General features: G+C 40.5%; 4 protein-coding genes across 7 annotated transcripts in view; all 4 read right to left on the bottom strand.

Moving 5' to 3' along the window:
* LOC121296629 (putative sodium-coupled neutral amino acid transporter 7) overlaps positions 1-3431 on the bottom strand; it is a 6954-nt gene extending 3523 nt beyond the window's left edge. Inside the window, exons 1-5 of one of the 2 annotated variants that reach the window (XM_041222380.1) lie at positions 3346-3431; positions 2000-2361; positions 1233-1431; positions 613-757; positions 264-362 (exon numbers count right to left, since the gene is read on the bottom strand). In XM_041222380.1, coding sequence (XP_041078314.1) covers positions 264-362; positions 613-757; positions 1233-1431; positions 2000-2260 — 704 coding nt within the window. In that variant the 5' untranslated portion in view covers positions 2261-2361; positions 3346-3431. Of the gene's footprint in view, positions 1-263; positions 363-612; positions 758-1232; positions 1432-1999; positions 2362-3145; positions 3311-3345 lie in introns of those variants that run through there. The other variant, XM_041222381.1, reaches the window with a different exon arrangement.
* A 13817-nt stretch (positions 3432-17248) lies between these two features.
* LOC121296000 (calretinin-like) lies at positions 17249-34686 on the bottom strand. 2 transcript variants are annotated; one of them, XM_041221121.1, is made up of 11 exons: positions 34514-34686; positions 27296-27372; positions 26308-26397; positions 22808-22888; positions 21272-21328; positions 20613-20690; positions 20099-20154; positions 19695-19734; positions 19086-19139; positions 17696-17767; positions 17249-17400 (listed from the first exon to the last, which is right to left on the bottom strand). In XM_041221121.1, exons 1-11 carry the CDS (start codon positions 34602-34604, stop codon positions 17284-17286), a joined length of 813 nt encoding a protein of 270 aa, XP_041077055.1. In that variant the 5' UTR covers positions 34605-34686; the 3' UTR covers positions 17249-17283. The 2 variants fall into 2 exon arrangements, with proteins under 2 accessions (XP_041077055.1, XP_041077054.1); XM_041221120.1 differs by having other exon boundaries at positions 17249-17403; positions 34514-34685.
* Positions 34687-42198: 7512 nt separating this feature from the next.
* Positions 42199-49543, bottom strand: LOC121296674 (purine nucleoside phosphorylase-like). Its single transcript, XM_041222441.1, has 4 exons — positions 49351-49543; positions 44531-44776; positions 42746-42843; positions 42199-42398 (listed from the first exon to the last, which is right to left on the bottom strand). The coding sequence occupies exons 1-4, from the start codon at positions 49371-49373 to the stop codon at positions 42199-42201; spliced, it is 567 nt and encodes a 188-aa protein (XP_041078375.1). The 5' UTR covers positions 49374-49543.
* Positions 49544-51845: 2302 nt separating this feature from the next.
* cmtr2 (cap methyltransferase 2) lies at positions 51846-56577 on the bottom strand. Of its 2 annotated transcripts, none has more exons than XM_041221197.1 (2): positions 56438-56577; positions 51846-55399 (listed from the first exon to the last, which is right to left on the bottom strand). In XM_041221197.1, exon 2 carries the CDS (start codon positions 55372-55374, stop codon positions 53068-53070), a length of 2307 nt encoding a protein of 768 aa, XP_041077131.1. In that variant the 5' UTR covers positions 55375-55399; positions 56438-56577; the 3' UTR covers positions 51846-53067. The 2 variants fall into 2 exon arrangements, with proteins under 2 accessions (XP_041077131.1, XP_041077132.1); XM_041221198.1 differs by having other exon boundaries at positions 56481-56577.
* Positions 56578-72089: the final 15512 nt, after the last annotated feature.

Genomic DNA, 72089 nt, shown 5'->3' with positions numbered 1-72089 from the left:
CTGAGCTTGTTACCTATACAATGTGGCTAATGAAGCTTGTAGTAAAACCTGGAGTGGGTGAAATTGCTATGCAATAGGACCCTTACTTCCGTCCTTGGTACACATGTATGTATGAATTAATAAAAGAAGATTTGAAAGAGGTTTTGGTCCTAAGTTTTTTAGGAATCCCAGGAAAGCTGAAGCTTTTGTGCACAGAGCTGGAGTAGAGTAGTGTACAGTACAGAGGAGAGGAGCTGCCTGCTTTGCAGTGTGGCTGTGCTCACCTGGTAGGGATATACCCAGGTGTGATGTCCTTATCCGGCCAGATGTACTTGATGATGATGACAATGGTGACGTACCAGGTTCCGATCACACTCAGGGCACTGCAAGAAACAGCAATCAAGCATGACAGAAGTGAGAGATATCTTGCACGTTATCGTACCTCAAACTATTCCACTATAGAAGTGTCAGCCTGTATCTAATTTCTGTACCTCATCTCACCTGCATTATCCATACAACAGATGTGCACAGCCTGTTACAGAAGCTAATACTTTGAAGGTTATTAATACACCAAGGGTCCCCTATAATGAGACTGCAAGCCTGGTCTAGTTTCACAGAGCTCCCCTGCCTTACCTGGCATACTTCTGGAAGCCGATCTCCTTGGGGATGGAGAGAGGGAGAATCAGCAGGATGGAGGTCAGGCTGATGGTGAATTTGCGGTCTGCGTACCAGCTGGTGCTCACCTCCCCTTCAGACTCGTGGGCCATGGCTCCGATCACTGCAGGACAAAACAAAGGGGACAAGGTGCAATCGACCCCAGTACCTCGACAACACACTGAAATGAAGTTTCAATCAGATCTTCATGAGGATCACTAAAACAATAAGGAAGATTGAACTAAACAAGGCTGGGATCCTATTTGAAGGAGCATCCTTCAGAGCAGAGTGCAAGCTGTTAACATGAAGACACCGGCTGGCCCCAGTTTTAAGGAACTAGAAGTGTGCAGAACAAAGACAAGAACAGTCTGTATCAACCAACAAGAAAAATACAAAATCCCACTAATACAGTTTTTGTTTCTAAATCAGCTACAGGGAGTCATGTTGCAGGTGCATTGAATTGCATGGCATTGCCCTGACAGTTTCTCAGACACAGTTTCTTAATCTATCCCTGGTGCCAGCTCCTCTCTTCCGACAGACTTAAAAGTACTGAATGACACAATTGCACGACTGGTGGTGGTCTCTGGGAGATGACTCACGCTTATCCAGCTGATCCCCGATGATGATGAGGAAGGCGATGCAGGTTCCGAAGGTGTAGACGGCGATGGCGACATCACAGAGCACGCCTGGGACACGCCCACACACGGCCCGCACCACCTCCTGGTAGGTGCTCTCGTTGCTGACCTGGGAGCAGTAGGCCAGGACCACCAGTCCAGCGATGATGAATACCAGCATGCACTGCGGGACAGGGAGCACACACAGCAATCAAGTGCTGAGCAGGGCTGCCTGCCAGCCTCTCTCTGTAGAGATACACAGTTCAGAGTTTTGAACTACATTAATAGCTGAAGCCAAACATCTCAACAGGGGGAGATGCAGTTATCACAAATGCCTAGGCGCTCTAGAGCTTCATGCAAGCGATGCAGAACTTTATAGTAATTTTATTTCAGGGATGGATATGTTGACTGGCAGCAATTTGATCCATTCCTGGTATTACCTGAACACTATGTCTAATCAAGCTTGCAGCAAAACCTATAACGTGTGAAACTGCGATCCAACAGGAGTCTTATTTTCATCCCTGATTTTCATTGCTAAAAAAGGATATAGGATACATAAGAATAGGATGTGCATGGACACTGAAATGCTCCCTTCCCTGCTAAGAGAGTGGCCACAGAGCAGACTACAGGTGGCCCACAATGTGCTGTGGTGGGGAAGCTTGCATTGCCACTGCTGGGGAATTGTATGAATAAATATAGATACTTCAGTTCTCCTTTATCAATCATTGAGATCCACTGCAAACAACACCTACCATCTGCAGGACTACTCCAGAGGTGACTCCTCCCGCTGTGTTGAAAGCTGCTGGGAAGTTGAGGAGGCCAGCCCCCAGGGCAGCGTTCACCACGATGAAGACAGCTCCGATGGAGGAGGTGCCCCCCCTGGGCTTCTTGCTATCACTCGTGGGCTCGCTCTCCACACTGGGGCTCTGGAGCAGCCAAGCTCTCTCCCCCGCATCCTCGCTCCAGCCCAAGTCATTATAGTCACTGTTGATCACTACGTCAGTGCGGGACATTGTTTTCTAGATATTTCTTTGACAGTCTAATACTAATAGGTCAGGGGTTGGTGAGGAGGTAACATCAAGGAAGCTGGCACCTCATACTGTCTTCACTTCAGCTGTGTGGCAACAAAAAAGACAGCTGTGATGGTATTCAAGTGATGAAATTATATCTTTTCAAACCCTGCTGGGGCATTAGAAGAAGTTATATTTCTCCAAAAAAAAAACTAGTGATCAGCTGAGTGGCTTCATAAAATTGACAACCACAAATAAGGCTACAAAAACAGCTAAAAAGGAATCGGCAAAAGACTGTCCGCTTATTGTGCAATAAGAGTTTTATTTCATTGAAGTGAAACTGAACAGCTTAGACACAGACTCAAATCCTGAGCGATCTACCCAGAACTGCTTACTGCCATATTTCTAATTGAGGATATAAGCAAAGATTACAACGATACTAAAACGCAACAATACTTCACGTTTCAGTAGCCCAGCCTAATTTGAACTCGTCCTTGTCAATAAAGGAGCTCGTGCTATGTGCGCAGAATCAAACTGCTTCCACGTAACACAATACAAAGTCATAGCTCCCGCAATCTTCTAATTCAAATATGCGTTATGAATGTATTTAAACCAACAGGCGACAACACGACTTGCAACCTGATATAGAGGCATTCGACATTTCAAATCTAGATGCACATCAGGCAAAGCCGCATCATGAATTGAAGTTATCGCTTGTGATTTCGTTTTGTTCAGAGGTTTAGCTCAATTACAATTACATCGGTATCCCAAAACATCAGCAGCATTTCTGTGCCTCGATCATACGAATTCCATATACTACAGAAATAATACACAACCAACCTGCCTGTGATTACCTTGCAGTTGCAGCTGTGAATCTGCAATACTGACCTTGTAGTCGTATCGAAGATTACGGTAACCTCAATAATCTGGTAGGTGTACACAAGCAGGATCTGTTCATTGTCTCAGCTTTACTGTAACACTGTATTTGCAGTACTGCAGCCTGCCTAATATTTAAATCATATAAACATGGCATTTAATTTACCAATGTCTAATATGATGCAAAATATTAACATAAACATCTCACTCACCGCTCCCTTGGCTATTTCTGTTGTTTTTCACGGGTCGAGCAGATTCCTGTCTCCCTGTGCTGATCCAGCAGCTGGGGCATGTGACCGCCTCGTGACGTCATTTTGTGTAAATCACGTGATCTAATTGGCTACCGGGAAATGTAGTTTTTTGTGCTTCGCGCTTTAAACAAAAAAACAATGGCAAAATAATGTATACAAAGTGATATCATCTTATAATATTTATATATATATATATATATATATATATATATATATATATATATATATATATATATATATAATACGATATAGATATATTAGACACACACACACACACACATACTTAACGTTAAAAAAAATAATAAATGACCAAAGCCGTGCAGTTCTGTGTGATAATACACTTGGGTAAGCTCTGTAGCAACAACTTGGGCATCCAACTTTTAATTGGACTTGCTGCAGAAGTTTGAGACGAGGGTATTCTGTTTGGCAGTTTGCACATGTTGCGCAGTCCATGACCGTCTTCAAGACAGATCTGTCCAGACAGCACCTGTAACCCTCACAACTCTCGACTATACGGGACTGTATGGCACTAAATGGTATCCGTATTCACATTGTTTTGTAATTGCTCTTATTTGAAATCGTTCTTATGCATTTATTGTATTTACTACTTGCTCTTAATGGACTTTATTCTTAAAAGCACATATTTACTATTTATGTAACTGCTCTTAGTCGAAGTCGCTCTCCAACGTAATTATTTACTGTATTTTTTACTTTCTCTTATTTGCATTTGCTCATATGTATTGTATTTTATAACCGCTCTTATCTGTAATGTGATACTTTGTATTGTGATATTTTGTAACAACTTGTAAGTCTGCTAATAAATAAATAAATAAATAAATAAATAATGTTGTATCCCACAGGCGTAATGCTCAACATCGGACTCGCAACCTTTGTTAAACAATCCGCATCATATGACTGCAGGTTCATGTGATTGGATAGCCCTACTACAGTCGAGGCAGTACAGCAGAATTTCCTAACGAGGAAATCAGAATTTCACGTTTTAATCTGGAATTTTTCAAGGGACAAAGCTCTTAATATCGTGACGGTCCTGATTTTATCGAGGCGTCTGGTCGCCCTAGCGGATGGACGCAGGAAACAGAAGAAGCACACGCAGAAACTAACGAAACAAAGCTAGACAGAGGAGGGCAGCGGCGGGCCCCAGCATTGAACACCAGGCTGAGTATGTTAATAACATCGACCGCACATGCAACTGATATATCAAACCATACAAAGTACCGTATCAGTCTGTCTACCTCTCTAGAATCAGGCCAGTATTAAAGACCATCTTTATGGCCCGCCTGCCTCTCTCCTGATGCATATACAGGATTTTACACATTAAAATGGGTTGTATAATGTTGAATACTTCTATACATGTGATTCTAGCTTCAGCACCATTGGTTGTCCAGGTGTTGTGTAGGGGCTAGAAAAACTAAATATGAAATAACAAAAGTATAGAAGAGAGTTTGAAAGCCCTTGCTCTGTGGCAGTGGGTGTCCTTGTTATTTGAAAGCTCTTGCTCTGTGGCAGTTGGTCTCCTTGTTATTTGAAATTTGTGGGGAAGTAGATCCAGGTCTTCTGGCAAACATTTCTAACAGGAATGTTGGAATGTGCAATCAGTTAGCACCAATGCACAGTTTGCCAGACACCACCAGAATTTTGTCGAACTGCAACTAAATAGACAAGCAGTACGTTTTTTTTTCTCTACTTATCCTTATCCTTGCACTAATACAAGCACAATGGAAATTGGATCCCATTTGCAGTACTTATTCCCCCTAGCATTGAAGCAATGCAGTTGTCATTGCACTGTACCAAAAGAGTAGGAAATCTGCCACCTGCAGGTTTAAGACCACAGACCACCTTAGCTTTTAATTATTTGTTTTGTTTACTTTCAGATTTGCTTCTTCATTGTTTTATAAGATGGCGTCTCTGGAAACCCCAGCGTGCCCGCTGTGCCACAGACCGTACCAGGAGAGAGTTGACCTGAGGTGTGGGCACTGCTTCTGCCAAGTGTGCATCCAGGAGCTTTGGAGCTACACCACTGCAGGGCCCCGCAACTGCCCAGAGTGCCGGGATGAGTATAAGAAAATGCCGGCCTTCAGCTCAGCAGATCATATGCACAGGGAAGCAGCCGGCCCTAGCACCACCCAAACCACCGCCAGCTCTGTGTTCTGTCATTACTGCAGTAAAATCAGCCAGCCCGCTGTCAAGACCTGTCTGGTGTGTGTGGCCTCCATGTGCTCCCACCATCTCAAGCCCCACCTGGAGGCATCTGTGTTCAAGAGCCACCCTCTTGTGGAACCCACCTCCGACATCTCCACCTGGAAGTGCATGGAGCACCAGGAGCTGCTGAAGTTCTACTGCAGGGAGGACAGAGTGTGTGTGTGTGCACGGTCTGTGCTGCGATCGGAGCCCACAAGCAGCACACCTGCGTGAGCGTGGCAGAGGCTGAGCACGAGCTGAGGGTGAGCCAGCTTTCTAATGAAACGCCCAACTGTGCAGAAGTGAAGCTGTAATTTAGTACAGTGTGCGTGCGTGGCGTGGCGTACTATTTTATTTTTTTAGGTGTGGAATTCCTGTTTTAGATATCCCCTTAGATCATGATTTTTCAATCGCAGTTTGTAGACATTTCAAAACCAGTTTGTGTGAACTCTATGGAGTTTGAGAAGTTGCCATGCAAATAGGAAACTTAACATGGTACAATTGTGCATGCACTGACTGAAGGGACATGTTAACATGGTACTCAGACAGCTGTGTTTATCGTGCAGGGGAGGGGGTGTGGTTTATTGGTGCCACCCAGGCCAACAGGCTAAATGCAGCTGTGAGTTCACCTTTTGCTCTTAATACTGTTTCTATACACACAGTTCGCTTACAAAGGGTAGCAACAACAGCACTAGTTAATCCTTTTCAGAGCTAGTATTGAGTGTGTTATTAATTCAGTTTGGTTAGTTAATGGACACTTTGTGTGTATTACAACCGCACTAACACAACCACAGGTGGTGCTGAGTGGATTTCTGCGCAACTAATGATGTCATTGTTTACCACACATTTCAGTGTGATAAATATATACATATATAGGTGCTGGTGAGTTGATTTTGTAATATTGATGAATAGTAAATAGTGCATACTATAATATACTTTTTTTTATTTAATCAAAGTACAGTTGTATAATATTTCATTGTAAGAAAATAAATTGTATTTTTGGTTTTGCAACTTAAATAAAACAACATGGGACTATTCGTATCCCCCAGCCTCCATGTTGTCAGACACAACCTCCCGATCGCTGTGTAATGATGGCCCGAGTTCAGTGGTTTGTTTAAACAGGGAGTGCCTTTTGTAAATACGGTTGTCGGGCCAATTGCAGTGTGTGTACGCAGCCTCAGTGTATCTGCTCTCTGACCTTCAACCACACAGTGCCGAAGCTACCCTATGTCTGTTACACAGAAGCCTGCTGCACTTACAAAAAATATTACTGCATGCATACTAAGATACCACGAATTATGCATCAGCATTGCAAGGTGTCCCACTGACTTTTAATCACCCTGTTTACAAAAAGAAACACATTAGTTTAGCAATAAGCTTTCTTTAAAAAAATATATATCAATTCAACCATAGATGGCACAGCTTGTAAAGAATCACAAATAAAAAGCACTGATTCTGCTTACTGTTTTAGAGCAATCTGAAGGACGGGATTCTGAAGATTAAGGCAAACTCCCAGACTGTCCAGGACAACTTGGCAGTGCTGAGGGGGAAAAAACTAAGCATTCAGGTGCATTCCCTTTTCCTGTTACTGGAAGCTTTTTGTGCGTATGCTGTAGTATCCCCCATGATAACACAGTGATGATAAAACACAGCAGTGATAAAACACAGTGATGATAAAACACAGCAGTGATAAAACACTGTGATGATAAAACACTGATGATAAAGCTCTATTTTCTATGTGTTGAGCTTCATAGCCGTGATGAAATTTCACTGCCCTGGTTACGGGCACATCTAACTTGACTTTCGTCAAAATAGGACGCAGCAGTTTGTAGCCAAAACGAAGGAAATATTCATTTAAAATGTATCAATTTACAGAAATACAAAGATATATGAATTTGGTACTTAATGGATTAAAGGTGCTAATAATGGACTAGCGCTTGTTTCTCCAGACGCGGATTGGCGAAGGGAAAGCCCACGTACAGTGGCAGTACGTGGCTCTCCGGCGCCACCTGGAGGTTGAGGAGACGGAGGTGCTGCAGCGTCTGGACAGGGAGGAGAGGAAGTCCTTGGTCGACATCGAGACTCAGGTGGTGCAGCTGGAGGAGAACCTGCAGGAAATGCAGGGGAGCTCAGGGGTCCTGGAGATGCTGTCCCTACCCAGACAGCAGCCCTTCATACAGGTAAGCTTGCTCGCTGCTCCCTCTAGTGGAGGAGACAGGGCGGTAGAAACCATGTCTGAAAGAGCCATTTCGAGCCATATGAATCAAGGCAAAAATAGGAAGAAACAAATAAAAAGTTTAACTCTTTCATGTGTGGTGCATTCATATGGGGCCGGATATTTCATGTATGCAACAGTTAACAGTGTTTTTGTTCTCATTTGACAGGTTACATATTTAAAAACTTAAACAATGTATTTTTGCACTTTGACTCGCTTCTCCCCAAAACTAAAATCTTAATCATGGCACTGTATCTCAAGAGTCATAGGCTGGACAGCCCTGCAGCAGCGTGGAATGTCTTTGTCTGACACTTTTCTGACATTCTGCAACAACAAAAACTAAGCTAACCAGTCCTGTGGTATATTTCAGTGTTCACATTGACACCACCAATACTGTTGTCTCTTTCTTTTCTTCCTCAAACAGGAATACAACAAGATGGCAAAGAGGTAAGATTTGGTCACACATTGTATTTAAGATTACAGCCAATTCAAGGCTTTATACGGCTTGATGCGGCTCATATTTTCTAATGATCCGAGGATTCACTGCTTCTGGTGATCAATGTAAAATCAGTTGATTAAAGCTTTCTATTTTAAACAGTGTGTTCATTTTTATTTTACATTTTCACAAGCTCTTTAGCTTGTAGTAAATAGATAGCAAGGACTTAATTATATGGGTTACATGTTTCATATGGGCTCTTTGAACACCATGTCAGGCAGAGCAATGTAATGAAGTGTCCTGTCTTCCCCAGTATTGTTCTGATGTCCAGTCCAGTGGCCCAGCTGGAGCCCGCCAGAGAACTGGACCGGCATAAACTGGACAGGCTGCAGCGATGGGCGGAGAGGAGACTGGAGACTGTGTCCAACCACTTTGAGACAGACAGAGACGCTCTCATTTTGCTGTGTGAGTAGCCAAGCCATAGAGTAAACTCCAAAATAAAACTAGTGTACATGCATGAAGTAAATACTGAGTACTTTGATTAACATGGGAATGTCTCTGCTGTCGGCTGACTTTGGCTTCGATGTCCATAGTCTCGTAACGGTTCATGTTACAACGTTCATAAACCACTTGCTTTGCCTTCCTGTTTGCAGATGGGACAACCCCGTCCTTGAACCCAGACAGCGCCCATGCTAAACTGGTTCTAGCGGAGGGAAATAGGACCATATTCTTCACTGAGGAGCCCCAGCCGTACCCCTAGCATGTTCTGCGCTTCGACACCTTCCCCCAGGTCCTGAGCACAGAGCCCAGAAAGGCCGACAGCTCCTACTGGGAGGTAGAGGTCAAAGGTAACGGGAGGTGGAAGGTGGGCGTCTCTGACCCCCAGATCGGCAGGAAGGGACAGGATGACCGCTGCAGACTGGGGTACAGCGCTCTCTCCTGGACCCTTTATGGGGAACCGGGAAATATGGAGGTCTGGCACAATAAGACCTCTGTCCCGTTAGCTCCCAGCAACCCCAAGAGAGTGGGGGTGTATCTCGATTACGAGGGCGGCTCGATCGCCTTTTACAACGTGACGGGGAACACAATCTCCCTGCTGCACAAATACCAGGAACACTTCACCCAACCACTCTACCCAGCCCTGGCAGTGTCCAAATCCACTCTCTCTTTTTGTGACCTGTCCTAAAAATATAAAGTGGGGCAGTTGGTTCAAGTCAAGCTTTTCTTCCAACAGTGGAGGTTTTGTGGGTTGAGATCTTTAAACTATGCACCTCAGTCTAATGTAAGGCTTTTTTACGATTCACTTTTTTTGTAATTCCAATCACCAGCTACACACATTCTAGATTATAATCACTAGCCAGCTGTACCAAGATAAAACAATCTAAAGAACATTGATTGTGGAAAATATTTTTAATACTGTAATGTTTACTGTGATTTTATATACCAAAGATGTCTAGGATTGGAATATTGTAGTAATATGCAAATTAAGAAATTAAAAATAAATAAATAAAAAGCTACCACCTCAGATTCTCCTGGCATTTTAAATACACAATGGTTGCTGCCAGGAATTCTAACCCGCTTACCTGCTTTACGGACAGACTTCGCTGTTTGACCAGAGTAACCATTGGAAGTTGCAGGAATTGCAATGCAATTGAATCAGTGTGTGCCATTTATATCAGACAACGTATAGGTGTACAGAATAAAGAAATACATAACCAGGGTGCAAGAACACTAACGTTATGCACTGGGTAATTTCAGCTCATCTTTATTCACTTGTACACCTTTAATTACAAAAGACAGATACCAATGCTTGAATTCCATTTTTTACAGTAGTCCTGGAAGCATTTAACAACCATGGCTGTGTACTCCATCACACTATGCACAGCATGAATAACAAACACAGCACAAGAGAGACACTGGTGTGCCATGTCAATGTTGCAGAGGGTGCCTTGCTGCAATTTAGACTGGGTCCTTCCTTCATGTTGCCAATTGTAACATATAAACTAGTATAGTTAAATGCATCCTTCTCGGTAATCCAAACATGCTAACAGACTAGCATGAACAAGCCAGTAACTATATGCTGTGCCTGTGATGTTCTTTTTTCTAAGGTCTTGACGATAGTGTTCACTTCATGTATACAAGTACATTCTAATCATATTTAAAATCAGTAGACAGCTGGACTGATATTTATGGTAATACAGGCATTGTCTTCTGAACGTCTTTGTAGCTGGTCCATTTGCAATCCTTCAATAATGGATCCTGCTGCACCTCATAAATTCACTTTTCATCGTCCTTGACTAACTTATGTTGAGGCGTGTGTTTGACTTATGTCAAGGATGTTAACCTTGCTTCTCATTGGTCAGTTTCATTCGAGACGCGCGATGAAAAATAGAAACAGGTTCTACTGTAGCGACGCAAAATTTTCTCAAAGCGTCGCTCGCTGCTGATGTGGACACTCCCATTTCACTGCAATGACTTGTAAATTATTCACAAGCAGGGCATGATGTAGGAGAGACGAGAAAACCAGGACTAGAAAGACTTTGACTTTATCACAGCGCCCCCATTAGGTCGCCAAGCCAACCCATAGCATTAATACTTCATAAACAGCACAGCACAGATGCAGCATGAGAATGTGGTTTAATACACGTGAAGCCACATTATATCTTAAATGAAGTATTATTGATTTCAAGATTTAAAAAAAAAAAAAAAAACTACTACTGCAATGGCATTATGATACCTTATTACAACAGTGTAGGAACGTTAGGTGTACAAGACCTCATTACCAGCAATGAATCTGGAACGCGTTTGTACAGTGGCCCTAATATGCTATCTCATTGGTACTCACATGGCACTGCAATGGATTATGCAGTGGTGATACCAACATCAATATCTGAATATGTTTCTAGTGGTCAGTGCAAAGCTGACCTACTACCAACATATAGTACAGGAGCACTGCATTAGCACTGTAACATCACTGCCTCGCTATTCAATTCAAGAGCTGTAGTATGTATGTGTGTGATTCGGGTTAGGACACTAATCCTTTTATTTAGTAACCTGGAAAAACCACATGATGGCGCCATTGATTTACTATGTAGTTACTATATGCATTTTCTACCCTATGCTACGTTTTCACACTTAACCAAAGAGGCACAGGTCACACACACACACAAATACTGCAGTGGGTTCCATTAGTGCATTCATGTTGAGGGCTTTGCATAGATAAACATTATTTGTTCTGTTTTACAAAATATACACAATATAGAAATGGGTTCATAATGCAGTTTTACGCATCGCTCAGGTATACTCAGTTATATCTTCTTATTGATTTCCAGATTCTATCAACAGAATGCCTGTTCTGGTTCGCTCCCAGCCCTACTTGTTTCCCCAGTTTCAGCTCTGGGGTATGGGGAGGTGGCTGGCAGGCTGCAGCGGTGTGTGTGTGTGTGTGTGCGCTATGGAAACCCCATGAGGGGAAACAGCCAGGGGGGCGAGGGCACAAGCTGCTCCTTGCTGCGGAACTGCCTTCCCAGTGAAGCGTTTCTCTCTCAGAATGCCCAGTCAGAGCCTGGGTATATGTTACACCCATCCCACCAAACCAGGCATCTGACCAAGCGATTCAATCCGTTTCACAGATTTAACCGAAATTGTTTTCTTAAATCAATACAACGCGATAGACCCTCCGGCCCCCCACGTTTCAACATTCCGAGGGTCAACATACTTCTTCAATCTAGTCTTGACAAAAAAGCAATACCATGATCACATTCTTTCCATGAGGATCAAGCCTTTTCAATTAGATGGGAATAGATGATTTTATTCTGCATCTGAATGAGCCTGAAGTGGGTCAATCTGAGTACGTGTGAAATGTTACCATGGCAGCAGCTGAGTCACCTAGCTTCCCTGACCTAAGGAGATTTGCTCTGCTTATTTATATATGAGAGCAGTCTATAAAAGTCACTTTGCATTTCACATTTTTGCCCTGAAAGGAACATAAATGAGCTGTTAATATCCCTGCAGACTAGCAAGGCAGAGACGGGGGTTCCTTTTTAATACACTTCATACATTTAACATGTTTCTGAGAAAGGCTGGGACAGAAATAATTCCAGCAGTCTTTCTCCCCCTCTCTGTCCTCTCTCTCTCCTGTCTCTCTCGGTCCCCAGTCTCTTCCCCTCTCAGTCCCCTCTCTCTCCTACCTCTCCTATCTCTCTGTCCCCTCTCTCTCCCACCTCTCCTATCTCTCTCAGTCCCCTGTCTTTCCCATGTCTCTCCTATCTCTCTCTTGGTCCCCCTCTCTCCTCTCTCTACTGTCTCTCTCTGTCCCCTGTCTCTCCCCCCTCTATCTCATGTCTATCTCTGCCCACACCTTTTCTGCTCTGTGTCTCTCTTTTAGACAATCCTTCCTGACTTCTTTGGACATGTGAAGCCAGAATGTTTTGGTACATTGACATTAATACTAGAAGACATCCTCACGTGATCAGTGCAGACTCTCTCTGTCAATATGGAGTCAATGTAAAGACCTCCATCTATAGGATCAAATCTCTGTCTATATTCAGAGCAGTCCTTTTCCAATGTAACACCAAACCCAGCGGAAGATTCAACGATTTGATGCTTTTTACGAAGATGTTCTCTGTAGCTGCCTCAACCATTATCCCACAGTTGAAAATGAAGTGGAGAGTGGAGATAGACAGGACAGAGTGGTGAGGATATGGAATGGGTTACCTAGTGAACTTGTTGATGCAGAATCACTGGGATCCTCTAAGACCTGGCTTGACAAATCAAATCAATCAGCTACTAGGAATTGGACGAGCACTACTGGGCTGAATGATCCTCTCGTTTGATAATTTTGATCTCATATTCTCTCCATTTCTGTCTCCTCCCTGTTACTGTCGTCGATTAAAAGCTTTTCAGTCTTTGAGGGGACTTTAAACAGCTACTGCCCCAAAACCTCTTCTCTCTCCAGCAGGTTGAAGTTTGCCCTACAAGAAGCACAAAGATCCGAATCCCTTTTCTTTGCTTCCAAGGAGTAGGCAGGGCTCTGGAGGCGGATGATTCAGTGGCTGGCACAGATAGTCCTTCGATTCAAGCACATGTCAAGAGCGATGAAGTTACTGTCACATGTTATCTATTTGGAGGACTATGTGAAGCACTGGGGCAGTTCTCTGCTGATCACGTGATTAACTACAGAGAAACATTGCTATTATTAGCTTTATTCCCCAAACACCTGCATCTAACACAGAATTGTGACTCAAACCGACGTGTTCCATTAGCAGCAACATGTAGGTCATATATTTTTGCTTTGGTTAAAGTGGCTGAGGTTCTGACAGACGCAGTAAGATGAGGGTACTTCATCTTATTTACAGTTTAATTAAGAGAATACCAAAGAGGCTGCCATTGCTGTCGGAAGGAAGTTTGAGTGTCTGACTTAAATAGTTCGGGCTGATCTGCACTAATCTGGCCTGACTTATGAAAGCTTTCCTAACAGCCCTCCAAGGGTTTGTTGCAAAGTCTTTGCTTAAATGGAAAACGTTCACTTTAATGTTAATGCTGAAGGGGTTGGAAGGCTTCTAAAGGGTGGCAGTTTTAATGCTTCCCCCATCATAAGCAGCCCAGCAGAACCAGTTTCACACGTGGTTGATGCAGTAGCACTGTTTCTACCAGCAGGGGTCGCTCTGGTGTAATTTATTTTACTGCAGGGCATTCATCATTCATTACACATTCGGGTTCACCCCCTCAGCACCTCTCCCTCTTGTCTTTAGGAAGAAGCCACCTGCTTTAAACTTATCAGTGAAGACAATGAGCCCCATTAAAAAAACGTTTTATTTCACTAGCTGTTTAAATAATAATAATAATAATAATAATAATAATAATAATAATAATAATAATAATAATTACAGTTTGGTATTTATGAAGCTGTTCTAGTGGCCTTGGACAGGATTCTTTAGCAACATCCTGGAAACAAGTCTGCTTTCATTTTTAATAAACAAGCAAAGAATTTAAATGTTTCCGTGCGTTTAACCCTCTACTGAAATCTAGTTGTCATAGAAACCTACAAAGATTCTAGAAGAAGAAAATAAGATGCCTCTCTCCCTCTCGCAGCTTTTGAACTCGCTCTTTAATTAAATTAGTCAGACTGAAACATTTCACAAGAATGCACACTGTGTAGGCATAATGCATTCAACCTGTGTAAGTATACCCACTTCCACCCACTTCCAGAGAAACACCTGTTCAATTTCATAAAATGAAACCAAACTGCTGAACTAAGTAATATATAGTCTCCTGTGCTCCAATATACCAGCGGAAGACTAGAGGAGACCTCAACCACATTACAGCTTTCTCCACTTTGATTCTATTTAATAAGAAACACTGCATAGTAAACATACTGTGACAATGTACTAACAGCCAGAGGAGGGGGGCACTAACACAATACCTGATCCACTTTTTAATGTGAAAAGGCAGCTGTGGTTTGTTTAATTTCTAAACAGCATTGATCAGCAACCATGTGCAATGTTTTAATACAATGTGAATGCTGTGTATTACAATCTTCTTCACACTGAAGCCACTTGAAAAACAGACTGTTGACTGTCCGGTTTATTTACATTCTCTTAAGCAGTTGTAGCTGCAGGTACATAAGCAAGCCCTAGAAGCCTTCTCGACTCACAATCAACACTAAACACCTACAGGCTCGCTGTAGCACAGAGAAGCATTCATAAAAGTTTACCTCAGTACACAGTATTTTTGCTGCTTTCCCATCATGGTTATACTATGCATTTACCATAATTGACTGTGGTTGGCCATGTTTGTAATATGCTTTACCATACCTCGTTGGTTTTTACAATGCTTGCCTATGGTTGACCATGCTTTCCCTCTGCTTTAATATACTGTGCTATGCTTTTATGATGGTAAACTTTAATAAGGCAGCACAGCATTGTGATTGTAACATTCTTTAGCTCAATCGCAGGGTTAAAGGCACATTTAAGATGCAGAAGTGTTAAAAATAGACGACATGAATAAAGCAGCGCTGGATTCTCCTTTCTCATTGTGGCTGTCAGTGTGGTTCATTCATAATTACACATGCACACATACCAATGAAAAAAAAAAACTGCACATCTTTCCACTTATCAATTCACATCTCATACATATATTACCAGCCTTGAGACAGCCACCTTCATGCTTTCGTTTTAATATATATTTTGGAATATGTTTACTTTCTAGATGTATTATTAGCTGAAACTGTCCCTGAATAACGCTTTGACCGCCCAGCTGGAGTTGGGATTGAAATGCACGTTTACTGGGTTCTTAATGGACAGCAAGCTGGGATGTGAAACCCCAGCACTGGTTTACAACAGGTCGATTCTATTCAAGTGTGGAGACACAGTCATTGATGTCTTTTTAACACTCTTTACAGTAAACCAGTGGGGGACTATTGCTGGGATTTCCAACAGGGTTGAAGAAAGAAAGAAAGTAAGAAAGAAAGAAAGTAGTATTTGCTTTTTTGAAGTAGAAACAGTAAACAGTTGTACAAAATGTGATATCAACTCTTGAAATATTTCAACTAGCATAACATATCATTATAAAACATTGCATTGTATACAGCAGTAACGAGATCAATGTTGTTTTGTTTCTATGCAAAAGTATACAGTTTACAGTTTCTGAAACAGTGCATTTCAATTAAACATTTAACTACAGCTTATAAATTAATAAAAAAAAAATCTGTTGCAGCTGTGAAAAAAGGGGAACCTGGCCCGCTAAATTATTAAAATCCTCTCCACTGCAATTAAACAACATTTTGGTAGAACCTGGGGGTCAGAAACCAAGCAGCTTCAGAGAAGCAGCAGGCAAGGCTGTGTTTCTTTGTTAGCGGGACTCGTGGGCTGAGCAGACTGGGAAGAGAAGTACAGCATGTTTCATTCAGAGGCTTCCTAAAGACTCAGCCTACTCATAGTTTAAATTCTAACAGATTCTTTGAAACTTTAGCTAGTGCAGTGCAGGGTGTAAAGAGTTGAAGTCTGCAAGACTGAATGGCCTTATTGCCTAGGTCTAGATTAAGGGGAATTAGAGAGCTTACTATAGGCAGGCCAGGCGAGTTCCTTACACAAATATCTCCAAGGCTCCTTCTTTTCAAGTTGTGCTTTTATTGTACTGATAACATTTTACAGCTGGTATTCCTGGTAAAGACATACAAAATATAATCCTAATGATGTATAGAAAATATTTTTTCTAGGTAGTAATGGATGATAAAAATGGATCATGGTTCTAACTCTATAGCAGTCCTGCGATTCATTTTCCTGTATATACGCTGTATACTGTACAGAATGTGAAAATACACAAGGCATTTACATATCATGGAGAATCTGACTGAGAGATTCTCCGTTTACAAGGGGACACCATCTTGGGACTCGAGGAATCCTGGATCAATCAGGAGATCTAGAGATTTCACAGGCTGGTAAAACCAATGCACACTATTGACTGAGAAGAAGCAGGCATTGGAAGAGAGTGAGCCTGTGGCTTGGGATAAGCAGGGTTCTAGATAACATCTCCTTTTAAAACAGCACTTAGTACTCTAAACCACGCTGTCTCAGTGGAGGCGCTGGAAGAAAAGAAGCGACCGGCAGTTTGTTCATCAGATATCTTTTATTGTCGTTTCCGGTGACATCCTCTGATAACAGTATTTGTCTCAGTCTGAATAATAAATAAATTAATTAACAGTGATACATTAGAGAGAAGAGCAGAGGGTACGTATACGACATAGGCAATAAAGGTCAAACCAAGCATTTAAATAATAAGCCTTGTTATTCATTATTATTATTAGTTTAAAAAGGAGACGCTTCAGAGCGTACCTGCGTCACTGCGATCGAGCAGGGAGGGGGGGCGAGGGGAGGTGGCGAGGGGAGACTTTGTGGTGGTCTTGGTGCTTCAAGCACACAATCGCTCTGCGTTGATGATAGGCAGAGCCCAGCACATGCAACTGGTGTTTGTTTAAAGTACTCAGGAGGAGGTGGCATGGGGGGCAGGTCAGGGGGCAGGGGGGGGGGGGGGGGGGGGGGGGGGGTCTTCAAAGAATGGCCGCTTGGCACAGCACGATCTCCAGCTCTTTGCGGTACAGCTTCCCCCCGTCCGACAGGGACATGATGGTCTGCCTGTAGCTGGTCAGGTTGTGGATGTCCATGTCCTGCTTCAGAACGCAGAGGGAAAATCGGGGAGAGTGTCAGACAGCGGCTGCAATACCCTACAGTACTTTAGAGTACCCTAGAATACCCAGTGCCCTGACCGGCACTTCTTTCTGTGCGCTGGGTTCTACACACTTCAGTGACATTTTTATAATATGACATGATAACATTTTTATTTTATTTCTAACTCTTTCTAGCTACTTTTTAATTGCAATTGTGTGGATTCAATATAAATATTCAACTAAGATATATGTATATATGTATGTATGTATGTATGTAAGCCACAAGACCACTCACTTTGTTGTTCTTCTCATAGAGGTCTTTAAGCAGTGCGTCCAGCTCCTGCTCATCGATGTAGCCATTGCCATCCTGAACAAACAGAAACAGGGCATTGAGGTGACAGCATTCGATTTGAATTGCACACATTCAGAAATGAGTACCACTGTAAAAGCATCGCAAAGGGTAAGAAAGCACAGTGAAGGCAGTAAAGCTCAGGTAAGCAATGTAAAGAGAGAGGTATGGTAAAGCATATTAAAACACATGGCAAACCAAAAACGGTAAATGTAAAATTACAGTGCGAATGTATCGTGGTAAACTACTGTGGGGCAGTTTGTGGACATGAATCTGAAGTTTAATGGCAGTCGTGTAATAATCTGCAGTAGTTAATGTCTGGTTTAGTGCAGTATTGTAACTGCATTGGATTTTAATTTAGGAATAACTGCAGATGACTTTTATTCAGCAAACAATGTCTCCAAGCATATTAATATGCACTCCAAATGCATCAGGAGCTCAGGGCAGGGCTTCATTTTGCATTGATTGTTTGGTGCATGCAGAAATCTTAGAATCTTAAAATAATAACAAAGTAACTTCTGAGGAGCGGGGTCATTCCCTTTCAACCACACAGATTTAATTTCTATTAAAATCTTTTTTTCTGTCTCTAAGCTGCCCACTCTACGTTTTTTTGGGAACCATTCTTCAGATCAGCATATCTGTGATTATGCATATGAGGCCTTACTTTCCAAACTGGATTAGAACAACAGAACATTCTGGAAAGAGAGGAGGCCATTTCCTAGTAGCTGGTTAATCTAACAACTCTGTTTCTTAAAGTAACCCAATGGTTCAGAATCAACAACACAACAAGGTGAAACTGAAACTTTTTAATGACCAGGGGACAAGTTTAAATTCTAAATAAGTACTGGTGACAGGGTTTAAAAACGGTAACTCCAGCCTCCTGAGAATAGCACCTTACCAAAGAACCGCAGGCAGAGGAAAAAATATCCTTCAAGGACACTGTCTCATACGAAGGACAATAACACAATATTGAGGAACGCAGCACCTGAGGACACACTGCGCCTGCTAAAAACACCCAGGAGCTGGGGTGACAGGAAGAGGCTGTGGCAGCCTGTCCTGGTTTTGTATCCATCTCTAGAGAAAAGGTGCTCTGCTTGTTTCTAACAGAGCATCTACTGGCACTATGTTTCTGAACCTAATAGTTTGGATGCTTTTATTAACAAGCCGGGCCGTTAACCCACAATGGCTATGATCTCGATATGGTAGCAGCTTATTTCATGCTATTACGTGAGTATTAGACAATGCTGTGCTAAAGGAGCAGCTCCGGGCAGTGGAGCAGACAGACACCTGTCCGTCTTTAGAAAGACAGGTCTAGTCAAAGCCAGTGAAAACCTACCTTGTCGTAGTATGTGAATATTGCGTTGAACTGTTCTGCATTTAATTTCACTCCCTGTAAAGAGAAACGTGGTGGATTAGTATCTCAATCGCCAAAAGAAACATGTTTGGAAGACAAAAGGAAAACTGATTTTGGTACATTTTGAATGAGAACAGGTCTAGATGGGTTCTTGGCTTAAACAGCAGGCAATTCCATATGTTGAAGCATGACACCCACTCAGGCAGTATTCATAGAAACACCTTGGTAATTCTAATTACAATAACAGGATTTTTAGTTTTGAAAAAGTATAACTACAGGTACCCTGGTTTTTCCCTGTAGAAACTGTTTTGGAAGCAAAAAGACATCCCCGGTAAAAAGCTGCCAGCCAGGAAGAAGGGGCCCTCGGAGGCTGTTTTCATGGGATCCCACCTAATTCACAGTCGGCCAGTCTGATTACTGTCGACACTAGACACTAACTGGAACAATTTACACATGTGTACGTGTGGTTTATTGCACAACTGTAAATGTCCCAAGCCTCTGCAGCTGTCATCTTCCCTGTGTCTTTTGTCCTTCACATCCAAATGAGGTGATAGTTTAGTGAAGCAATTTCTTATTGAAGTTAATCCTTACCTGGAATTTGAGAAGAAAGTTTTCCTGGACTGGTAATAACCTGGAAAGATTATAAAAGACAAAATGAAAAAAGACATACACGTTGGTGTCTCATTACTGTAATTACATTGTAGTTACTCTTTAACTACATTCATGACAGCAATGCCATTATTCAAAGTACTGCACAACTGTCCAATTATTTGCAGTACTGATGCTGTTCTTGATGCTGCGTTTGTCTTAATATCTGTGTCTGTATTGTGCTCCATACAACCTCTCCTCCCCTACTACAAAAGATCAAAGGAAGGGAAAGATACACATTTCTAGAAACGCTCCTGCAAAAGTGAAGAGAGAAGACCCAACTTGGCGAGGCTCTGATCTTATTAAACACACATGGTCAGGCTTCTGTTTAAAGCCCCGCTACCCACCTGGCCATTTCAGACAGTCCCAGCTTCCCATCTCCATTGGTATCAAACATTTTAAGCTGTTGTTGAAAAGAAAGCAAAAAAGTGAATTAGATTAACCCAACTTTAGCAGTAACTCAGAGTGCCCCATTTTGGAAAAACATTATTTTTAATACAGTAGCATAAGGATGAAATCATGCCTTCGCTGTGTCACTGTCTCGCACCAAGCAGTTTAATAGGTCAACAGGACAGGAGACATGCTTATGACCTTGAAGACCTGAGGAGGCTGGACAGCTCCAGCACTTTCTCTTCAGGACCAAGCCCATGCTGTAATGGAGATTAGGCATCTGTGCACCTTCAAGCTCAAACACAGCACTCTACAATAAACAGTGCGTGCAGCACTGTGTGCGAATCCCAAGTTTATACCGACGCATCCACCTCGGAAAAAACAATATATTGTTTTTGGATGACCGAGGCAAGGTCACCTGTGACATGGTGCAGGGTAGCGCAACAGAGAAAGCTTTGGGCAGCTACTTACTATTGTCTGTGTGTACTCATGCAGCTTCTGATCATCATAGTGCCTGTTGGCCTTCTTTAACAAGTCTGACAAGAAATTCTGCAAGAGAGAAGTTGTAATTAGAATCTGTTAGACTGGTGGTCTCCTGTGCTGGGTGTGCTGTGGAGTCTGGCCTGGAGCTGCCCAGCGATATCTCTGCAGAGCAGTAACACTCTGGGCTCCACTGTTTTCTTTTAGTAGCTTTGCCTGCTCCAAATCATCTACCAGATTCTAAAGAAAGGTAGTTTGAATGTTTGCAGACAGCCGGATTGCTGTTGTTTGTTGGATTTGTATATTGTGTCTCTTCTGGTTGGCTGCTTTGCATGTGTTTGCATCACGGCTCTATCCAGATTAAATAAGCAAATCCAGGTAAGAATATTTCCTTCAGCAGCTGCTGCTACCAATTAGCCATGATATGCTTAATTTAGCAAGGTCAAGAAATTACACTTGGATCACACTTTCTGTAATAACACCAGTTTAATATTGTCCTTTTGCTCTTAAATGTCATGTATTTTCAAATTGCATGGTCTCTTCAACCGGGCTCTTTAATTTCAATAAAGCAGGAATTTTCAACACAACTTAGAGGCTGGAAATCGGGCTCTGTGCTTCCTGGGATGTTTCTAATATTCCAGACATCTTACCTTGAGTTCATTGGCTTCGATATACCCACTGCGGTCAATGTCATACTTCCTCCAAGCCTGACCAGAAGAAACAATAAAATAACATTACATTTCTGTTCTAGATAATGAGCCAAATGACTGGCGGTGGGTGGAGTCTTTCTTCTTCATCTGTATGTCTCAATATCAAAATTATATATATATATATATATATATATATATATATATATATATATATATATATATATATATATATATATATATATATATATATATATATATATATATATATATATATTGCCTTGGATATTCCCCAGTGTTCCTAACTCTTATCTTTGAGATGTCAAGACGTCATTAGAAGTTACAATTTCACAATGTTTTCAGATATGAAAGCCATTTAGATCATTTGGCAAGGCATGACAGAAACGGGACATATCATTCACAGCAGCATAAAATTAAAAACGCATGATGCATTTTAAAGTAAGTGTAAACAAAAATTAATAAAAAGAAGAAAAACATTTTACGGTATTTCTGTACTCAAAGTGGAATATCATAATCTTAATGGACACCATCAGGCTATTTGCAAATGAACTAGACTTTCTTTCTTGTTCGTTATTGAACTTGGTTGAATCTCGGACCTGAAGAAAAACAGAAAAAAAAAATTGGAGCTGACCGACCCATTCCCTAACAGCATCTTCGTCCGAGAAACCAGACCTTTATTAGATGTGGGTAATGAAAAACTGCTTTTAGGGAATATCAGGCATGCAGAAGTTTATGACAAGTTACAAGTGCACCCACAGATTACTGCGGTATTGCTGGGGGATTTAAAGAGAGGCTCTGTTTATAAACACAGCGCTATCTCTATGAAATGCCAGACAACATAACGTTAACTTCTTTTAGCAGCACAGTGCTTCGTGCATTTAGGTCACAGCTGCAGAATCTCACTTCTCTCACAGCATTGTGTGCTTCCATTAACTAGGGCTGAGACACCCAGCTATCTGGAAATAAGAAAATAAAGGCAGGACTAGAACACAATTCTTACAGAAAGAAAGAAACAGTACAGAAAGAAAATGCACTTCGAATTCATGAGCTCTACCCCTCCATTCTGTTCAGTGGTTTGGCACCGCACTATTTCTCCGTCTGGGAATTAGTGCTGCACTGATTATTATTCGGATTAAGCTCTCCACAAGCGAGGGTCATTGGTGTAATTTGCCACTCTAAGTGAAGCAGCAGCTGCTTGGATTGGTGTGGATTGCCTTTCTCCAGAGTCAATGAAAAGCAGCAATCACCACAAACTTAAGCAGCTGCTTCTTCACTTGTTTTACTGTGAATGGTAAATTAGCCCAATCAACAGCCATGCCCCTCACCTGATTGCCAGTGCCTGGGTTCTGTGCAGCGCTCCATCTGAATTAATCGATTGGTACAGCAGTATATGTACAGACCCTCTAGGGCAATCCGTTTGCATGATGAAAAACCTGCTGCCCATGTAACACAGGCCAGTCAGTGGTGAAGTGCTTTCAATCAGCGTTCCTGTACAGCTGGACCGTATGTTCCACCTACCTCCATAAACTCAGAGCTGGAGCTGACAAATTGTCTAAAACACAGCAGGAAGTTCTCATCTGTGGGTAGAATCTGAGCCAGCTGTGGGGGATGAAAAAAAAAAAGCAGCAGTCAGAAAATACAGATTCAATTACAACCTGATAAGGGTTTCTGTTACACCGTCAGCCGTAGAGGCAATAGACAGTAGAAACACCAGACTACAAGCAAAACCCAGCTTGAGTGGGGCAAAGCCTGTACTGTGGGTGTTTCTCAATAGCAGTGCTGCGATGTAAATAAGTAAAATGCTTTATTCTGGAAGCAGCTACTGTCTGAATGCTGTATAGAGATACTATCTGAATGCTGTATAGAGCTACTGTCTGAATGCTGTATAGAGCTACTGTCTGAATGCTGTATAGAGATACTATCTGAATGCTGTATAGAGCTACTGTCTGAATGCTGTATAGAGCTACTGTCTGAATGCTGTATAGAGCTACTGTCTGAATGCTGTATAGAGCTACTGTCTGAATGCTGTATAGAGATACTGTCTGAATGCTGTATAGAGCTACTGTCTGAATGCTGTATAGAGATACTGTCTGAATGCTGTATAGAGATACTGTCTGAATGCTGTATAGAGATACTGTCTGAATGCTGTATAGAGATACTGTCTGAATGCTGTATAGAGATACTGTCTGAATGCTGTATAGAGATACTATCTGAATGCTGTATAGAGCTACTGTCTGAATGCTGTATAGAGATACTATCTGAATGCTGTATAGAGCTACTGTCTGAATGCTGTATAGAGCTACTATCTGAATGCTGTATAGAGCTACTGTCTGAATGCTGTATAGAGCTACTATCTGAATGCTGTATAGAGCTACTGTCTGAATGCTGTATAGAGCTACTATCTGAATGCTGTATAGAGCTACTGTCTGAATGCTGTATAGAGATACTGTCTGAATGCTGTATAGAGATACTGTCTGAATGCTGTATAGAGATACTGTCTGAATGCTGTATAGAGATACTGTCTGAATGCTGTATAGAGATACTGTCTGAATGCTGTATAGAGCTACTGTCTGAATGCTGTATAGAGATACTGTCTGAATGCTGTATAGAGATACTGTCTGAATGCTGTATAGAGATACTGTCTGAATGCTGTATAGAGATACTGTCTGAATGCTGTATAGAGATACTGTCTGAATGCTGTATAGAGATACTGTCTGAATGCTGTATAGAGATACTGTCTGAATGCTGTATAGAGCTACTGTCTGAATGCTGTATAGAGATACTATCTGAATGCTGTATAGAGCTACTGTCTGAATGCTGTATAGAGATACTATCTGAATGCTGTATAGAGCTACTGTCTGAATGCTGTATAGAGATACTATCTGAATGCTGTATAGAGCTACTGTCTGAATGCTGTATAGAGATACTATCTGAATGCTGTATAGAGCTACTGTCTGAATGCTGTATAGAGATACTATCTGAATGCTGTATAGAGCTACTGTCTGAATGCTGTATAGAGATACTGTCTGAATGCGTGCTGTATAGAGATACTGTCTGAATGCTGTATAGAGCTACTGTCTGAATGCTGTATAGAGCTACTGTCTGAATGCTGTATAGAGATACTGTCTGAATGCTGTATAGAGATACTGTCTGAATGCTGTATAGAGATACTGTCTGAATGCTGTATAGAGATACTGTCTGAATGCTGTATAGAGATACTGTCTGAATGCTGTATAGAGCTACTGTCTGAATGCTGTATAGAGCTACTGTCTGAATGCTGTATAGAGATACTGTCTGAATGCTGTATAGAGATACTGTCTGAATGCTGTATAGAGATACTGTCTGAATGCTGTATAGAGATACTGTCTGAATGCTGTATAGAGCTACTGTCTGAATGCTGTATAGAGATACTGTCTGAATGCTGTATAGAGCTACTGTCTGAATGCTGTATAGAGATACTGTCTGAATGCTGTATAGAGATACTGTCTGAATGCTGTATAGAGATACTGTCTGAATGCTGTATAGAGATACTGTCTGAATGCTGTATAGAGATACTGTCTGAATGCTGTATAGAGATACTGTCTGAATGCTGTATAGAGATACTGTCTGAATGCTGTATAGATGCTGTATAGATACTGTCTGAATGCTGTATAGAGATACTGTCTGAATGCTGTATAGAGATACTGTCTGAATGCTGTATAGAGATACTGTCTGAATGCTGTATAGAGATACTGTCTGAATGCTGTATAGAGATACTGTCTGAATGCTGTATAGAGATACTGTCTGAATGCTGTATAGAGATACTGTCTGAATGCTGTATAGAGATACTGTCTGAATGCTGTATAGAGATACTGTCTGAATGCTGTATAGAGATACTGTCTGAATGCTGTATAGAGATACTGTCTGAATGCTGTATAGAGATACTGTCTGAATGCTGTATAGAGATACTGTCTGAATGCTGTATAGAGCTACTGTCTGAATGCTGTATAGAGATACTGTCTGAATGCTGTATAGAGATACTGTCTGAATGCTGTATAGAGATACTGTCTGAATGCTGTATAGAGATACTGTCTGAATGCTGTATAGAGATACTGTCTGAATGCTGTATAGAGCTACTGTCTGAATGCTGTATAGAGATACTGTCTGAATGCTGTATAGAGCTACTGTCTGAATGCTGTATAGAGATACTGTCTGAATGCTGTATAGAGATACTGTCTGAATGCTGTATAGAGCTACTGTCTGAATGCTGTATAGAGCTACTGTCTGAATGCTGTATAGAGATACTGTCTGAATGCTGTATAGAGATACTGTCTGAATGCTGTATAGAGATACTGTCTGAATGCTGTATAGAGATACTGTCTGAATGCTGTATAGAGATACTGTCTGAATGCTGTATAGAGATACTGTCTGAATGCTGTATAGAGCTACTGTCTGAATGCTGTATAGAGCTACTGTCTGAATGCTGTATAGAGATACTATCTGAATGCTGTATAGAGCTACTGTCTGAATGCTGTATAGAGCTACTATCTGAATGCTGTATAGAGCTACTGTCTGAATGCTGTATAGAGATACTGTCTGAATGCTGTATAGAGATACTGTCTGAATGCTGTATAGAGCTACTGTCTGAATGCTGTATAGAGCTACTATCTGAATGCTGTATAGAGCTACTGTCTGAATGCTGTATAGAGATACTATCTGAATGCTGTATAGAGCTACTCTCTGAATGCTGTATAGAGCTACTCTCTGAATGCCATGTGCCATGTTTGAACCCTGACTGGCTCTGAATGCTGCTGCAATTAAGATCCTTTTAGGTGAATTTCTTTTAACATATTCCTATAAGATGGTATGTGTTTGTGTGTGTGTGTCTATATATATATATATATATATATATATATATATATATTAATTGTAGTGATTTTATTGCTGTATTGTTATTTTATTGAGTATGGGCACAAAGTGAATAAGCTAACCTGACCTGGACTGAGCTACAGTATTGGTATTTAAAGTCCAGGACTTACCTCTGACAGTTCAATTCTCCCGTCAGCATTCTTGTCGAATTTCTGCATGAATTCTTTCATTTTTTCTGAAATATTGGAGCTTGGGCCGCCCTGCATGAAAAAAGAAAAAAAAAAGCTCATCACAATTGCAAAGTCAATTTCTGATAAGAAAGTAAACAAACAAAACCAAAACAGTTTCCACAGCATGATGATTTACACAGGCCAGAAAAACCACACAACACCACAGACTTGCAAGCAAGTGAAACATGAGGATTGCTAATAAGTGAGGATGGCAGTACACTGCAGTTAACTAAACTGTCACATTAAAACAATTATTCAAATCTTATTGCAGCACCCACATTTCTTTTTAATTTGCTCAATGAATTGTTTCTGTGGGTTGATCCATTCCAGCAGCAACCCTCTCAAACACGACTGTGTTGCTTCTTGAAAAGCCTAGCTGAGGAGCCCTGCGTGTTTAATGGCTATTTGGGAATGAAATAATAATCAGTGTTTGTCCAAATCTAAGGCCTGTTGTCCCACAAGGTTTCCAAAGCCATCTTCCAGTTGGGTGCATAAAAAAAAAAATCTATTTTCTTTAATTTGCTGTTGATTCATCACAGCAGACAACACATTTTGCCCACACAACATTCCTCTAATCAAATACTGGTATGTTGTCCTCACAGCCACACTGATATGGGAACCTGTTTATTTTTAAATGTTGTTGCTGTAGCTGTGCCAGCTTCTATGGTGTTTTAATATCAGTACTGGCACATTACTGGCAGTACTGCACGTGTAGCGGCGTGTGTTCACAGCACACGTTATAAGCCCGTAGGGGGCATCTTACAAGTGTTTTAATAACTCCAAAACCTGTTTTTTATATATATATATATATATATATATATATATATATATATATATATATATATATATATATATTGTGTATGCCAGTCCATTTGCTGCTTGGCACAGCAGCACTGTGAGCAGCTTGCACACGTGAATATTGCCTTACCACTCCTGCTCCTCTCCTCGCCTTCTCCAATTCTGTGAAAAAGCTCTCCAGCTCTTTCCCTTCGATGTACCCATTGCCTGAAACACAATGAAACCAGGGAACTTACATAACTGGCCAGGGAATATTTAAAAAGGCTAGTCAGTCAGTTGTATCTGCTGCAAAAGTCAAACTGAAATAGTTCTAACCTGCAACACACATTGAGCAAGGCTTTCTTCCAGCTCTCTAACGAAACCATCCACACTGACTAACTCGTGACACCAACGGACCTGCTATATGATGCATATTATATACTGTATAAAATATGTATTATAATGAGCTGGTGAATTACATGATGTGCCACAAGAAGGAAACATAATGTTGCTGTGGTATAAAATCTAATTTGACAAACTATGCAAGAGCATTTGTTTTTTTCTTTCATGGGGATTTATCATAGGTCTCTGTCTGGCCTCGCACAGCTCTCTCCAGCTATAAATATATAATCTATATAAAATCAGTCTACACTCTAAAAGGAGGGTTAATGCACAAGCTCCCTCTTCCTCTAATTGGTGTTGGTTTTCTGCAGACGTCTTTGAAGTCCTTTTATTTGAAGAGACAAAAGGGAAATCTCCAAGTGACAGGTAGTTCCTGCTGTTTGAAAATGGCGTGTTCATTAATTTTCTTAAAAAAGAAATAAAAAAAAAAACAAATGGCTCTACGGTGAAAACTTGTGTTCTTGTGATCTCTACTGGTTTCATTTCAGTGGTGGGCTGAACTCCCAGTTTCCTGAGTGGGGTTGACGCAGTAAGACAGTTGTGTCGTAATTCCCTTACCGGTTGCTTCATTTGCTTTTTGGAAACTGATGCAAAATAACCTTAATTTGGCCAAAGCTTAGTAAATCTTGATCTGAGGAAGTGTAAGACAGGACACAGTGTTCAGTATACACGCTCCTTGTCAGTACAAGGGTGAAATCATCCATTTACAGCAAAGAAATCCTGGGAATGGTCTCCTCTTGCTTGCTGTTCTGCATTACCACACAGGAGGCATTAGTAGCCTCTCTGCACCTTCTCTCCAGCTGGGACCACCAGCAGTCCCTCTCAAGTTTATACAGTATTTACAAGCTAATCAGAGAGACGTGTGGCTGCCTGGGAGAGAAAGGGTTCTGCTGTCACTGTCTGTGGAAAACTCTTTAAACCCAGCAGGTAAAGTCAGTAAACAAATGAGGGATTGGGTTTTCATATGCTCTGGTCTCTAAGCAATTACTCTGGAGGGTAACCTTGGTGGAGTGGGACAGGACGCAGTATGACACATGTAACCGCAGCTCATCGGTGTCAGATCTAATTAGCTCTCAGAAGCGAAGCAAACATGTTTGAATTGGTAGCTCTGTAGGGGGCAGAGTTTGACCAACGCTCCAGGCTGCATGGGGTAAAAGACACTGAACTAACTGAGGTCCTGTCTTCTTCTGTGGGTATGAAGTTTCCCCTGGTGGTCATTCTACAAAGAAAGTGTAGGGGCGTCCCTTGCCCAATCCTAGTACAGGCCATTCAAATGGTACCATGGTTCATTTCTCGTGAACTTGGCTACTTCTAACACTAGTCACCCCACCTCCCCACCTCACCCCACCCCGAGTAACTGGGGGCTCGAGAAACAAGATCTCAATGGATACATCAGACATATCTTCAAATGCATTTCCAGCGTCTCAGGTGACGAAGGTAGGAGCGGTAACTCTCTAAGCGGAGGAGGACTGATCCTTCTTCTGGGCTCTTGATGTAAATTAATCCTCAACTTTTCAGCCACGGAATGTGTTCGGGGCTTAAGCACAGTAATTGCTTTTCTCCCGTGTGTCAGACACTAAGCCGTGAAAGCGAAATGGAATTCATTTGTGTCCCCAGCAGGTGCTTTGTGATACTCTGGACAGAGCAGTGTGCGTCTTTTACAGAGACTTCAGCACTGCCCTGTATGTATACAATTAAATGAGATTAAAGCCAGCAAATTTAATTCAGAAAGCTCAGGAACAGTCTTAACAGGGTGCAGTGCCAGCAACCTCAGTGTCGCACAATGAGAACCAGAGAACATTATCATAGAGTAAGAACCTTTTAACAAAACAAAGATGAATGGGGTGAATTACAAACTACTGTACAGGGCTGATTTTTTTATTTATTTGCAAGTCATGCAAATTCAGACTTCCCTCCAGCACTTACTCAAAACGCTGTCTGTGTTGGCTGTTTCTTTCTATCACGCAGCTGATGTTAAACAAATTATTATGCAAAGGGGTAGCAGATGAGAAATTAGCAGTGACCTTCTGGTCTCTGAAAGGAGAATGCTACTAGGTGGGTTACTGGACAGGAGTGTCTCCCCAGCCCAGAAGACAGGAACTCCTGCACAGGAGTGTCTCTCCAGCCCAGCAGACAGGAACTCCTTCAGAAGAGTGTCTCTCCAGCCCGGCAGACAGGAACTCCTGCACAGGAGTGTCTCTCCAGCCCAGCAGACAGGAACTTCTGCACAAGAGTGTCTCTCCAGCCCGGCAGACAAGGACTCCTGCATGGGAACGTCTCTCCAGCCCAGCAGACAGGAACTCCTGCTCAGGAGCGTCTCCCCAGCCCAGCAGACAGGAACTCCTGCACAGGAGCGTCTCTCTAGCCCAGCAGACAGGAACTCCTGCACAGGAGCGTCTCCCCAGCCCAGCAGACAGGAGCTCCTGCACAGGAGCGTCTCTCTAGCCCAGCAGACAGGAACTCCTGCACAGGAGCGTCTCCCCAGCCCAGCAGACAGGAACTCCTGCACAGGAGCGTCTCCCCAGCCCAGCAGACAGGAACTCCTGCACAGGAGCGTCTCCCCAGCCCAGCAGACAGGAGCTCCTGTACAGTAGGCACTACTAGCCGCTCTGCACGTGCCAGCATCCTCAATGCAGGAGAATAAAAAGAACAAAACAGAATCTCAAAGGTAACAAATTCTCATGAAAACTCAGCACTGGGAGTGAAGACCCGCCCACTCGTACTGTACTGAATTGGCACGACGTACTGGGATGTCAAATCCAACCGACAGTTAAAGAGAACCCAAGGCATCTAAATGGATTAATGCAAGGGACCTTCACAGTGTTACTGCAAGTGTGAACCTGACCTGCTGCCTCCCCATAGTCTATAGATTCTTATACAAATGCAGCATGCATGCCAAGCTTTCAATACACTATGACTGGGTGTAAAACACCCTACTGTATATGGAGGGATCTCCTACTGCATATCTCCTTCAGGGCCCGGGGTTACACATGTGGTCAAAACACTTCTGGGTTTTCCCTGCCTATGGAACAGAACTGAATAGCATGAAGAGGACAGAAGGGGAATTCCCATCACTATGTATTTGACATGCACAATCACCATTGTAGCCAAAATAAAGTTCTTTTGAATGGTCTTCTTTACCATGATAGGGAAAGCATTACACTATGATAGTGATACTGCTGCAATGCGTGTCTAACTCGATTGTCAGCTTCTATGTACTGTGCGCTCTCACTGCAATACAATACATAGCTTCTGCTGCCCAAATGAATTTGTTCCATACACTATGGCTTATCTGTAGCTTCTCTTTAGTCCCTTTCAAACAGATGTGCTGGATTAACCCGTCATTGAGATACAATCCGATACAATATTTCATTTGCACAGATCTCAATATGACCAGAGACCACAGCCTGGTCAAGCATGCACATCTTTAATAACTCAACATTATGCACTTATCCAACTGATCCTGAAAAAAGGGATATTATCCCTGGGATAAAGCCCCTGGAATCTGAAGTGCTTGGTCCCTGTGCGCTGGGGTAGACACTTTGTTGCAGGTGGGGCTTTATTGTATGAAACACATTGCACCCATGTGATGTCACAAGACAATTTCGCCCCAAGTAACCCTGATCGGTGGGGAAGCTGGCTCTTACTAACCTGCACGTTAACAACTCTTAAAGCTTATATTGTTAATATAATAGGTGTTTGCAGTAAAACACATAGAGGATCACCTCTAGAAAAATGATATTGTGATATATTAACAACCCACTTATTCCTCTTATGGGTTTGGGTATTTATGAAATCCTGTCTTTCTAAAGCAGGGTTTCTCCATTGTTGTGTTCATGCTTGCTAAATGCATTAGGAGGCTCTGCAGCGAGACATGTCCAGGCGTGTTCCTGAGAGCAGCCGCAGGGGGGTGGGGGGGTGGGGGTGCAGGATCCCACGGTTCCACTAGAAGTCAAAGTGCGTTGGTGGGGGGGGGGACATGACCTGCACCATTGCACCAGGGCTGGCTCTGGGATCTATATGCTATTGTTTCATTTGCAGGCATTTCAATGACCTCGCTGAAAATAAACTACTCAATTATTTAGTTGCCTTGAATGCTCTGTTATTCCTGATGTCTGACTCAAATTCTTGGTTATGAAAACACCATTTTTTTTGTTCTCCAATAACTAACCAAGTCATGCAAAGAAAGCCACAGACAAATAAAACAGTTCTTTTAATGTGGCTGTTGATTTTTAGGTTACTATGCAATGAAGCACGGCAAACAGCACTGATTATTCCCCTTTTGGGGCTCAATGTTCTTACTAGGCTTCCTTGTAACAGTTTAACCACGCAGAGGGGGCAAACTTGCAAATGCGTTGTTGAAATATGTAAAGCACATTCAAAGTCAGCGCTGTGGGCTCAGATTCCCACAGTCTCGCAGAGTGCCCTCAATCGAAAGTGCCTGTGCAGACCACCTTGCCAGATGGCTGGTTCAGATTCAGAAGGTGTAAATTGCAGGTCATCTTATTACAAAAGCCTCAGGAGTTCACATAATAGCAAGCATTGGGAGCTGGCCCAGATGCTACCCTGAATTCCTTTATATCTTCATAGGTGTGTCCACAATATTCAGGTCACTACACTATCCTCCCACAGGCTGGTGCTGTCTGCCAAATAAATAGGCCCATTAGTATCAGACTAGCTCAGTAACATAACCTCAGCCACCATATACACACATCTCTGGCAAATCTGATTATTTATTACCTCATTAGAAATGAGTGCCTCTGGATCATTGGAAAACAAGCACTGGATACCAAGCTGTTTCTGAGTGGATCTGAAGCACTTCCATACTGTACTGTATTAAGCATGTGCTCAACACAATAAAGGAGTTTTCTAATAGACTGAACAAAGACTTTAGTCAACACATCCTGTAACAGTGCCGATCAGCATTAGAAGTCTAACTCTGATTCATCACAGCGCAAAAAGGGAATACAACGCCACTCAGATGCAGGCAGGGACAGTAAATAGACTTAAATGGTTTCTTAATCCGTTTTCAGAAAACGTATTGTGCTAATGATGCTTTGGGATTAATGGGCGCCTATAAACCCATTGTTAACGATTCGATTTGGGTATTTTAAATGTATCTATAATAACATCTTAGTACCAACCAAATTTAGTTTAATAAACCAGATTGTTGTAGGCAGGGAAATGAGTATAGCCAAGGAGTTTAATTAACAAAGGCAGAAAGTGAAATGATGAACGATATCAATCAAATCCAGTAATACAGTATTGGCCTTTTTTAAATTGATATTGTGCGACGTTTGATATCGTCGGAAAGAAAACCCTAACAGCGCAAATAAGAGGCAGCTGCATAGTGAGACACAGAACCCTGCTCGCTTCTCAGTGGGAAAACCCGACATGAAACGCACGAAGCTGGGATGCGCAAACCAGACGATTACTCCGGGTGCCAAAAGTTCAGTTTTGTTTTAATCGTGTGTAACTATTTCATCTTTAAAAAATGAGGATCCAGATGTAACATATGCATCGACCTACCAATTCAGCGGCATATCATAATAGTGTAACCCCGCTTTATATAAGACGGGTTTTTAACATACGTGTGTGTGCGTGTGTATAGTAAACGGGTAAATAAAACTAAACCGTGCTGAAGCTGCATTTACTACAGCAGTGTGATTATCATTTAGCAGTTAGCGCTACAGCCACCATACTTCGGAGTATTCATAATGAATTCATATCAAACTCACTGGAAGTTACACATCATTCCTGCCTGTCACACTTTTAAAAAGGGCGCTTTTTTAAGATACTTTATTTTTACAGTTAGGATCAAATAAGAAAATAATGATAAGTCCATACGATTTTAACATGAATTCAGCACGGGAATTGTATTGTGGTCAGATTGGCACTTAGTATGACGCGATAGCCCCTAACGACTATCTATACCCAACGGGATTTAGTAATTGATTGCATTGCACGAACATGTACAGCCTATGGGAACGGGAGTTTATAAAACACGTCACGTCAAACATTTTATGAAAAAAAGTTAATTAAAAAAGAACAAAAACAAAAAAACAAAGACAAGAAACCCGCAACATTTTTTTTTTTTTTTTTTTTGTGAAGATACAGTTTGTATTTTTGTTTAAATGCATTTAAATTAACTAGAGAGAGTAAACAAACAAATAAACAAACAATATAAATAAGCTTGAATGTTTCTCCACTTTTTTTTTTTCTTTTTTAGCACGGGCGAAAACCTATGGAACCAGGAGCGAAATCATTTTAAAAGTATTTGCAGTGTCCCCGGCTCGTTTCAGTAATGATATAGAAAAAGAATGTGTGTGTGTGTGTATATATATCTATTGAACACACTAATATTTTTAATTCTTTGAATTGTGAGTTTAAACTCTGTAATACCAATCTGGGTTTGTTCCACTTCAGCCTATGCACAAATATCTTCAGAGGTGCGCTTTGCCAGCTAACGAAATCTGGAATGAACGGACGCGAGAAAGAATGAAATAATTCATGAACGAACCGAAAATGAATCGCTGAATGATTTTTTGTTTGTTTAAAGTTCTTAAATATGTTAGAATAAAATAAACATAATGAGAATGACACCCATAATTGAAAATAACCGAAATAAAACAACTTAGTACTTGCGGTATGATGTAGTGCGCTCAACTCCTGATCTAAGCGCCCATAAAAACAAAACCGTGCTTTTCGTTAGATTCTGCAGAGCTGGCGTGTTCTCAAACTGGTCTTCACTGTAGTTTTAAATACAATTCTGCATCTTATTGGATCAATCCTACCCCACACCCATATATTCAAATAAACAAACGCATACTTAGCTTTACATATACATTCTTCAAAGCTTAGCAAACATGTTATTAGCAATTCCATGCAAGAAAAAAAAAAAACACGAATAAAGTTTTTTTTTTTTTTTTCCTTCAAAGTGCGATAATTTAACAAAAACTATACTGACCGTCGGAGTCAAAGTGCTTCCAAATATCCAGGAACTGCGAGGATGTGAGTTCCGCCAGGTGCAGAAAAGGGGGCTGTTGTTTGTTGGCCATGCTCTTGCAGGCAGCTAGAAATCCCGCACGAAGTTTACTGTGAAGAACCCTTTTAGCACTGTCACCAAATCACCCCCTGACGGAGCTTTTAAACCCAGCGTAGCCCGCGGTCCCGGAACAATCCTCTAGAGGGCGCTGCGCTCCAATTTCAGAATCCCTCCTATTGCTACCATTAGTTTCGATCTGCAGCAGCGTGTTCCCCAAGTAATCAGAGAATTACAACATATTGACTAAATATGCGCACCCCATTCACTCACATGCAGTATTTCTACCCTTGAATGTTAAAATACGTTTTGTATGTAAACCTGTGTATGGGTGTCACTGTAAGGTGTGTGCATGGATTGAGTGCACCTCAAAAGTCTATCCTGGCTAGACAAAATAAAAATAAAAAAATTCTAGGTGTGTGCAGGGTGTGTGTGTGTGCGTGCGTGCGTGTGTGTGTAGGAGTGGGCAACTGTGTGTGAATTGCCACAGCCTGTTAGCCTAAAGGTGTGTGCATGTCATCCTTCAGTGTCAGCCTCATTCTACTGTACAGATGAGGTTATACTGGACAGAGTGCAGTCGATTGCAAAACAGTATAGAGAGAGTGTGTGTGATTGTACCCCAGTTGTAATTGTCTGATCCAGAGTGGTTCTGTTCTTCTCTGGCGAAATCTCTCTTTGCCCTGATAGCTGCTGTTTACCTGAAAAGGAAACTTGAGGCAGTTTGAAATCTTAATACAGAGAAGGCTAAGTGGAGCCCTCCCAAAGGGAAGGCTGCTGAAGAATCTCTGTAACCATGGTAATCGTGGTCTATGGGTTGTGAGGCATAAACAACTGTTGGATATGACTGTTCCAAAGGGTGTGTGTATGTGTGCATGTATGCATCCGTGCAGGTGTGTCGTTTAATTCCTAGTTCCTAATTTGCTATGCTATACCTTTAACTGTAAATGTATATACAAAGTCACATGGACACATTGTTCCGTTGCTGTGCAATGGAAATACACTTTCACAGCAGAGCTGAAAGTCATCTCAAGAGATGTTGGTTTTCCCTTTAGAAATACCCTGGTACAAGTTCAGCACAAGCAGTACACTGCAGCATGTACTTCAGAGGTCCCTCATCCAGACACTGACAGGGTCTGCCCCTGTTTCCTTTCTGAGGTGTTGTTGGTGTTGATTCTTCACCTTCACCTAACAAGCACACAAACAAGAAATACACCCCCGAGTTTGCTACGGTCACAGCACTCCAAGGGGAAGGGCACCAGCAGCAGATTGATCTATGTATCAGAGTGCAATCAGCATGAAAGAAGAAAACTGTTAATGTTCCAGAATAAGTAAAAAGCAACAGAGGAACACATCGGAGTCCTTTAATTAACCATCCAAGTTCAGTTTTGCAAGTTTGATTTTATTTGAACAAAAAAGGAACACTGGGTATAAAGACAAGTGCCTCCCTGAGCTTGGAAGTCTTCAGAGCCCTATAGGACACTATAGGACACCATAGGACACTATAGGAGGATTGCGAGCAGCGTGGTCTATTCAATCAGCACCCGTTACTTGACACTGGACACCAAGTGCAAGAAAAGGAAGCTCAGGTATCATTTTCAGAATATCGGAAAGCCATCACTCATCAAACCTCTCCAAATCTATTTCCTCGAAAAAATCTTCTTTTTTTTGTATAGTGTATTCAAGATGGGTGCATCTGCAGCACTGTGATCGATGGGTCATTGATTTCAGAGATCTGCAGCACTGTGATCGATGGGTCATTGATTTCAGAGATCTGCAGCACTGTGATTGATGGGTCATTGATTTCAGAGATCTGCAGCACTGTGATCGATGGGTCATTGATTTCAGAGATCTGCAGCACTGTGATCGATGGGTCATTGATTACAGAGATCTGCAGCACTGTGATCGATGGGTCATTGATTACAGAGATCTGTAGCACTGTGATTGATGGGTCATTGATTTCAGAGATCTGCAGCACTGTGATCGATGGGTCATTGATTACAGAGGAGATCTGTAGGGACTCGGATGGGATTAACAGACTGGCTGATCACTTTCCCTTTTAATATTACATTAACTATTCCCCCCCAAAGAATTTGCATTTATTTAAACTTGTTTTATTCTTAACTCCCCCTCCCTGACCTTCCTTGAGAAGTCACATCATCATCTCTCGAGTTGAAACATTTGTCTGTGAAACCTGACGTGCTCGGGCAGGAGCCCAAAACAACTTCCATTTGCAACTGAGACGAATGACATCTGACTATTGTGGAGTTGGCAATTTACATTTCTCACAGTAAGCAGAAGAGCCTCCACCCATTCCTCAGGAAACAGCCTGCCACCAGCACCAAGCAGAGTACCTTAAGCAAGACACTTGGTACTGCTGCACAAGTTGGGTCAGACAGAGAAAAACTTTCGAAGCGCATTAATTGAATTCCGTAATAACTGCTGGAGGAGTGATAGAGGTATGAAGCTAGTTAAATGCAATGCTGTCCTAACTGTGATCCAGAAGACTAAATATAAGATCCTCCTGCTCATATTTCATACTTCTCACAGTCATGTGCCTGTCTCTCTCCAAGCTGCACCTTGCAGATCTTCTCAGCTATGAGCTGGTGTCCTCTCTTTCTACACCGCTCCACTTTTGGACTGGTGGGTGCACTTTAACCTTCATGCATTAGAAGGTCAGGGTTGCCTTTAATACAGGGTTCGGGATTGATCATCCCAGAAGCGAGCATGCAGCAGCCTCAACCCTGCCAGCCCCTGAGCAGTGTGGAACCCAGTCTGACCCGACCTCAACACAGGACTGGCAGCAGGTTTTTTACTGCCAGTCTGTCTGCCAGCTGTGTCTACTGATTTATTCCCTGACCAGAAATGCATTTGTGAGGCAATTTCCAGAAAAGCATTCCATCAACGGCAGCCCGTTGCTTGTTCCACTCCTTCGATTAATGATGAAAAAAGAAGAAAAAAAGAGATCGGGGTGGGGAAAAAAGAAGCAGTATTAAAAGAGTAGGAGAGGGAGCTCACTTTCTGATGACATAATGGATGGAGTTTTCCGAATGTAAATGAAACCAGCTGTTTGTAATGCAGGGAGACCCGAGGGGGAAGGAAGAGCAGGAGGGAGGATTGGGAGAGGAGGAGGAGAGAAGGAGGAGAGGAGGAGGAGGGGGGACAGGTGTGGTGGTGGTATAATAAATTGTTTTAAGTGAAGGCTTGCTGCTTTTATTTTTATTTTTCACGAGTCGCTGCCCTCTCCGCAGTCACTGGGGCCCAACTCATTTTCCACATTCACACCTTATAAATTTGAAATTGAAAAACACCTGACCTGTGAAATGATATTGCGGTGCTGTAGGGGGCTGGGGGGGGGCGGTACTCTTGCAGTGGTTCAGAAAGGAGAGATGCTCACATTGCTGTGACCATGATGTTTGGGTTGTCTTGTAGTGAAGTCCCACTACATTAGAACTCAATGTAAAATGACTTAACGAATCACAGAGGTTACAGACAGACTAACTGATGCAGCTGAAAAAAAAAAAAAGCTACATTTAAAATGGTTGACCTGTGTTGTGTGTGTAGTTGAATTGCACAGTTATATAACGGTAACAGTTTCTTCTTTCATTAAAAACTGGTGCTGATTGTATTTTTGTATAGCGCTTGATAAATCTTCTGGTGGTGCCCTTACCCAGAGCTAAGTCGGTGGCCAGCTATCAATATATTTCTTGCGTGTTTGTGTGTGTGCGGTCAGCATTTGTGAAAATGTAACTGACAAGCCGAAAACCTGGATTTGAACCCTATTATGGGAAGCTGCAGTCGTTTAACTTATTTACTCAAATGGCAGTAGACCATATGGGAGAGGAGCTGGCACAGTAGGTGATAATATACAATGGGGAATGTTTAAAACTCTCTAAACCTATTGTGTTGTGGATTTAACATGGGCATATCTAATGCAAATACAAGTTCACACAGTTTAAAGGTTTCAGATTCTCTATATTTGCTTTCTCTGCTGTCTCCTTTTCCTTCTCAAGTCGACGGCCCACATAGACCTGGGCAGTTTATCTATATCGTCAGATTTTATGCTTTTTTATACAGAATAAAAATCCTTCTGAGACACAGCAATTCTTTCACAGAGGATTCCTGCAGGCTGGGAATCTTAGCAGCAGTAAAATAAGAGAGAACATTACATGATCACAGAAATGCATTACAGGTCCCCTCCTACGCTGGTCCCTCATTACAAGGGTAGATTCCATTGGGCTTTCAGCTAACATAGCCAGACAGCTATATGCTTTGGAGCATTTAAGACACAGGATTAATAAACACTGGGAGGTTTTTTAGGCTGTTGTAATAACAAACCATCATGAAAACACTCATACAGCACCTAATGAAATGGACCTGTAGTTTTGTGCTCAAATGAACTTCCAAGGCAAATATCTGCCAAACAGGATGTCGAACAAGATCTGAAGTGCCGAATTGTGGAACTATTAGCATGCCTGTAAATGCAGGCCTAGTTATGTGTAATAAAGAGTCACAGCAAAGGGTAATAAAGCACAATGGAAGCATTGCAAAGACCAGCAGGGTATGGTACTGCATGTTAAAAACATGACAATCCATGATAAACTATCATACATGCATAGTATAACCATGGGGAAAGCATGGGGAAACTAAACATAGATGAACAGAGAATGAAAAAACTATTAATTCAAAACACTTCTTGGAGACATATTAATGTGACATTTATGAATGGTTTATAAGCCACGGTTTATAGAGTATGCTGTTTGCTGTATGAATATATTCATAAACATGCCTGCAGTTCATTCTCTTAATAAAGCGTGATGGGTACCACTTTATAATAATGTGACATATGTAAATGGTTCATCTCGTCTATTTTAACTGCACTTGCTAATCTCCATTCTCTCCAGATGTCTGTGCATGAATTCATCTAACTTGCGAGTATAGTTTGTTTTTACTTTATTGAGCCTAAATGGCAAACCCCTGGCTCTGACATTTCCACCTCAGAGGGATTGATCCTACCCATTCAAATACTTAAATAAATAAATAAAATATGTTTATTGGGGACTCTCTGGAAATTCAACTAATTTGGATAAACTCAATTGAATGTTTTTTTTCTCTTTAGCGAGTGCGCACACACACACACACACACAGGTTTGTTTGAAAAGATAAGGACCCTAGGAAAGATTTCCCTCAAGGTTTTTTTCTTTCTCTTTTTTCTTGGCTGTCGAGGCAGACAGTGTGAATGTTTTATATCAGACCTCGCTCTTCACTGCGTGGGTAGTTGGAGGAATGTATAAATAATGAAAGGGAGAAACAGAGATGGTGCTGGGGAGGATGTCTTTTCTAATTTCATTCAGAAACATCTAGAATGTGTGCACTGCAAAGGGATTTCCTCAATCAGAAACAAGCAGATGGGAAAACTGCCAGACTGGCAATTATGTGCCAAAAATTGTTGTTTCTTATTCATAATTAATAACAATCTATTGCAATGTTCCCCTTGACCCTGGTCTGATTCCCTTGTAGGCACATATCATTTTTGTAATGTTTTAATTAATAAATAAATCATCGCACTGAATCGCAATGCAACGCTGGTTTATTGGGCTCTTTCTCATGTGTCTCTCTCAGTCTGTGTTCATTTCCGTGGATATTGCATTAGCTCCGGTGACAGGGTGCTATTGGTGAAAGCTGCTTATTATTTTTAATATTAATATTTATAAAGGGGTAACCTCACTATGTAGAAAAATACAAAGTGCATGTTTGATTTTCAGAGTTAATCAATCTATTTTTATAATTGTGACCTTTAAACATTTCTTTTTTAAATGTGCCGGATCATTTTTTGAAATTGCATTCTGGTACATAATAGCATCTATTGTGTGTGTTTAATATATAGCACAGGAAATCTAATTAGATCTGAAACTGACACCTGCTCAGATAGTTTTGATTGCTGTGTGGAATACACACACACATTATCAAAATGTATTAGTGCTAAAATCATCGCATCTGTGAGGAAGCAGGTATTTACTCACTTTATTAGTGCTAAAATCATCGCATCAGCGGAAGCACACAGTCATAATTTAATTGAATTCAATTAAATTGAGTACAGTATAATGCAAGCTAACTGACAGTGCTGTTTTGTAGTTACTGAAACCAGCGACAAGCAAGCAGAAAGCAAATTTAACTCTCTTAGCCTGGCAGTCTGAATATGAAGAGCAGTCAGATCAGTGATCAGTGCCTTTTTTAAAACCAACTCTCTCTGTCTCTGAACAATGCTGACTATGTACAGTACAGTAGATATTTTGACCGCTGTTGGGACATTATGTTTTATAAGTATTTTTGCATTTTTCGAGTTTTCATTTAATAGCCCAGGGATTTCCCAAACAGTAAACTCAGCTTCGTCTAATCTGTGTTTGTCACTAATTCGGGCTCAAATCGGTCCCAATCTGCACAGATTAACAGGGGTTATGAAGGAAATGAAATGCGTCAGGCTCTATGCATGTGACAAGTAGTGCTTCAAGTTTAACCTGGATAGGTATGTTTCTGATATTTTCACATGTGGCTGCAGATTTCTGCAATGGTGATTATACCATGTGATAAATCATTGCTATTTCTCTATGCACTGTGTGCAATTCATAATGTGAAAACCCATACAGATGGATTTTTCTGGAATTAGGAATTGTTAAATGGACAGGCACTACTGTTTTAGTTTGAAAAAATAACAATAATAGCACTTTGGACCCAAGTATATTGGAAACTAGATTCTGAAGAGTAAGCCTGTGCTGCTGTGAAGAAACAGAGCCCTGCATTTTCCATTGATTTCTATTGCTGATGCCAATTTTCCTTACTGAAATCGTGTTCAATCATTGCGTTTAGTATATTGATACAGTACAAAGAGACTGGATGATGTCTGGGCTACTACAGTTTGTGTGTGAGTGCGTAACAAAATTAAAGACACCAGCTTAGGAAAAAAAAACATAGCCGATCCATTGGAACTTCCAAACATTTTAAAAGACTAATACTCAAAACCTTTTCAGTTAAATGTAGGTTGCTGACAGCGATAACTAAAAATAAATCAAAACTGATCAAATAGGATTAATCTAAAATATCTTCAATACTTGTTTCATATATATATATATATATATATATATATATATATATATATATATATATATATATATATATATATATATATATATATAGATAGCCCACTTGTGACTGTATTTAAGATAGACCTCTAAACATGGAAGCTCAAAGGTGACCAGCCCTAGGCTGTGCTGTTTCAGGATACAGGTTCAAGCCTGGCCTATAAATTGACTGACTGCCTGTCTGGGTTTCCACTGCATCTGCAGAGGATGGATGTGCTCCTTGGTATCTAGATCTAGCACCAAGGCCACAGTAACAAACTTCTCTGAGATCTTGTAAAATGTGGAATGAACTGTTTGGTGTTTCAGTTCAGACAAATCTGAGTCATTTAGAAAGTAAAGTCATTTAGCTGAAAAGAAAGAAAGAGAGATGTTAGACTATATTTATAGACGAGATCCCAGATGGACCTCTGATGTTGGCCTACGTGTATCCAACGGGTCTTGTTCCATTAGGGTATGGAGCATGGTTATTTGTATCTACCCCAACTTGGCTACGAGGCAGATGACCAGATTCTGCAAGTCCTCTGCCTGGAGTTTGGATGTCCTGAGGACGTCCTCATGGTTGACCTTCTCGTGGCTGTTGTAGTTCATCACAACTTTGTTGGTGATAAGCGACAGGCTGAACACCCGCAGCCCGCAGTGCCTGGCCAGGATCACCTCTGGAACGGTGCTCATGCCTGAGAGAGTAGAGGGAGGAGAGAGAGGAGAGAGTGGAGAATGAGGAGAGAAAGAGAGGAGAGAGAGGAGAGAGAGAGAGAGGAGAGGGAGTAGAGAGAGGAGAATGAGGAGAGAGAGGGAGGCGCAGGTGGTTTAACTAGAGACATCCCAGGCCAGTGTGTGAAATACACAATATACAGAATCATGGTAAAACTAGGCCCAAGTTTAGAAGCCATTAGCCTATTTGTTCATGTTGACAGTAAAGTGTACTTGAGCACTATATTTCACTATATAAGGGCCCTTGACTAACCTTTTGATACGCAAGTCAGGTAAATGAGTATGTGCAGTCCTGACCATCCTTACTCACCAACAGCATCTGCCCCCAGCATCTGGAGCATGTTGCATTCTGCAGTCGTCTCGTACGAAGGCCCAGCTACCATGCTGTACACCGTTCTCACACTCAGACTGTCAATGAAAAAGCATTTGAAACAACAGCAGGTTCTATATAAACAGATTACGTGCTTTACCATCAGGGCTTTGTCTGGTTTTAAGTTGAGATATAATGTGTTTCTAAGTGTTCAGTGGCTAATCAGGTTGAGAGTGTACATTTTGTTGCAAACTGGAAATGCTACAAAAGCCATTTAAATAGCAGGTCTACACCTTTGCTGCCTTATTTATTTATTTAATCAGGAGATTTACCCATTGAGACTCAGGTATTTACAAGGGGGTCCTGGAAAACAATTAAAAAAAAAGGTAAATTATTTTTTTTCCCACTAATGCTACACCTCCTTGAAGCCGGGCAGAACTCAACAGTGCAGGCACTGAACCGAAGCACAGACTGCAGAACAAACAGCACTGGAGGTCGTTCGGTTCCATCTTCCTTTACAAGCTGCCAGGTGGGGCTCACCTCAAAAGCATCTGTTTGTCTCGGCATCACTTTGCACCTTGTTTAATGACAATCAGACGAGTGAGTCACTGTTGCAGGCTACCCAAACATTTACCAGAGCAAGCTTCTAAATAGACAAGTGTTAAAATGTATAAATGAAAGATGATGAAAGCCCTCTGTCTGACTCATTAGATGCTTGTGAGACTGAATCAGGGGCTAAACTGTGTCAAATATCTTGTTAAACTGATGCAGCTGTGGTAAACGATGCCACTGGGGTTTTATTACCTGGCACGAACCTTGACTAACACAGCTCTGTGCTCTGATTGGGCGTGTATCTTCCAGGAGCATATGATGGCTAGCTTTCATCACACTAGCTCCCACACACAGCATTAGTGCTTACATCACTATAACAAGCTGAAAGAGCTCTGCAAACAGGGATTTTTTTTGTACTTGTTTGAGTTGACAGGGTGTCTTGAAACCTGATGATGCAGACTGTATGCGATGCCAGTTTTGATAAGTGTCCACTGGGTTCTGTAGACTCCGCTAAGAGAGTCCAGTTCTAGTAACCAGCTGAGGTTATATGATATTTTACAATATTGAAATAGAAATACAGAACTCAGCAGTATATCTAGGGATGCCATTAGGAGACCATGTGCTTGGGTGTCCTATCAGGATGCCTGAAAAAGGCCAGTCAGAAGCACTTCTTCATCAATGGGCTTAATCCCTGTGGCAGAGACCAGTAATACAGGCATGTTTTGTAGGAGAACGTGCAACCCTTCTGAGCAGACTGGATTTCGCTGCAGCTACATCAAGGAATGTCTTTGATGATGCATCTCTAGTGAAGAACGAAGTGTGCAAGTACCCACTGCTACGCCCACATATAGACAGGCACCTGCTGTCCCATCCAAAAAGAATTACAGACAACAACAATCAACGATGCAACCACTGGATCAGTCCATTAATTTTGAGAGGGATATTTATTATTTATTTGTTTACATATGGGAAAATCCTCGCAAAGAATGCAAACCTTCACTGGGATAAAAACCAACACGCCTTGGAACAGGAGACAGGAGAATTTAACTGGTAAATACAGTCATGGAAATATATGGAAAACAGCAATCCGAAGAGGAGAAATCAGTCACGGGAAGAGTTCCAATGAATAAATATCTGAGATGGGGGGAGGTTATTTACCAATAATGTGTATATTCATAAGACCGGAGGTCAATTCCAATTGTAATTGTGTAATTCATAATTAATTGCATTTACAATGTCATAGTAACTGTTATTGTAGCTGAACGTTGGCACAGGTCTTGGATGGAATGGGGAGGCAGGCTTGCAGTACCTGTGCTCTGTGGGAAGTGGGGGATGTCCTTGTAGGGGATGGCAGTCTGGTTCTCAAACAGCTCAGCCAAGGCTCCCAGACTGGAGCCACAGATAACAGCCACCTTCAGACGCATCTCAGTCTGTGCCAGAAGCCAGTCAGCTGTCTCTTTGTAATCCTCAAAAGCATAGCTAAAATGGAGAGGGAAAGAAATATATGTATTGATGCAGTACTCCATCTATATTTTCTTGATGTGTACATATTTAACATCAAGACAATACAGACAGGGAATAATGAGGTACAAATAAAACAAGGGCTCTTCTCTACAGCTCATATTCAAGCTGTTGTTATTATATAACTCCATGAACAGGGAACAAAACATCAACAGTGTCAACCAATCAGCTTACATACAACAAACAAACAAACAATGTGAAATGATGCTAAACCCGCATTGTTGTTTTTGAAGAGATGAAAAGAGAGGGATGGCATTGGGGATCCATTAGAAATCCCAGTGACAAACACAAGAGGAGTGTAACAAAGCTTGAGACAAAGCAGGATAAGCAAAAATAAAAAGCTTAGTGTTTCTTTGAATATAATATTCAGGGGTGTATTAAATCTTCAGTGAAGCAAGGTAATAGAACTGCCTCCAGCACATCAAGAACAATGTGACCAATCTCAGTGGATGGGCTGGGAAATGATAGGGATTATTACATATTCTTTTCTCTGCAATATATTTTCAATATTTAGGGTCCTCATTAAAAAATGGGGACTCTTATGTGCTGATCGTGCTGCACCAATCTTCATCAAACTGTTATCCCATACTCATAGCCTCGTATACATATTTCAGATTGCATTTGAATATAACCCAATAAACTCTCGAATTTATACAAAGGTTTAACCCTTTCTGCTTTCTCTATGTGCGTGCTCTGGTTTAATCATGTAAAGGAGATGTCAATAACATTGGTGACTATGATTTATATACTTACCATGTTTGCCATACATTATGATCAGATCAATTCAATGTGCTTTGATGTTTTGTACAGGCACCATGAAAGTGAATGAACTTGAATCAATGAAGCCACACACGCAGTATTTCTGCTCTAAAGCGGAACTGCACTAAAGGAATGGAATCTTGGGTATTTTTTGAGTGTTGGCCACCATCTTAGAAAATATCGAAGAGACTGTGGTTTCCCATTGAGTTTATTTTTCAGTAAGGGTAAGAGACCTCGGTGACTCTGAAGGCTGATCATGGAATTACAGTATTTAGGGAAATGCATAATGGACTAACGATTCATCTCAGAGCAAAACAAACAAAAAATAAACACCGTCAAAGACCACTTCAGTCACCACCCTGCTTTCCATTCATGTGGGAAATGTAGGAATTCACAGTATCCTAGCAACCGGTGTACATGACAAATGTGCCATTTAAACACAAATTGCACGCTTTGCATCACACTTCTGTATCTATCTTACTATCTATCATTACCCTTCCTCTGTAGTCTTCTGCTGCATCACACAATACTAAGAGTTGGGGGTTAAATCTGTCTTTGTGATTCTACCCTTCAATCAAACAGTAGTCTCTCACAAGTGTCCTAGCCCTTGCACTGTGGGTGTCAGGTCAGGCAGGCGGCTGTCTCTGAGTGAGCTTGGGGAAAGCGTTCCCCTCTGAAGCAGCATGATCATGTGAAATGAGATGCAATGCTCTCTTTCTACCACAAGGGGGTGGAGTGCATTTTACATCCAGAGTGCACATGTGCTCATTGACTGGCCCCTGGCTGGAGGTGAGGTGATGCAAGTTATTATGATTTCAGTACATTTTTGCTTACAGCACCAAAGTCTATACACTTGCTCTCATTTGACCCTGACTGTTGAAGATACAGCTTCTTAAAGTGCATATTGTAAACATGGCTCAGTGCATTTATCTGCATTGGACCCCTGCCAAAAAAGCTTTCTAAGACTATTAAAAATGCAACACATTGTATTTAGAAGTGTGTATGAAGCACAAATTGGCTTATTTAGCACTTTATATAGAGATGGATTGTATCTAGAATACTTATAATAGATTAATCTTAAACTTGAATGGAGTTTTAAAGCTATAGTTTGGGAAAAGGGACAGCCCCATGTACATATCTTATTAGTCTTCCAATTAACCATTACTTTATATATAGAACCCAGATTGCATTTGCATAACACCTCTTAATCTCTATACCTGGTCTAACTTCAAAGCAGTACTCCAATAATGTTCAATTTTACAATACATACAGCAAGTGATTTCTGGGTGAAAGTGTACTATAGTACTTTCTTTCTTAGCCTCCTAAGCAGTCATTGTTAGCTTACCAGTTCATTTACATTATCTAAGGTAGTTAAACTACAGACAAGCTTCCTCCCCTTAAATCTTTCTGGCTCTCTACAGAAATCCTCCTTCCTGTAGCAGCAGCCATACAGTATTTGAGCTCTTTATCTCAGAGGAGCAGAACCAGATACACCATTAAACAACTTTTACGTTCATTTACCTTTCTTCAAAATGCATTTCCTAGCACTTATCAGTAACACTTTACATTAAATATCTAATTACTGTGTATTTACATAGTAGCAGTAAATGCATGAGTACTTACACACAATTACAATGTTATTATGCATAGTTACAATGTACTTAATGTGTAAATATTTTTGCACAATATAACTATTTTCTGATATAACCCTAACATGAAGTAACTATGCATAATAACATTGTAATTGTGTGTAAATACTCATGCATTTATGAAGTAACTACTCTGTAAATACACAGTACCCACTTACCTGACAATACAAAATAACATAAAATAACTTCCTTGGCACTTCCATGAACATTCAATATCAATCAATATTTACTTTATATAACGCCTTTCATAGTGGACCACCATCACAAAGCACTTTACAAGACTGTGAGGAACAATGCATAATACATTAAACAGTGAAAACAATGCAGTACATTAAATACAATGAGATACGAGGCATACATAGTACATTAAATACAAGGCTAGGATGTGAGTTCTAAACATTGTGGATGCATGTGTCATACAGAATCATAACAAAGAGAGGGAAAAATCTCAACTAGCAAGTTAGACAACAGCTAATAACTGATAGCTGGCTTGAAGAGCATGGAAAGTAAGAGAGAACAAGTGGGTCTTGAGAGTTGATTTGAAGCGAGCGACTGTGGGAGCTTCACACACTCAAGCTGGGAGAGAGTTCCAGAGAGTCGGGGCCATGAAGTGGCCGAGTGAATTCCGAGTGTAGGGCACTTTTGCTTTGGTATAACAATCAGACCAGAGTCAGAGGACCTCAGCTTGTGGGCAGAGACATAGCAGGGCAGCAGGCTGGAGAGATACTCTGGACCTGTGTGATGAAGGGCCTTGTAGGCAAACAGGAGAATTTTGAAAGTAATCCTGAACTTTACAGAGAGTCAGTGCAGCTGGGCAAGACGGAGGGTGATGTGATCACGTTATATGTGTATAAAAGTGCTCTAGTTTTACTTCACTTAATTTAGATTCTCCAGCTATCAGCATCACTCTCCCTCTCACCGTTATTCATGCACATTTAAAGGGGCGGTAACTCAATTCCCAACAAACCGTTACATACATATTTTACAGTGGTAGCAGATATGGCAAAAAAGAAACTAACAATATTGTGAAACACCTTTGTGTTTAGAAATTTTAGAATTTACAGTTATGCAAGAAATTCTCCAATTGCACATTCAATATTGTGTTTAACTTCCTGCAATACTATGGATGCCAGCGTAGTGTTCAGCAGAATCCGGGGGTAAGCATACTACTATAGTACTGAATATATATTATTAGCATGCGGGGAATGAGGTGATTTCAAAGTGTATTTTTTGTCACAGCGAACGACCTGTAACCGGAATCGTACACAAAGCCAGTCCCAGGCGCCCAGCCCACCGCTGTCCAGGGTCCTGACAACAGTTCTCTGCGCTCAGCACTTCCCTTTGATGCCGCGGTTAGGAAGCGGGCACTGGTTATTAGGAACATGCCAAAGCTTTCACTGAACAAAAACAAAAGCTAGTTCACGTGGCTCCCTGGCACTACAGAGACATTGGCATGGGCGGATCCGGGTGTGTGATCCGGGTTTACTTCAACAGTACGTTTCGTATCCTTCATGACAGTCTTGACAGCCCACCCCCGCCCCCCTCCTCCTTCATGAAAGTATGGTTCCGCCCACCCCCGCCCCCCTCCTCCTTCATGAAAGTATGGTTCCGCGTGACTTGTTTTTTTTTCCGCACTGGTCCTGTTTTTCTGTTTGTTTTGTTGTTGTTTTTTTTTTTCTCCTGGGCATAGCATAGCAACAGTTGTTATGAATCATGAAAAGAATGCACCCTGTCCTGTAGCGACATTTTAAAACTTCGCTTGGGCACTGATCAAAAAATATATCGACATTTAATGCCGAATGTATCTGTACTCATATCCTAGAAAAAAATGCCTTTTTCCCTTAATAATCGGATCAGCTCTTGTAAATGTGCGTGGTCTGTAGCCGGACTCGGAGCTCGTGTGTATTATTCTGTCTCAGGACTGACCTATACACTACGTATGTCTGCCTTTATATTTTGTTCACTACTATTTTGCAATGGATTGTTTGAATGAAGCCATACCTTAAAGAAGGGCTAATAATAATCGTGCTCCAGTTGGTTAAACCCGGAGAGGTTTGTTTGAAACCGAACGCCGCTGTCCCTCAGGAATATGTTTCTTATTCTTTCCTTTTACTCGAATCTTACCTGCATTCGTTGCCTGAAGCCATGGCGATTGCTAATTAATTCGCCGTACCGTCTAATGTTACACTGGTCAGGGTCAGATGGTAGATTAGGACAGGGGGGACACACATCCCTGCAGCCGAGATAGACAAGTGCTTTCCTCGCACGGGAATAGCGTGATGGAGGAGGGCTCCTGCCAGCTCACTACAATAAGAGCGCTTCGCTGTTTACTGTACAGCAAAGCATTATAGGAGAACAAGAAACTTCATCACGTCATTACATAACATTCTGTATCTGCATCGTTCTAACGCCATAACCTTCCACACTTAGTTCTTACGTAAATACATAAAGCTGTAAAGACATAAAAAGTGAAGTTTAAAATTTACATAAACTGATTTATTATCACAGTTAATTACGTTCTTCTATTATCATCTACTACACTGCTTACATATTGTCCTAAACGTCGTGAACGTTAAACTTTGATAATAAATCACTTTAACTGTACTTCTCTTTTTATTACATCAAACTACTCAATTCTGGCCAAAAATGACACTTTGTTTTTTTAAAAAGGCACCCCTTCCACGGTCATTGTGGAGAGTTCATACACAAGCTTTATTGTGTATGTTGTAGGAATATTCACCCTTTAAATCATCACTATTTCCTTTAATTGCTGTGGTGGGTAAAATAGGTGGAACTCCCCTCCAGGACCAAATTAGGGTTTTCATTAACCCTTACAAAAACAGTGCAATTAGATTCCCAAGTTAAAATACACACGTTCAGAAAGTCGCCCATCCTTTATAAGGCAAAATGATGGAACAGCAGATGCTGTATAGAACCCCCTCTGCACAGGTTTGTCATTCCAACCTGTCGCACCTGGATTCGTTCCCAATCACATTTAATGATGTTATTTATTACGTGCTAGGCTGAGAGCCTTAGGCTCTAAAGCCATCAGAAATCACTTACACCTTGAAATTGTTTTGATCAAACAAGCAAAAAAACAGTCCCTCCATCAACATATATTATATCCGCACACATTTCCTCGCAAACCATTGCAATGCATATCCTTGTATCTTACTGGGCTGTGTTTCTTCATGCCTTTGCTGTACATCTGCTTTCATCTCTTTGAAACCAGGAATGGCAATACTGCTTTTTTTCTTCTTCCAAACATCTGTTCCCTCTCCTTCATTAGGCAGTAGAGTACACATAAATAAAACAGCGATCGGCAGTGTAAGACTGGGTACAAAGAATGGTTTCCAAAGTGATTTTAAAATCCTTCGGGGAAAAAATAAAAGAAAAAAACTCATGGAAATATTAATATATGTATCTATCCAGCAGAGGCCCCCATTAAAGATAGATCTGCTAGCACGTGGCAGATCACGATGGTAGCATTCATGTTTTTTGCTTCACAAGTTCTAACACAACAAACTTTTGTTCCCCCCAGGTCTCCAGAGAAGTTAAACCAGCGCTCTAATGTTCGGCTTGGCACTCAGATTATTTATTTTACTGGTAATAACAGTTGACATTGTGCCAAGTTAGGACACTGGTTCAGAAGAGCTTCTGGACCACAACGTTTTAAAGAAAAAACATGTATAATATTGTTACTAATGCAATCAAAACCTATAACCAATTACATCTAACAGAGGGTGACCTAATTTGATGGTCTTATTACCTTAATGGGAACATTCCTGTTGTCCTGAAGTTTCACTGACACCTTGTATATTTATTAGTATCTTAATAAACTAAAGAACCACATGTGGATGACGCGGATATATTCTATTCTCCACCATGCCTCTTTGTTTCGTATCTAAAACAGGATAAAAATATGCAAGGACTATCCCAACTTCTGTTTATTTTTTCCTTAGATACTATTTAAATTGGGTTCTAGGAGTAGCTAAATGATCCCTCCATGTAATGAACTCAGTCTAGCTAAGCTGGCTCTTTTTTCATCAGCTATTTCTTTAACATGTGGGATTTCTGCCCAGAGCTCATTATACTTTCCATTCTTACCGAGTGATTATTCTTACATGGAAAAATTAATTAAATCACAGGGAACTACACGATCCGGTCAGAATGTGATCAGAGAATTAGAAGAGAAAAAAATAAACTGAAATCACGCCCAAACCGTAACTAGCAATCAATTTTTAAAATAAATGAACAGAAGCATTGCTAACATTATATTTAGCAATAACCAGTATTGCATGTTTTATAAAATGAATGCTTATTTAAAGATGGTAATGCAAGCCTGAAAGTTCCCACTTCTTCACTTCCATTTGAGTCGAGCAACTATATACTGAATAATAAAGGCGATGAAATGGAGAAATAAAAGATCTTACGAATACCCATCAGATGCCCGAGATGGTATAACAAGTAAAACATCAGTCATTTACATTTTTACATTTCTAATGTTCACCTTTCAAACTTTGAAAACCCACAAGAACTAGAATGCTGGCCTTATTTCAATACAAGTTTTGAATTAAAACTGCAGACACACATTCTCCATTCAATTTATGTATTTTTAAATTATGTACACAGTTGGACAGAACAAAAAAAAAAACAGGAGGGGTTACTGTACTTCACACATTATATTTGCCCAAAACATCTTAAAAAAAAAAAAGAAAAAAATGGGATTACAAATGAAAATACAGTATGGCAATAAGAAGCACAGCTTTCTAAGCAATCCTGATAAAGCAAACATCTCTTTAAAAGACTGGTTAGATGCCAAACAATCTTGACAAAAATAATAGTTGCATTCTACTACTGTACATTAGACGTGATGCACTGAATTTCTAAATCTCCATGAGGATTTCACTTACCGGGTCAGTCGTGCACAGTACCTTTCGTCGGTCCAGTTTTTATCTGCCCTGGCCATCACACCACTTACATACAGAGAGATGCAGAGACTCAAATTCATTTTTAAACTGTGGTCCCCTCCACCCAATCAGGCACAATGTGCTGTGCCATGCAGGCATACTGCATAACCTTTCTTAACTGATATACAAACATGACCATTTGCGAAGTGCAAATATACTTTTTTTTTTTTAAAGAACATTTAAGATATAACTATTACAGCAATGTTGTAGTGGATTACTCTTAATATATGCACACAAATTGACACAATTATAAGTCACTGCTTGAATGAAATATTGACCCCCTCCTATAAAATAAAACTACAACAGATGTTCTAACTTAAGTACTCTCTGGGAGTTTACAGCAGCATCTGTAATGGGTGTGTCCCTACTGTTACAGGAGGGCTCACTGTCTGAACAATAAAAAAACCAAACAAACATCTTCACAAATCTATTATCTATTTTATAAGCATCTATAACCCTGTCCTGTCAAACCTCAGTAGGAAAAAACTTCTGAAATGTTACAGTGCCTAGTGCAAATCCAAAACACTGAAGTTAACAAGGAAATGCAGTGTTCATTCACAAGTTTGCTCAAAACAAAATTAACGGTTTTCTCAAAAAATTACCGACAATCCCTCTATCATCAGGGTTGCCATAGCATGACTGAATAAACCACTTAACAGCAAACACTCATTCATCACTTTTATAATGTGTTTGCAATTGCATATTATATATATGTTCTTCTCTTATTCTCTTCACCAACAGTTTAATGAAAAAACAGCCTCATTATATAACACAAATAGCCTCTCCAAATGATTATAGGAAGCTCATTTTAGTGTCGGTTGAAATAAACACCTCTAACAGCTGCAGTAACCGTGGTGGATCTCTCCAATATCTAACTAGTCACCATCAGTGACTGCTGGTCAGACTGAAACAATAAATGCAGCCTGTGCTTTGTGATTGATGTGTTCATGGTCCATAAAAACTCAGGCAATGACCCTTTCAGCAGTATCTCCATTGGCACAAACTGCAGTACTTGCTGAGAGCCTGGTTTCAGAGCGGCCAACATCAAGTCATGCATCTGCTGCAAAAAACCAATGAGTTTTTGACTGGGGAGCTGGTAACCGATGCATAGCAAGACAGCAATTGTTCCCAGAGCATCAGATGAGGTTGGGCACCTAAAGGTTATAAAGTGAAAGCACTGGTGAAGAGCCAGTATCAACCCTGCTGTGAAACGAGTAAAGGACGAGAAAATGGGAAGAATGAATGATCCACCAGCCTGGAGTTTGTCCAAGGAGCACAGGATGCAGTACAGGAGGTCTTGCTGGTACTTTGGGTCTCCATCGTGAAGCGTCATGTGGTCCACTGCAGGGCAAGGTGGTGCTTCAGAAAACTGCACGCTGAGAGGATTTGACTGTTTGGTACTGCTGAAAAAAAATGGACAACCCACAACAAGGCATTGGTCAACCCTTTCTAAAGCAGTGAATGTGAACTGGCCCCGAATCAGACTTGACACCTCTGACATTACAAGCTCAGCTGTTAAAACAAGGCAGGTGCTGCAGGGCTTTGAGACTGGTGCAGCGAAGGAGGCATCCTCAAGCCTGGTTACTGCAGTCTGTTCTATGGCTTCGTTCAGGTAATTCAACAAGTCCATTTCACAAAAAGGTGAGCTCCTGACCTTGGGTAGTTTTTGTCCAACCAAGACGTACCAGGACTCAAATTCTGCATCACTTGCCGGTCCTCTCAACACACAGTTGTTGCCAAAACCACACAAAACATGCTCTTCAATAAAAGCTCTATAATATCCTCTTTCCACCTTATCCTTCCAGGCCAGTGTCTCCAGTTCCTTCCTTTCGTTGAACGAACCAACCTGCTTCCTATGGCCAAATAATTTACTGTTCAGATTGCAGCCAGGAAGGGCGTTTTTGGAAAGCCATTTGCTTCTGTGGAGGTATTGTACCTGAAACCTCTGCAGGTAGAACTCTGCGGCACAGTCCCGTAGCAGATTCAGCCTTTGGGTTTGTTCCTCATTCATACAGCAAAACAAGCGAAGGTTCTCATTGATAGTGTTAGCCTGGTGTCTATGGAAGAAGGCACAGCATTCTTGGTGTTGCTTCCAAAAGGATTCTGGGATTAAATGTTTGGGAAAGAGGGCTTGGTTGGCTATATCTTTGCCATAGTTCCGTATCATTTTGGAGAGCAAAGGCCTCACAGCTTCTTTCCCAGTGTACTCCACACACACTACATACACTTCAGAGTTACCGGCTTTGCTAGTTGCAGGCTTAAAAACATGGACAGTTTTGAAGCAGCAGTTTAGGAGGTAAAGCAGACAGACAGAAGAATACTCATACAAGGTGAACATCTTTAAAACAAAGGAGCCACCAGTGCTGAGCAGCATCAAACCACTGACAGCCTCGCAATAGTGCAATGGCGCCACTATCGCTTCCTGTTCATCTGGGTTACCCTGGCAGTCGAAACTGCCATCTGCCGTGACCAAGTCAATGGAGCGCATGCTCTTGGTGAAGTGTTGCAGTTCCAGCAGGTGCTTCTGGATCATGATATCACCGGTATCGTCAGAGCCAAAGAACCACCAGGGCAGGGTGTTGGCAATGAGCCGGTCGTCCATTATCATCATGCCATTGTCGTTGGCCTCATGGTAGGGGTTAAGAGTGTTGGCCACCCAGGTCCAGTCACAGTGCAGAGAGTTGGACTTGAGGTAGTGGTTCAGGCTGGCGATGAAAGCACCAGGTGCCTCGCAGAGATGCACAGAGTTGAGCTCGCCGTTACGAAGGGCCTGTTCGGGAAGCAGGGGGAAGGTGCCCAGGATTTCATAGAACTTGCACCATGCCTGGGTGCATATTTCAGCGTTAACCATGCTCCTCACATGGGAGATGACCTTGCCAGCCTTGTTGGTAAAGCTGGTGTGCCGATGCCACACTTCAAGGTTCTTGTCGCTGAGTTGATTTTTAACTTCATTCAGAGACTCTTTGAGAGCCTGGAGTCTCTCGTCCTTTTGGAGCTCGTACTTTAGGGCTTCGTTGGGGTCTGGGATAAGCCATTCCCCGGAGGGTGGTTTAGCATATGTAACAATTTTGCAGAAGAGTTCTTTGACTTCATTAAGAATATCTGGGCTGAATTCTTCAAGGTTTTTTTCCAGATGATCCACAGCAAACTTTTTTCTTACTCCCCGGCCTCTGCTCATTTTCACTTATTTCCCTTTCTTACGCCTGAAAGAAGAAGAAAAAAAATATTAAATTATGTCACAATTAACGACAAACTTTCATTAAAAAAAAAGCATCTCTATTGTTTTGTATATCATGCTTATATTTTTTATTGATTTATATATCAGGTACTGACACAGAGGTAATGTTTTGCTCATAAGGGCAACCACACAGCAGGCAACCACAATAAAAACCCATTTACTGCATCACATACTCATACATGCAGCTGGACACTTCCTCTTTCTTGTCTAATCAGAATTATGCTCCTGTGGTTATGGATGCTCACCCCCTGGAGCAATTACAAAGTTATTTTGTTTACTTGGTTCAGAGAACAACTGATCCCTATTGTTGTGCAACTGTTTGAAGGTTTGACACTTCCTCAATAAGACCTATAATATAAAAATGTGGCATTCCTGTATATGCCATCTATATTACACAGTAGCACCTAAAGTCCACTATACAGGAAATCAACTCTCGCACGCCTGACCGGGTTCTACGGGACACTGCAGTAAAAACATCAAACAAACCGGTTGCAATATACAGTAGGTAAGCCTTCATATATCTGCTGACAATGTATCAGTGAACCTCTTAAAGAAGCCTGTTTTGTACTGCAGTAATAGGGATCTGTTTTGTATTTAATTGCCCGTGGGTTTGTTCTATCAAACCCACCTGGCGTCTGCATGGGGCATATTAGCTTTAAAAGGCAACATAAATTGTAACATTTTTTTATCTGGCACTATTCTGTCCTGGGCAATATAACCAGAAGCTACCTAACACTGAATGCCGGGGGAAGTGGACATGTTATAGGTAACTAATAATCAACAACTGCACAAACATTCAGAGACAGACGTGCCTTATCTGAAGAAAACAGTGGCTCTATATCAATGGCAGTACTTCTTGCAGATAAAACTATTTTGGCGTATAACCACATCTCTTTCAAATTACTGCAATAACTCCGGAGAACCAGGCATTGTTGCCGGAAGGGCTACTGAGGAAAGTACGATGCGTCAGGTAGGGCCGGTCTTTCTTTCTAAATATACCAACCTTTTTTAATAGGAATGTAAAGAAATCGCGGTCATCCCTTTACCTGTTGTGCCGTGCCTTGGTTTGTTCAGCAACAGCGTAAATAACACGCTTACATAAAACTGGGGAAAAAAATTAAATGAAGTTTACAGCTACGTCTACGCCGGGACTGCGTGCCCTGCGTGACACTCGATAGGCTTCCCTCCACACGTGACATTGCTTGGAAACATTGCAAAGCAAGTCCAATTAATATTGCAGTTCGGGTTGAGTGGAGAGCAAGCACATTTAAAACATTCTCATTCTCTCTCTTCCCCAAAATGTCAGATTCTCCGACCGTGCCGGGCTTACAAATCATAATTTAAACAAACGGTAACGCAAGGTTTATGCATTTAGATATGTTTAATGATATCCATCGTCTAATAAAATAAATGAATGGTGTACAAGTATTTTCCAAAGAAGTGAAGAAAGTGTCGTTACCGTACTCCAAAACTTAACGTGGACCCGTTTCTAAAATATTATCAACACCTCCCTCATCTTCATTCTCCTTTCCAGTGAGCGCCTTACCAGATTACCAATCAAAGGAAAGAATAGATATCAACACGCCAATCAGTGTACGGCATATTGAAACGTCGAGGTGGCTGCTGTCATGACAACTAATAAACAGTAGGTAGGAAAGTCATGTACACAGAAGATCCACCGATGTATAACATGCAGATGCCATTTTTATTTGAAATGAAAGCGTTGTTGTTAAAATCATATTTAATTTACGCTTTAAAATTAAAAGGGTAAAGTAAATTGAACTACTGAAATCTGTTAGCTTCTGAACTGCCACTGTAAGCTAATAAGATTCACGGGGCAAAAAGTTTATTGAAACTGAGTTTTTCCTTTTAACATTTGTGTTTAGAACTTTAATATTACTGACTTTATTCGATTTCCCATTTGCGACCGACATACACTGTCATACAATAACACAAATAATACAATGGATCATTGTAATAACCACTTAAAAAGTATTAAGGTCATAAAGTTGTTTTCATAACATTTTTGTCTAATTTTTCAAATGTGTTCTACTTTAGTGTGTTTCACAAGAGTTGGATTCTCGATAAATAGGTCTACCTTTAATTGCTACCCAGTGTCACTAACATTTACTATATCTCATTAAAATGACTTCTTTCAGTCATCGTGCATTTTAATAGCTCTGCAGCTGTATCCATACAGTTAGTCTCTCAAGAGATATCTCATATAGGAAAGTGCCTTCCTTGATTTCTACCAAAATCAAGCATCTGACAAACCCTGTAATATGTTCTGCATAGCAATATATATATATATATATATATATATATATAGGAGATAATATATATATATGATATATATATATATATAGATATATATAATTAAATTAAACAACAGAAATTGGTAACACACTGGAGTGACCTTATAATAAGTTGCTAGTGCAGTAAGGAACTAAGTTATACAACTAGAAATTGTTATTTTACAATGTAGATTGACTGTCTACCATCTGCAGTCTACATTTTACATCTGCTTTAACTTAAAAAAAAAAGAAAGAAAAAGGACTGATTTCAAATTGGCTTTTAATTAAGCCATGTGTCAGATGACATAAGATACCTTTGACTTTAACGAATGTTGCATAATATCCTACTGGGGTTATATGCATAGAGTGTGTTATGCATTAGCAAGCAAATAATGCACTTTGGGGCTGCATTACTATGGCACCTAATCCCTACAGATCAATTGCCAGCTATAGTATCCCAGGTGTGTGCCATCGCAAAGATCGCAAATGAGTTAGTGAACCTATCTAGAGTAATTATTGAAATTAAAAATAAAACCTGACGATAAAAAAGCAAACAGTGTTTTCTAATCTTAATGTTAATGTTATTTAAATCTTATGCAATTAAGATAATTGAAATAAACCAAGCATTGACACTAGTTCTTTATATTAAATGCCTATTTTTCTCTTTTGTTATATCCCTGTGTTTGGTTTAAAATAGTCTGTGGATGATTACATCAAGTGGGAGTTGCAATCTAGAACTGAAAACTATGTTAACAGAACTGGTCTTGAATGTGTTTAATCACCTAACATTTACATGGTTTAATCATGTCTTCTTTTTTTTTAATCCCAGTTAACACCCTCTGTGTTTATACAAGAAATGGCCCTCACTACAGAGCTGAAGCTGGTGAGCATACATAAGATGCACCCACCTCGAATTATTGAGCTCATCAGAAGGTAAAGTCTTTGACCACTACATATAAACATTCTCTACCTATAAAAAATAAGAAAGAAGTGATATATGATATATATATATATATATATATATATATATATATATATATATATATATACACACTCTGATATTTCCCAACTACACACTAAAAAGCCACAGTGCTACTGCTCACCAAACATTTTTTTTTCTTTTTTGTTGCTGATGGCTCCTATTTCATTTCAAATCTTTTGACTGTTGACATCTGGCTTGCAAAGCGTGTCAGAGTCTTATTCTTACAATCTGCCATACTGCCTTTGTTAAGTCTTTTTCAAATGAATTGTCATCATGCAAATCTTCATTTTGGTTGGGAATTTGTATAGAGGATCAGAGAGGCCAACTGAACTGCTGTGGTTCTGTGCTATGCAAAGACACTTTCCATTCTATTTGACTTATCTAGGGGGTTAAGGAGGGTTTACCTGGACCTGTACTTATACTTAAAGAAGGCACTAGAAAAATTCCCTTCTTGTTTTACAGGACCACCCTTTTTTTCTTCTTGTGTTGGGTGCCATACTGTATTTCTGGGTCACGCTTTATTATAAAGGCCGTTTGCTTAGTTTATTAACTATTAACAATGCTTGTTAACAGTTAATAAACAGAAAATAAATAATGTATATTAACTTGTTTATTAGCTCTTTGTTAACAGTTAATGAACTAAAAAAACGGCCCTTAAAATAAAGCGTGACCTATTTCTGTAGTCATGGCCTGCTTTTAAGAAGAAGAAAATCATGTTAGGAGTGAGCTCCTGTCAGCTTTTCTAACCTGCTTCCATTTGGCTGGTTAGTACGTGCGTGGGCTGGATTTATGCCTCGAGCAGTTGGAAACAGCTGAACGCAATTAATTAAATGAAATCACATTTTCTGAAAAAGAAAAAAGGAAATGGGAGGAGGGGGCCAGCTTCTCATCTGTAGAGTTTTAATGTGATGTCTGATCCTTCGATATTAAAGCAAAAGCTTTATTTTCTGTTGACTGACAGGGGACACAGGAATAACTCGTGGGGGTATGTCAGAAGCACACATGATGAGGGGATGGGTGAGCCCATTGTATCACTAGTCAAGTATAAGCCAACTCAATTAATTGAATGAACAGAGATCCCTGGTTATTCGTGGTTAAATAGATGTATGCCTATTAGATACGGTGCATCACTAAGTGTCCCAGTTACTATTGTGATCTGACTAGCTGAGTAATAAGAAGAGCATTTCTGTACATCAGCCTGTGAAATAAACAATTAAACAGTGGGACTGAACAGTGACTCAGACGGCCACAACACAAACCTTTCACTATTAACAGTGGTGGAGAAATCAGAAAATAATATGCTATATATATTATATATATTCACTTTTTTGTCTTAGTTTACAACAGTGGACATTGACCAGGTAATTTTCCAGCCATTCCCTTCAGAGATTGTGTTTCAGAACTACACTCCGTGTGAGACGTACGAGGTGCTGCTGGTCCTCAGGAACAATGACAAGGTGAGAAGTGCAGTTCATCATGACAGCACAGCAATCCTCTGTGGGACTGAGAAAGCACGGGTGGGAAATTATGCATTGCAGGGTTAGTCAAACGTAATAACCACATGAGGGATTTCATAAGCAGGCTTGTCATGGTAATTGCAAAGCAGGGCACTACATATGTGCAATGAAAAAAGGAGACTGCTAAAAAAAAAAAAAAACTAGCTACATATTTTGCACAGGACTAACTCAAACTGGAATTCGACTGAAGTTTTATTTTAAAGCTATTACACGAGCCACGCCAATGCATATTTTGCTGATAAGGATCTGTGAAACTGGCCAAAAAATTTCTCAAGTTTTGACTTGATTGAAACATGGACAATTTCATGCAGCATGTTTTTCATAAGCAGATTTTAGCCACTAGAAAAACAAATGAAACACAACCAACCAGTATATCATTTGAATAGGAAATTAAAGGCAAACGACATTCACTAGCAAAGAGAAACCGCATCCCCAGCAGTAAAGAAGTATGCAGATATGCATGCAGTCATTTTGGGAGAAATACAGACTTTTTCCAACCTATAAACTGGTGGATGTTTTTCTCTAAAGTTGCACGTGTTGAAACAAATACTAGCTGTCGTTTTTTTTCATGCTGCCTGCACACATCAAGCCCAGCGATCTACCTATTTAATCTTGTGGTTTGTTACATGTTTAGATTATGCAACAAACATCATTAACAAGATTTAATTTGCACAACTGAATACTAGCTGAAGAGTAACATTAACCCCCTGTCAGCTCCTGATCACACTGTATTAAACGCTTGGCCTAGTTTTATAACAAGGTTGAGTGAACTTGTATTCAACATGCATTGCTCTTGTGCCATTGTAATGGAAATAGAAAAACACAGTACTGGTTTATGGTATGCATGACTGATCAAATGAACACCATGTGGAGTACAAGATTCATGGGTTTTAAATGGGGGGTTCTAGAACCAAATCTCAGTTACCCGCTTGATTTTCTTAATGATGCCTATGCCAATACCTTCTCTATTATCCAGAACAGCAGGATACAGCATTTACTATTACCAAAATAACAGTTAAATGCTATTCTAGCAACAATCAAGCTTAAAGATGGTAGGTTAAATCTCGTGTGAGTAGGAGGTTTAGATGTGTACAGATCTGCTTTATCTCCACCTACGATGAACAAAACTAGAGCTTGGCCTGAGGTTAAGTGAGCTCCTTCCTGGGAAAGTTAGAAAAACACACATTACTGCAGACGCTGCAGTTCTGAGCAGGAGTTCAGTATGTATTATTAGGGACTGGAGTATTTCTAATGCTTCATTATGCAGATCGTGGACGGAAAGGGGTCACTCTCTTATTGTTAGTGGGATCCTTTAGGGCTATACCTGGAAGTTATCATCTCGGTTTATACTGCTGTGTTGCTGGCTGCTGATCAGGAGCAGCCATCTGCCAACAGTGTTATGAAGAACTTGAGGCTATTCCAGCCTGGCTTCTCCCAGCATGGCTTTCCATGCAGTCAAGTGAAGAGGTCATCGTTTTGGATGAGTGGTAGACTCAAGGAGAAAGTAAAACCCTGTTTAAAAACCGCATTCCATCATTCTTTCTGCATCAACAGCACAATTAATGAACAGTAAAACTAAACATAAAAAAAAAACTTTATTTTTTTAACCTGGATTGACCAAGCTTGCAATTTCTGTATTATAAATTGATCAAACATTGAGTTATCATTGTCTTTAGAATGTCAATGCTCCCTGTAGATTCATGAATTCATGCTAATCTCCGCAAAGCCCCCAAACCCTACTGTGATAGAACACTAAAGCTTCTTTGGGGTTTATGACAACCAGAGTCACTTCCCCTGTTTTCAGTGATAATTGTGCTCCCAGGTTCACAAAGCCGGTCCAGCTCACTTTAACACATTGTCTAAATTCATAAGTCCTTTGCTTCTGGGCTTCCATGTGTAGCTTCACTCGGTTCTTTATGCAATGTTGTTTTAATCTAGATTCCACGGCTGGTGAAAGTTATTCAAGAGACTACCCCATACTTTCAAATTATCAGTCCCCTTGATGTGTGCAACAAAGTGGCTCCTGGCATGGCATCTACATTCAACATTCTCTTTACTCCAGAAGAGAACAAGGTACTGTAACTGCAGTGTGATGTGAGCAATGCAGTTTCCAGTTCCGAACTACACTTCAGTGTTCAGTATAGCACAGTGCCCCCTGTATGCATTGTGATTTTGTATGCTACAGTGCATGCTGCTAGGTTTACCACATAAAATTTATTTTTATTCAAGTTTGTTGAAACCTAGATGTTCATAAAAAAATAAATAATTCATTTTCCTTTTTTTTTTTTTTTTTTCTTAATGCCTGGATATTCAGAATCATTTCTCATATTGAAAGTTTGTATACTTATTTATGCTCTTATAAACATCAACAGCTCCCTTTACAACTTGTCTTAACAACCAAGAGACCGGAATTGCATTTCCTACACCCACATCCTATCACGATCATCAATCAGTCAGCTGTGGTTACAGTTTGTACGTTCATAATTCCAAAGAAACAATTCATATTTTAAGCCTATTATAACCATCAATACGTGTCTGCAATTGGCTTTTAAAAAGTTTTGTTTTATCAATCTCTCTAGGAAATTATTTGTCCTTTTTGAGGTTAAATCACATGTCACCTGTAGCTTATTCTTCATCACCAAATCTCACTTCTCTTGTAATGTACAGTGGTTATTTAGCTGGTTTCACAGACCTCAGATCAGGACAAACTAACTTAGCTTACCTGACGACAGGTAGCCCAAGATTAGTGCTAAATGGTGGCAAGTTGTCCATGTCTGTGATTGAAGTGATCGTGTTTTTATTTGCAGGATTATTTTACATGCTGGTTTGGGTCACCGAAAGGGAGAAGTTTGCAGTGGCAATAAGAGCAATCGGAGCACGAGCGCTCCTGGATTTCCCTGACCACCTGAACTTCTCGACCTGACCTGTGAAGTGCTTGTTTCAGAGAGCACTGCTTGCGCGCAACATCGGGTTTAGTTTAGATTAGTACAAAAAGTTAGCAATGACACAAACATCAATAAACAATAGCTGATTTCATATGGTTTCATTTAGTGGAGTTTTTTTTATTGAGTAAAAAGAAAAAGAGAGAAGCATTTGCCAGTCTTCTGTTAGTGCTGGTAAAGATCACAGTAACCAGTAAATCACCGTACATATTTTACTGTAGCAGGCGGTGATAAAACACTTTGATGGTCAGTGGCATACATTTAAAATATCCTCATTAAGCAACATTTAAGTGAGAGGGATGGAACTTGCAAAAGTTACTCTGCAGCTCGGAAATGGGATGCAAAAACATCCTTATGGGAATTAAACCAAGCATCTTTTCTCAATGGCTAATTTTGACATTGGTCTTTGTAACATTTACCAGTAGTCTCAAAACCAGACACGGCAACATGTCCTGATTTAGCTTTTGCAGTGGCCATGATGCTTCATTTTTACAGCCTAATAATAACTAATCAACATGCAGTAAGCCGACCACTGATATCTGTTGATGTGCTACTCTGTGTGAATGTATGGATTTTGTTTGAATGCAGAATGCTCCTCTGCTTTTCAGTTACGGTGATATTGAGTCTGGTGACAGACCTGTAATGTTAATGCAAAGATATTATTAGATATTGATGGACAAGGGTCAGTAATGATATTTTACAGGGCAAGGGAAGGAAGAAAGTAACAATAGATTTTTGAACCAGAGCTGGGACTGAGGAGTTAGATATTAGGATCAGGTTGAAACAATAACTGCTGGTGTCCCAGGCAATGGAGCCACTGGCAGAAGAGTAAACTGGTAATAGTCAATCCCTACTAAAAATACGTTAATTTTTAATACTTGTGGAAATCGTACCTCCACAGTGACCCCTGCTTAATGTCATTGAAATGAGTAAGTAACCCCAGTCACAAATGGTTTTAAATGTATGATTCTTCTTCTTCCAGTCCTTTGTCTGTCAAACCCTCCCTGGGAATTCTTGGTGTTGTCTGAACACTGGGTTCATTGTCTGAACCCAGTTCTGTCTTATTTTTCTCTATGCTAATGGAACTCATGGAAATTAATTAGAATCTGCTAGTTCCAGACGCAAGGTAAAAAATGTGCGGCTTTTGTAGTACCAAAGATTTTTTTAGTTTTTTATGATGATGTATTGTACTTTCTTGTAAGTAACAAAAAGGCACATATAATGAGATTGGGTATTCTGCATGCGTTTTTGCACCGACTTTGAGCGCCTTACATTTTTGCGTATTATTCTAATCAGACCTTCCACTGAAGGTAATTTCAATAGAAGCTTATGTAGCTGAGAATAATAACAACAGTCTAAAACAAATTGTGCACTCGTTATCTCTTTCATTGTGAGAGCAGCATTCTAGAATGAAGGTGACTCATAGCACAGATTGTCGGTTCTTGGGGTTAAAGGAATACTTGAAGCCTTGTAAGTAAAGCAACTTTTTCTCTGCATTCTTCAACGGGCTTGCTAGACCAAAAATAGAAACCTATACTTTGAAACTGACAGGGCTTTACACCACTAAGCCTCTCAGATGTCAGATCAATCAAATTGAACCGAGAGCAAGTGAGGAATAAAACTTAACAATCCTGCACCACTCAATTCTGAAGTGAAAGAGCTGGATGACTGTGTCACATGTAAGTTCAGCACAAGCACATTAAAACTCTGGACATGAGAAGAGAAAAATGAAAAGAGAACTTATTCCCTGTGCGCTGTGTGTATTATACAAGAGCAAAGGCAGTTAAATTGGTTTTCTTCATGTAGCTGTCTCGGTACTGTGTATAATTTATCAGAATGCATTCTATAACTGGGGCTCCCGAGTGGTGCATCCGGTAAAGGCACTCCGCGTGGAGTGCAGGAATGCGTTCTATAGCCTGCACTGGTTCGGGTCCAGGCTATTCCACTGCCGACCGTAGACGGGAATTCCCCAGGGGGCGGTGCACAATTGGCCAAGTGCCGCCCGGGTGGGGAGGGTCTAGGTCTGCCAGGGTTTTGGCTGCGCACCAGCGACCCATGTAGACTGGCCGGGCGCCTGCGGGTCTGCCTGTAAACTACCCGGAGCTGCATGGACGTCCTGCATGTAGCTCTGGGATGGTTGCATGGCGGGCCCGCTGAGTGAAAAGAAGCGGACTTCTGACAGCACACGTTTCGGAGGACGCGGATGGCCGTCTTCCTCCCTTTTGAGTCAGCACAGGGGTGGCAGCGGTGAGCCGGGTTGAAATAAAAATAATTGGACATTTCAAATTGTGGAGAAAATAAGAAAGAGCAGAGCAGCTGACAAACACAATGTCAAGCGTCTAAACCTATGCCATGACAACTCATTCCCTGTCAACAATACCTAAGTAATGCTTGTTTATCGAGTTTTGAAAACATGTACACGAATGAAGTGAATGGCAATTACATGCTTTCAGTGCCGGTTGGTTGCACATTATTTAGGTTGTGTGGATAGGGTGTAATTACACGGGTGATGTTTACAGTTACTACTGGTCTAATAACAGCTCAATACACATGACATAGTCTCCTAACCATGTTATTGTAAGCTAGGCTCATGGAATGTCGGATTCACATTGCTATTACATGGGACGTTGAGGTATCAAAAACAAAACAAGACAGATTGTCTCAAATTATCCTCCCAGATTTGTGGCAATATATGGGGTCTTGTCTTGTTATGAAGTCGTACAGCATATTGGATGTTGTCGTTGGAGTACTGGAGGCAGATATACACTGCCCTTAGAAAAGACGCTGCTTGTACAACATAGGAGTCAGTCTTCACTCAGCCTCTTTTCACCCTAACATTTAACTGTAGAGGTAATTAGCTAATTGAGCAGAAGGACAGGAAGTAATTTGGTTTAGACTGTTGGCTCTGCAGTCTACAATACAGCCAGGGCACCTGATATGAAGCAAAAAGCCAGAGCGAGCATCAATGCTTTTAACAGAAGAATAAGGAAAGACACTTGTAACGTGAGGAAATCCAACACCAATGCGTTTCCATCTCTGCTATGCTTTGTCTTATTGTTGTAAAGTGTATTTGTTAAAGAGACTTGTCCCAAGCAGTTTCCTGTACCGCTCCTGTTCATTGCTAGTTCATTTCAATCACCTTTTTCTTTAGTGGAAAGCACTAGCTTCTGCTGTTTTTGCATGTCCATTTGTTTTTTTGAAACCATCTTCACTTAGGCAGACAAAAAAAATGAAAGCCGGCTTTACCTAAACAAACAAAGGATTTCCATTTTCAGTTGTCATAATCCCTCATTCACCACATGGCTTTTATCTGATAAAATGTTTTGAGTTAAAGACTTGTTTATCATAGCATTGAGGTTTTTAGATCTTATTAAAAAAAAATGTACGATTACGATAATTCTGCCATGTGGAATTTCCAAAGCCCATACAGCTTGTTTTCTTCCATTCCACTTTAGTTTGTGAGTTTTGATTGACATCCAGTGGAGATCTAATAACCGTGATTGGCACATAGTCTAGGTTTGCCTTGAAAACTAAGAGTTGCAGGTGTTCCATAGATTACAAAAAAAAAGAAGGCTTCTATTGGTTATTTTTTAGTTTTTGTTTCTTTTTTCCTACAACAACCACTACTTTTTTCAAACTACACACATAAATATTCAGCAATATAATAAATATATAATATATATATATATATATATATATATATATATATATATATATATATATATATATATATATATATAAAGGACTGAAGTGCTGATTAACAGGAAAATTCTGGTAATTAGAGCCCAAATATCTTTGAAGTTTGCAAAGAATTGACAATGATAAGCGACATAGATAATATTTAGATGTGGGGAAGCAATGCAGTCACTTCTGTAAAAGGATGTCTTTACATTCATTGCCCGTATAGAGGGCTATTCTTGTCTTTATACAGTGCTAGATTTAATTAGATTTTATACAAGTGCTTCCTTTTCTGCCTTTAATGAAGATGTGCATGCACTCACAGTTTCTCTTCCTCTTTATTATGCTGCTGTAAATTCTTATTGTTGTTTTAATTCTGCCATTTACAATCTTTTAATGTCTAGCTTATGCTCAGCTTCTGTTAATTGAGGGAGTTATTGTCAGGAACTGGTACTTAATCAGCAAAATGGGAACTTGAATGGGGACTCACATGAGAATTACAGATTTTACCTGTTTTCATTTCAGCTCTGGCAAGATATGTATAAAATTTGTTTATGATGGGAGGTTTCACGGCTGAAAAAGGCCAACATTTCGATCAGCCTGCATTAAAATTACCAATAGCTCAGAATTTGGAGCAAAGACCACCAAACATATTTGCTTGTTTTAAATGATAGCTATTTGAATGAAAAGTATTTCACACATACTGTACATGATTATAATGACGTTTCAGTACTTGTAAGTATCCTGGTTACAGACTGACTGGAACGTGCTCTTTTATGACCTTTGTGATTGTGGTCATTGTATATGGATGTGATCTCATTCTTTTGCTGACTGAGCATTTAAAGCAGCCCGAAAGTGCAGAGCTGATTTTGCATTTGTGTCAAGCTGCTAAATAGTCATTTTCATATGACTTGGTGCAGAAATGTTGTGGATTTCAAATAGAACATAAACTGGGCAAGTTGTGGGGTGTGATTCCATTATAGGGTTTACCTTTTGCTGAACATCTGTCAAGAGCAAGCACACCAGCCATCTGTCCAGAGGGTGGGAATCCCTCTGAGAATCCATATGCAATCTGCTGCTGATCTACAGTGCTGTCAGGCAGCATAGGGATACACATGCAGAGATACAGAGGGATATAAACATTGCAACGCTTTTCTGACATAAACTTTCATAGGCACTGGTAATTTACCTATTGCAGTTGTTCTGGACACCTCAAGAAATACTGAGTAGGTAAAAGGTTTGGACTCTTGTTAAGCTACATGCTTATTATATACTCTATATGAAGCCATAGCCACTGAAAGCACCAATACCTACTCAAGCAACAGCAAAGAATGCTGTGCTTTACATATTTAAGAAAGCTTAAGCTCATGTTGAAAATATCAGCACTTTATATTTATTCATTTAAATGATATAGATATCAGTATAACAGATCGCAGCAGTACACTTTCTTGACACAGTTTAGCAATAAGTTTAAAAATATACAAAATAACTTCAGCTTGGATAAACATTTTAAAACACTTCTCCTGAAAAATAATGAAGTGCTTTAAAATATTTTTGTAGTGCACAAAACCACATACTTTACTTTCTTGATAATATGCTGGTTTGTGTACTTCCTGCTTAGCCTCGTTTAGAAATGCAGTAAATACAGCGCTAACACAGTAAAATCAACTGATTGTCTCGGCAGGTAAAAATATAGCATTTCTCAACTCTGTAATGTTATTCATTCATTCGATTTTTATTAAACAAACCAAGTAGCTCACAAGCACAAAAAGGGTTGAAAAGCAAAAGCGTACATGGAGATCGGCATTGTTTATGTGGTTTAAAAATACAGTACAGAGGGAAGCTTGCAGCACAGATCTTTGTATAAAGCTTTCATGCTCAGATAAAGGGGCCAGCACCATCTATTCCTGAAAGCATGCTGCAAAGCCCTTCCTGACACTCTTTGCAGGATTGTCTTAACTATGGGTTTCAGAACCTCATGTCTCTTGTCAGACTAGTGCGGCAAGCAAAGGAAGTGCTGTACACTTGATGTAGAGTAGCTGCAATTGGGGTTAAAAATGTCAGCTGCATTTCCAGCTAATGTAAACCAAACATATATGAATGTGTTAAAAGTATAGGAGGAGACTGAGAAAGAAGAAAAGACTGAACTATGGCCACTGCCTGCTTTGCCAATTAAGATAAACATGGAGTTTATTATTTAATTATAAAACAACAATAAGTATCACACGAATCAGCTCCATCAGGACATCTAAAATTCTAGAAAGGATACAGAGAAAGGTGACAGAGCTCTATGACAGCATACCCCAGAGTTGTTTGCTTTATCCAGTGGTGTTGACCACTGAATCAGCCCTTTACAATCACCGTTTGGGCTGTGCACTAGCCGGATCACCTACTGTACAATGTCAGTCTGTGGCATTATATTAATTTACAGTAATATCTGACACATCAGATTCATTCATTGTTTAAGACAAGGCAATCTGGTCTCTGCCAGGTGTGTCTGCCAAGTTCTCTTCACTTATTCTTCCTCCCTGCATTCTCCTAGTGGAGCTTAATCACAGCTGTCCATTGTGACCAGTGACAGCAGTGGTGTTTGTGCTTATTTTAATTTTATTTTAAATGCACATAATAGCTTGTTTGAAATTGTTTTATACTTGTGTGCTTCTAGGAGAATATCATAAACTAATGATTAGAATGTAGTCCTTCGACCAAGTGTTGCAGATAAGTGCACCTTTTTATAGCAACTTGAATATTATAAATAAAACCAAATCACAATGGGTTTTCCTTTCATAAAAGAAAAAGCGCAAAATTGCATTTTTGTGAAAATAATTGAATAAATCTGGTTAATGATCTATAAAGCTTTAATATAGTTGAGATCATTTTCACTACAGAGTTCATTTAATTGAAAGATGCATCTACCACACTCCTCTTTATATCTAAAAACAAAAAGAAGGTTAACGTCAGAAGTTACAGTATGATAAATATTCCCATTTCCTATTCTTTTCATGCACACAGAGATCTAAACACATATTTTATTTGTCAACAGCTTGTATGGAATCTTAGCACATGCAAATATGTTCCATTTCTGACTCAAGCCAGTTTATTCAAATTGTACTATTCAAAACTGGGGCACAGCTTATTCATGTGTTTTATTTATTTATTTATTTATTTATTTATGATTGGCTTCACTACACATTTTTCTGCATATTTTTGTGCGAGATTCACGGGGAGGAAAGGGCTTCTCTGTATTATTGTACCTTCAAATGTGTTTCAAGTTCACAAAACATATTGTATTCGACATTAAAGGTTGAACTTAAGAATGATAAAGGAGACAGTACAGTGAAAGGGGTTATAAGAAAGCCTTCATCTCTAATAGCCCACCTTTGCAGAAGGTGTGTTTCTGAGGCACAGGTACAAAAGGAAGCTTTACATGATGGATTTAGGGATACTTAATATATTCAACATTGTTCTAATATGCTTCTGAAAAACTCTTCAAGGCTGAAGAATATTGTCAGGGAAGAATATTAGCGCTGCACAGGCTTTGGTGCATAATGGATCATCTATGGGGTTAAGTGCACAATGCAGCACTTCAATCAGGCTGGGAGGGCTTTCATAAAAGCAGCTGTTTGTTGGAATAGTTAAGTAGCAATACAAACAGTCATCTACTGTAAACAGACACAACAATAGAGAATCATGCAGAACACAGGATATTAAACAGCTAAGAGATGAAATCTTATTCTCTTTAATCTCCTTTCACCACACAGTTACACATTATTTTTGTACAGTGAAATCAAACATATACATTGGCTGAGAAGGAGTTATGTTTTTTTATTTTATTTTTATCAGCAATGCTGCCTTTCACAGCAGAAAGATGAATACTGAATGAGCAGAGAAATGGGAGATTAGGTCTATATATATATATATATATATATATATATATATATATATATATATATATATATATATATATTGATTTGGCAACAGTTCATGAAATATCACTTTCCCAGTTTGCTTTCCTGACACTTTGCATTCTCACCTTAGATTAAACCACGGCTCCTGACCATGAATCTGTCAGCATCTCTGTTATTAAAAGCAGTTCCCTCGTTCTGCACCTCAGACTTTATTATATCCGGGGCTGGATGGGGGGGGGGGGGACGACACGACATGACACGACATCATTTTTTTTCTTTTACAAACAAATTAGATATTGAGCCGATAAGAGAGAACATTGATTTGATCAGGGTGGCTGTCATGTTCTCAGAATCACTGGTTTTAGATTAAATTGAAAAAGAACGCCCCCATGCAAGAATGATTGCCAATTATTTTCCCCAATTTAGAATATCCAATTATTTTTAGGCTCAGCTCACCACCACCACCCCTGCACTGACTCAGGAGGACGAAGACGAACACAAGGAGGACGAAGACGAACACACGCTGTCCTCTGAAGCATGTGCCGTCAGCTGACCACTTTTTTTCGCACTGCAGACTCACCGTGTAGCCACCTCAGCGTTACAGCATCGGAGGACAAAGCAGCTCTGGGCAGCTTACAGGCAAGCCCGCAGGTGCCCGGCCAGATTACAGGGGTCTCTGGTGCATGGTGAGCCGAAGACACCCTGGCCGACCTAAGTCCTTGATGTTTATGTTAGAGTCTTCTCTGACCATCCCTGGCCATTAGCCATTCAGTTTCAATGGGGCTAAGAAGAGATTCATTGATATCAGATTGGGAAGCTGTCTGAAAAACCACAGACCTTTCTTGCTTGTGGAGATTTCCAACGTTTTATTTATTTATTCTGCTATCTTTTTAATGCTTTGTAAAGACTGCAATGTTGTATGTTTAGGATTTTAGCGTATTCTAAAGCAATACATTAATTTCATGGAGCATGTTTAAAGCAACATGTTTATCAGGCCTGACGGTGAAACGTGGGCCTCTTACTATTTCCAGTTTCTACACGGAAAGGGTTAAACTAGAAGAGTTTGTTTTCATTCTAATATGAAAAAGGACTCCCCTTAGCTTATATATTTTATGGCAGATTGCAGGAAGACAAATTACTAGTGGATCGAGTAACAATAAGGTGCCTTGGTCTTTAAAATACTGAAAGAACATTACACAGTATGTAATACACTGCTTTAAATTAGCTGGAGAGGTTGTTTATGTGATTCAACAGATTTGCTTTGGGATGTGCTTCCCTACACAACCTTTTTTATTCCACAGAGACCCTGCTTTTAATCAGTTTTCCACAGTGTT

Source organism: Polyodon spathula, chromosome 21 (assembly GCF_017654505.1).
Source record: "Polyodon spathula isolate WHYD16114869_AA chromosome 21, ASM1765450v1, whole genome shotgun sequence".
In the NCBI taxonomy this organism is placed as follows: domain Eukaryota; kingdom Metazoa; phylum Chordata; class Actinopteri; order Acipenseriformes; family Polyodontidae; genus Polyodon; species Polyodon spathula.
This window is presented reverse-complemented; position numbering and strand designations above follow the sequence as displayed.

What these genes read in the sequence shown, in the direction of transcription:
- LOC121296000 (XM_041221120.1), bottom strand. Translation starts at nt 34,604, where the DNA reads ATGGCCAACAAACAACAGCCCCCTTTTCTGCACCTGGCGGAACTCACA. An exon ending in GAAGCACTTTGACTCCGACG is followed by an intron (nt 27,373 to 34,513) that starts GTCAGTATAGTT and finishes ATTGTGTTTCAG; the next exon opens with GCAATGGGTACATCGAAGGG. An exon ending in TCTATGAGAAGAACAACAAA is followed by an intron (nt 17,404 to 17,695) that starts GTGAGTGGTCTT and finishes TGCGTTCTGAAG; the next exon opens with CAGGACATGGACATCCACAA.
- LOC121296674 (XM_041222441.1), bottom strand. Translation starts at nt 49,373, where the DNA reads ATGGCTTCAGGCAACGAATGCAG. An exon ending in ATAACAGTTACTATGACATT is followed by an intron (nt 42,844 to 44,530) that starts GTAAATGCAATT and finishes TTTCATTGACAG; the next exon opens with TCTGAGTGTGAGAACGGTGT. An exon ending in GCTGGGGGCAGATGCTGTTG is followed by an intron (nt 42,399 to 42,745) that starts GTGAGTAAGGAT and finishes CTACTCTCTCAG; the next exon opens with GCATGAGCACCGTTCCAGAG.
- cmtr2 (XM_041221197.1), bottom strand. Translation starts at nt 55,374, where the DNA reads ATGAGCAGAGGCCGGGGAGTAAGAAAAAAGTTTGCTGTGGATCATCTG.